The sequence below is a fragment of the Lutra lutra genome, chromosome 18 (assembly GCF_902655055.1).
Source record: "Lutra lutra chromosome 18, mLutLut1.2, whole genome shotgun sequence".
Lineage (NCBI taxonomy): Eukaryota > Metazoa > Chordata > Mammalia > Carnivora > Mustelidae > Lutra > Lutra lutra.
Window position 1 is genome coordinate 28,940,228 of NC_062295.1, and position 72,089 is coordinate 29,012,316.

The 72,089-nt window shown below is 46.4% G+C and overlaps 1 long non-coding RNA gene across 1 annotated transcript; it reads left to right on the top strand.

The window, feature by feature from the left end:
• The first annotated feature begins 15,940 nt into the window (after positions 1-15,940).
• On the top strand, positions 15,941-40,260 carry LOC125090896 (uncharacterized). Its single transcript, XR_007124514.1, has 3 exons — positions 15,941-16,069; positions 16,591-16,760; positions 40,090-40,260. It is a non-coding gene; the product is annotated as an uncharacterized LOC125090896 (long non-coding RNA).
• The last annotated feature ends 31,829 nt before the right edge of the window (positions 40,261-72,089 follow it).

The following is a 72,089-nucleotide window of genomic DNA, read 5'->3' on the forward strand; positions in this document are numbered from 1 at the left end:
CAGCTTAAGTTGGGATGAGCTTCCCCAGACAAGGGTCCCATAGAATGTCCGCTGCACTGAATACGAAAAAGTGTTGCTATCAAGGATTGAATTTGCTACCCGGCCTTGGATTTCTCCAGAAGGGAGAGTTTACCACAGGATAGTATACAATGTATCTTAAACCTATTTGCTTTAGTCTTCAGGAAGATCTATGAACAAGGAAAACGCGGGACCAAGGTGTTAATGAGGGATAGTGAGGCTTACTGCCTTTTTAGGAGATCCACAGTGTAAACTTCTCTCCTGTAGTGACTCTGCCATAGGAAAATTCAGGCACGGTGGTATTAATTCTATCACACACCGAGTCTGCACTATATTCCTGCTGATAGAGACACTCACTGGTACCATCTCTGCCTAAACGACCCATGATCAGCTCTCAGCAAAGATCATTTGCTCTCATGGTAGGAAGGCAATTTTAAAATCTTTGGTCTGGCTAACCAGATAGTTCTCATCTTCGTTTTGTAGATGACTCAGAATCAGATTAACCTGCCTGGTCAAGATCACGGTGCCAGTACGAGACAGGTTCCCCGTCTGGGGTCTGTCACCCTCTGGCTTCGCTACTCCCTGCCAGGTCTCCTGCAGGGACAGGACTAGAGCTGAGAGGAGCAGTGTGGGCACCAGCTTGCAAAGCCAGGGCGAAACACCTTCTCTCATAAGTGGGACTTCCCCAACCTTCTCTGAATGCAGAGTGTGCATGGAGCTCAGTGGTGCTGAACCTTGACCATGTAATGGCGACACCCCAGGAACTTCTCAAAGGGCCTATGTCTGCTCTGTACCCCATCTCGGGGAGATCAGAACCTCCATGGGCGGGGACCCAATATGAGGATTTTTTGAAGCCTCCCAGTGATTCCAACGTGGAGTCCAGACGGAGAACTGGTGGTGTGGCACTTGCTTGGCCTGTGCGATGAACCAGATTTGCTCTTAGAAACTTCAAGTTGGAGGGGTACCTGGGTGGCTCAGTCGTTAAGCATCTGCCTTCAGCAGGGTCCTGAGATGGAGTCCTGCATGGGGCTCCTTGCTCAGCGGGAAGCCTGCTTCTCCCTCTCCCACTCCCCCTACTTGTGTTCCCTCTCTCGCTGTGTCTCTCTCTATCAAATAAATAAATAAAATAAAAAAAAAAAGAAATAAGTTGGAGAGAGATCCTACCTGAGATGTAAAAATCGGTCTGTTCCTAGAGGAATTCTGTTTTGTTTTCTTTAACATCTATATCTACACCTATATGTGTATATTTGAGGGATTCCAAATCCCTTGGAAGGTGCTAGAACTTTGGATCTGGACTACCCAGGGTTCTGTGCTTGCTGCCATCCAAGCTGGGGAATGGCTTCATCTCTGGTCTGCAGGTTTTTTTGTTTTTGTTTTTTTTTTTTTTGGTTTTGTCTTTATTGCATCTATAATAATGACCTCTGTGTAGGCTGCTATGTGGAGGAAGGGGCAGGGGGAAGGTGAGCATACCCTCCTGGTTTGGTTCTTGGCATACAGCTGGTGTTAAAACACAACAGTCCCTTTCTCTTCCTTCACTGTTTCCTCTTCTCCTTTTACTTAATATAAAATGAATGAAGAATCTTAAGAATTTCGTGGCTGTCTTAAAACTGAAGCTGGTGATATTGCCCTGAGGTCCCATCACTGGGACCAGGGAGGACCTGGAGGCATAGCTTGTGGCATCTTCTGTTGTCTCAGGCTACACGATTAGCAGTGGCACCATTCTAATGGCCTTTGTTTAACTTGAGGACTTGGAGTCAAATGTTCATTGAAATCAGTGAAGCTCAATGGAGACAAATATGTGTATAGAGTCTCCATTCAGCGATGCACTAATTGCTTGCCCGACTCACTAAATTCTAATTAAAACCATTCCACCAGATGATTTTATTTTATTCCTTTCAACTTGTAATTAAAGCATTTACTGGCCAGCTCTCCCAAAGAAGGGAAGAGAATCCACTTAGGTGTTCAAAGAAGAGAATGGGAGGAAGGTCCCCAGGGGTGGTGACTTGCTTGTTTGCTGTTGAGCAAGGCCAACGCCTTGTTGATTGGAGAGGATCGTAGGGGAGAAGTTGGCTCTGCTTTGGGAAATTCAGTTAGCTGGATTCCAGCTTGGTTCGAGAATTCAATTCTTCGTGTGGATACACTCCCAGGAGCAGGACCCTTAATGTGAATCGCCACTCCAAGAATTCATTAATGCCAAGCCCAAGGCACAGGTGAGGACCCGCACACTTAGGACTTTCTCAGGATGCCCTGCTGTGGTCTTGCGTTCCTTGCTCACGTCCTCCTGGTCTGATCGGTTCCAATCCCCTCCTCATATTAGTGACCCCCCTTAATGACTGTCCTCGACTGGGGACCCCCAGAGTTCTCTCAGAGTTTCCTTGTTGCTCATGTCCTGCTTGACCTTCCCAGCTTCCCATCTTCTCTCCTCCTAGACACAGGTAGTAATTCCTGGGGGGTAGGAATTGGACAGACACCAGGTACCCAAGACACCATATATGCAGCTCGAGAGTATTACAAACTTACAAGAAAAACACTGAGGTCCCGGTAGATAAACAAAGGCAAAAATCATTCACAAAATATGAGTGACCCAGAAACCAAGCAAATGAGCAGAGGGGAAAAGAGACCCAAAACAAAAACAAACAAACCAGATTCAAATATAGAGAACAAACTGGGTGTTGCTAGAGGAGAGGTGACGGGGATTGATGTAATCTATAGAACTGAGTAATGGCCTTTAATAATGGCCCCCTGAGAAATGCATAGAATTGTTGAATTGTTAAATACTCATCATTTTATTATACTGTATACCTAAAACTCATATAACATATACATTTAATTATGGTTGAAATTTTAAAAATTTAAAGATTTTATTTGTTCGAGAGAGGGAGCACGCTGAAAGAGAGAGAGTCATGCAGAGTGCAGGCACATGTGCACAGAGGGGGAGGGGCAGAGAGAGAGGGACGTGGGACTCGACTCCATGACCCCAGCATCATGACCTGAGCTGAAGGCAGAGGCTTAGCCGACTGAGCCACCCAGGCACCCCACCCCTGCACCAAAAAATAAATGTTTAAAATGCAGATTAAAACAAGCATGAGATACTGTTTTGCGCCCATTTAACAACGGAGTTGCTTTAACTCAGAAGTTGGTGAATGCCTGTTCACGTTCAGGTGAGCTGGTTAAGAGTAGATACGGGTATCAGGCCCCCCAGGAACAAGCTCAGGCCCAGGACAAGGGTCTGATCGGAGGCCCATGTGTCATGCGTCTACGTATATAAGAGTCACAAAGAAGCTAATACACTGGGAAATATTTCCAGTCTTCCTACCTTTACAAATACACCTTCCTAATGAGTTGGGTGAACCTACCATTCGGATTTCCAAGACTTCTTTCAAGAACTCGGTAGAGGGAGAGTGAGCTGTAGGCTCCTGGCGCCTGGCCTTCCTCCTTTTCCCGCCCCCGTTCTATCTCCACTGTAAGGGGCTTTGTGCACACATATGTGGACACGCTGATGGTACGTTCAGGATCTTTCCAGGTGCCTCCCCACTCCCCCACCAGCAGATCAGGGGTATGGACCACTGCAGCTCAGGTCTGCTTTTGAGAAAATGGTCCCCAGGGAGGAGACTCCATAACCCTGGAGGCAGGTCTGGGAAACTGGGGCAGGCAATGCCAGGACTCCATGCACTTGGGCCATGATCTAGGGAGTCAAGGGTCATGGATTCCCCACGGGTTATCCCCTCAACCCTTAGAACCCTTAGGTTATGGGAAATACCGTGGCTCCAGGAAGGCCAAAAAGGGGCCTGGGAAAGTGTGGGACCAGGGTGGGGCCTCTTCTTGACCAGATCAGTAGGAATAGGTACTCTCTTTCTAGGAAACAACTAAACAACATGCCTCAACAATGTTAAAATATGAATATGCCGTGACCCAGACACCCAATCTTTGATTAGAACTCAATACAGAACATGAAACAAAAAGGTGAATTAATGTTTACGTATAAAATATTGTTTGATAGCATTATATATCATAACCCCCCAAAAAAAAACCCTACAGTTGACATGTAGGGTCAATAAATCGGTTACCAAATCACTAGGGTACCATCCAAATAAGGCTTATGATGTCCAGTGTCAAAAACAATACAGTATTTAATACATAACGTTAAGTGAGATATTTAGGTAAAGCATTTTTATACATAACGGCAGATGGAAAAAAAAAAAATCACGATGTGAAATTTTCCAGACATGCTCATTTGCAGTGTAGAAAAATATTTAAATGTAAATATGTCAGAATAGAATATTAAATGCTATTGATGAGTGGGTAGAGATGAGGGAATGCATTCTAGGTAATATTTTTCTCTTAATGTTGGCCTTTTGGAAAGTTTTCTAAGTAACAGCTTATTAGTTTTAGTCTCATAAAAAAAAAAAAAAAAGGGCGCCTGGGTGGCTCAGTGGGTTAAAGCCTCTGCCTTCAGCTCAGGTCATTGATCTCAGGGTCCTGGGATCAAGCCCCACATCGGGCTCTCTGCTCAGCAGGGAGCCTGCTTCCTCCCTCTCTCTCTCGGACTGCCTCTCTGCCTGCTTGTGATCTCTGCCTGTCAAGTAAATAAATAAAATCTTTAAAAAAAAAAAAAAAAAAAAAAAAAAAAAAAAAAAAAAAAAGAATGGGGGCACCTGGGTGACTCAGTAGGTTGGGCATCTGCCTTCAGCTCCGGTCATGATCCCAGGGTCCTGGGCTCGAGCCCCACATTGGGCTCCCTGCTTGGCAGAGGGCCTGTTTCTCTCTCTCCCTCTGTTGCTCCCCCTGCCTGTGTTCTCTCTCTCTCTCTCTCTGCCAAGTGGGTAAATAAAATCTTAAAAAAAAAGAATGTACAAATTATTTTAGATGTTTTGATATAAGGCTTAAATACACAATGTAAGTCGTTGTGATGACTTTAGACTTCAGTTTGGAACTGGGCTCATAGGTGATTATTACATTGTTAAAAATAAGTTAGTACAGTAACAAAGTAAGCAAGGAATTACAGTTTTCAGAGAGAAGGGATTGAGGTGAGTTCTGACTGATCTCATTCTGGACAGCTGAGGTCCAGATATAATGATAAAAAGAAATACTGAATTTCTTAAAAATAAAGATTATAGAAATATGGGGACAAACAGTATAGGAGAAATGAAGTTTTGCTGGCTGTACGGTAAACGGCGCCGATAGGAGGTTTTTTCCCTGAGCCTGCTGGCAAGCGGAACAAAGCAAGGCCGGCACCGACTCTGCTCTCTGTTTGTAATCAGCACTGACCAGACGCAGGTCACCGGGCACGATATTGTGATCTGTCTTTTACAGCTGCCCTGCCTTTCTGGAAGGCGTCCTTATCTCTCTGTTTCTGGTCCAGTTTATGAGAGGGGCACAATCAAAACAGGTTGAACTCAGCTCTCTCTGACATTTCCTGTACCTGCGTGTAAGCTGTTGAGTCAAGACATTTCTCTGCCCTCCCGGGTCCCAGGAAGACTCCGTGTTGCCTTGAATTGGTGCTTTGCGGCTGCTGGAGAGGAAAAAAAAAAAATGTTTTTTCCCTTCTTTGAAGGTGGGTACTTAGAAAAGCTGATAGGACAAACTGAATGGGGAAAATCAAGACGGCATAGGATTTCTGTGGGGAAGAGTTTTCAGGAGGAATTCTTCTGACTATGGTACATGGGGGTGTGCTGAGTTCCAGGGTCCCCGAGACCACCAGTGCTTGAGACATTGAAGGCAAGTTCAAGGTCCCCAAGTCTTCCTTCAGGTTTGGCAATTTGCTAGAAGGACTCGCAGTCACCGACAGCCATGAGATATGATGCTCCAATTTACTATGGGAAAAGGATAAAGACTAAAATCAGCCCAGGGAAGAGACCCCATAGGCCAGAGTACCAGCACGTTCCACACATGGAGCTTCCGGTGATCACCCCCTGGTGGAATCATGGACAACAGTCTCTTCTCCCAGCAACGATGTGTGACAATATGCTTTGAGTGTTGCCAGCCAGGGAAGCTCACCCAAGCCTTGAAGCCCAGAGATTTGACAGGGCTTCCTCATGTCACCAGGTGTGACCGCCCCACGTGGCTTGACCATCGTCTGGGGCTCCGCTACTCAGATTCTCTAAAGTCAACTCAGGTATGAGGTGTTACTGGATCATCCCATGCTTTAGGGACTCCCCATGGCTGTCCCCTTCCTCATCCCTTGCCAGTGTGAACAACCCAGTCTCGAAACAACACAGGCCTGTGGGAGCAGCGTTTCAGATAGTTGAGTTGCAACAGTCCTCCTTTGGAGAGCAGTTTCTGAGACGGAGTCACTCGTGTGCCATATTTGTTGAAGGGCACCTGCGGGCAACAGAAGGGTAGCCCCACAAATGACCGTCTTATGTCCCTGGAACCTGCGACTGTATTACCTTACATGGCACAAGGGACTTTGCAGCCAGGAATGAGTTAAGGATCTCGAGATGGGGAGGTCAGCCTGGATTATCGGGGTGAATCCAATACCATGGAAAGGGTTCATAGAGTAGCGAAGGTCAGAGGTCAGGGGGTCGGAACAAGAAGGAGGAAATGTAGCAGTAAAAGGAGCGGTCTTCGAGGGAGGTTCAAAGATGCTTGTGACAATGTTGGCTTTGAACATGGAGGAAGAGGTCACGAGTCAAGGAAGAAGCCCATCTTAAGAAGCCGGAAGAACCAGAGAAGCGTTCTCCCACAGAGCCCTCAGAGGGCCTGCAGCCCTGCCAACGTCTTCACTTTAGCCCGGGGAAGCTTGTGACCTCCAGATCTACGAGACAATGCCTTTGTGTTTGTGTGAAGCCCCCAAGTTTGTGGTTGTGGGTTACAACAGTCATCAGAAACCAATACAGTGTCCAGGTGAGTCCAGCAGTGATTCTGGCACCTCAAGGGCAGCCTTGACCAACGGTCCAGGGAGCTCTGGAGTGAGCGAAACCTTCAGAGCTGCGGGGCCCAGATGGCCAGGCCTTCACAGCCTTGTGTCTGCCGGATAATGCTGTGTTGGAGTTGACGGGGAAGTGGCCGCCCGCCCAGTGAGGGCCACCTGCCAGCAGCATCCCCCATTTACCTAAAGGGACACCTGTGCATTACGTCCCACCGTGTGCACATCATTACGTCCACAGTTACCCTGTTTCCCCCTGGCCCCCGTGCTTAGGTCAGAAGGAGCAGAAAGCAGACATGTCCCCTGGTTTTCTTTCGTGGGGCAATAGCGTTTTCATGACGGTTCCAGTAGAAGGTTCCAGAAGAATGGAAGCCTTCGTGTGTGAGGCTGATTAATTCATGCAGGCAACAGAAGAGGAAGGCTGTTGGCTTACTCCAAATGTGTGGCTCTTCTGTTTGTACATTTGCTGACCGTTCCCAAGGGCTCAGGGGGCTGCTAGGATACAACCCTCAGGACCAGGTGCATGGCCTGGCACAGGGATGTGGCTGGGGGAGGCTAAAATAGTAATAGTAACAGCCAACACTTTGTTATTGATGATCATGACCTGTTCTAAGTGTCTTCTGGTACAACTTTGCCACCTGGGATGCACAGTCTGCAGCTGGCCGCACCTGGGAGCTCCGCGGAAATGCAGACCCTGAGGCCTCACCCCAAACTAGCAAATGAAAGAGCATTTTAGCAAGATCCCCAGGTCATTTAGAAGCAAATAAAAGTTTGCAATGTACTGCTTTCCATGCATGAACTCTTTGCCTTCTCCCGGGAAGCCCTAGGAGGGAGCTGGGATTATTCCCGCTTTAGAGATGATGACATTTGGGCACAGAGGGATTAAGTGATTTGCCCGGGCTGGTGAGGGCTGAGCCAGCATTGAATTGAGGTCGTCTGTTGCAGATCTGAGATCTGAAGCTCCTGGGGAAAGAAAAAAAAAAGTGACTTTGGTATTACCCAGAGCTAGATTCAGCTCTCAGGTCCTTCTTCCTGGCTGTGTGACTCTGGACAGGTCACTTAACCTCTCTGGGCTGCTATTCCCCCATCAGTAAAGGAGGACAAGGACAGCATGTACTTCACAGGGCGTTTGTGAGGCAAGAGAAGAAAACACACATGAAGACTTAGCAGTTAGCGTCCGTTCCTGTTAGGATCGCTGTCAGTTTCACTGTCATCCTTGTCATTGTCGCTGTCCTGATTGTCATCACCGTCAGACTGCCAGGAGGAGGACCCAGGTTCACAGGGGACAGGACCCACAGGAACTCAGCAGGGAGTCACCCGACTGGAGTTTCACGTTGGTGCCGACCAGTGACCTTGATGCGCTAACCACAGACCCACTGTTTTTACCTCCCGAAGCCCCTGCGAGGTTTGTGGCTCCTGTTCTGTCCTCTTTCTGGCCGCCCGGAGTCGAGAGCCATGACTCGGTATCTTCCTGGGAGAGTTAACTCGAGGGCAGTGTTCTCCCCAAGTGGTGGTTGCCGTGGAAACAAGTCCCCTTGGGGACCAGGACAACGCCAGCAGAGACCTGACTCTTCATCTCCTGGAAAATAATAGTCCAGTATTTCCTGTGCCTGTTATTCCCAAGTGACACTGGCCAAAAGAGCACACGCTGCAGGGATCCCCCCCACCCCAACGCATCACCTCTTCTTTATGGCTCTTGCAAGGAGCGTGTCTTCTGGCTTGTGTTTGAGTCTCTGCCTTGGTGCTCATAGGCCGGGTCGCAGGCGGCACTGACTCTTTGAGGTCGATTCCGTTTTCCAAGCCTTGCATTTTCTTGAAGCTCCTTGCCAATGTCCTTTTAATTTCTGGGACTCCTCCTTTGAACACTGCCCCCCACCCTTATTTAAAAGAAAGCCAGAATCCTCAAGGCTCTGTCTGCTGCAAAAGAAACTCTCAAGGAAGGAGGCCACCGCTGTCCGAATCGCTCTGTTTCCTAAAGTCTGTCCTCCCTGCAGGTGGAAGGGGTCTGTGTGGGTCCCCACAGCTCCCCCAACACTTCCCCTTGAGCGAGCCGCAGCCATTCTAATCCATCCATATGTGGGTACGTGTGTGTGTCAGCGGGGTGGACAGCAGTAATGTTCCCTGGTTTTCCTTAGCATAGCCAAGACGGCCCAAGATACTAAAAGGAACTTCACAAAATGGCAAGGAAAAGCAAAAGAGAAACAAAGAAAAATAACAGAGGCATGAAAACAGCCCAGAACGCTGGGACAGGTGTCTAGGCTCTACTTCCAGAGTCCTAGTCCCTCCAGGTGGGCCCCTTCTGTGGTTCCTTTACCTTCCAAAGTCCAGCTTCCTCCCTCTGCTGTGACTGCTACAGAAGAAGCTGGTTACCCGGTCACTTCTTGAAGCAAAGGCCAAGAGGAAATGTTCTAACACTGCTACACCCACCCATTTCCCACCAAGAAGAAAGAGAACATTCTAGAATAGAGCAGGATGTAAGAGAAAATATTGCATCCAAGCCATCTTACCCTCTTACCATCTGACCCTCTCAAATATTTCTATAGGTGTGACTTACGTTTGTGGTTAGTCAGAATAAACAAAGAGCCGTTTGACTGTCCTGACCATCCTCACATCATCTAGAATCTTCTCTGCTAAGAAATCAACCAGACTTCGCCCATCCCCCTCTCTGTTTCTTGCTTTCTTGCCCGCATCAATCCATACAGTAAATAGAGTTTCAGGGCCCCTGGGGGGCTCCGTCTGTTTAGTGTCCGACTCTCAGTCGAGGCTGAGGTCATGATCTCAGGGTCGTGGGATCGAGCCCCGTGCTGGGCTCCGTGCTGGGCGTGGAGCCTGCTTAAAGTTCTCTCTCTCTCCCCACCCCCCCTCTGTCCCTTCCCACCTCTAAAAAAATAGTTTCAACTGTGTGCAAAGTGTCCTGGTAGGGGGCACCATTTTGAAAATGTCTGTTGAATTTCAACACATTTTTCTGTTCCTAAAATGTTTTGGGCTGAATCGCAGTCTACCTTGCGAAGAATGAAACAGCTCTGTAATCCCTCTCTCCCTTTCTTCTCCATAACCTCCGCAACCCCGGACACGATGTGTTCACAGTCTGTGTGTACACACGCGTTCCTGTTAGCCTAGCCATGTGTCCCAGAATGGGTGTGCACGTGTGTGCCTGTGTTTGGAATGACTCCCCCCTTTTTTGTGTTCGTTTTATGTCCACTGACCCAGACACCTTTTGGAGGTAGACTCTCCAAGCCTTTAGCAACTCAGCAGCCCCCCAACCTCCCCACCACCGCCCACCCCTCAGGACACCCTGAGCCGTCACCTGGAGAGTCAGCTTACGCAGATCCTGGGGGGTCTGGGGGAGCTGAGCGGATGCCTGAGAGGGTGGGAGCACAGCTGTTCTCATGACGCTCCAGGACAGGCCGTGCGCCGTGGGGAGCTCTTTTCCACCCAGCTGATGGGCGGGAGGCAGCAGATGGCATCCCTGCTTCTCCAAGAAACCCTCCCCCAAACGTAGCTGCACTGAGGCTGGCTCCTCCACTCCCCTCGCTGTTCTGGGGACTCTGTTCCTATTCAACAAAGCTTCCTGCCAGCTTTTCCTTCTGAGCAGGCGCAGGAGGGGCTCTCAGTGAAGCCACAGCCAGAAAACTGCCGTTCCTCTCTGGGCCCCAGCAGCCCTCGTGGCTTCCCTGCATCCTTCTGCTTAACGGCTCTGCCGGGCGACATCCATCCCAGACATCCACGGCGTCAACCGCGCAAGCCACCTGGATGCAAGGAGCCAAGAGCCCACAGGATAATGAGAACCATTTGCTTTTATTCACTGCCTCTCTTTCTGGGCTCTTCAAGGACCTTTCGGACAATTAAGTGTTTCTGTTGTAAATGGGGAAACTGAGGACCCCAGGAAGTTGAGCCTTTTCCTCCGAGACACGGGGCTGATGACGTCCAGAACCCAGCCCACCTGCTCTTCCCCTTTGTAAGCCTTCCCAAAGGACACAACGAGGCTGTCTCACGATCACGGAGCTCATTTTCTTCTCCTGTTCTTGACGGCCCTTCTTCCCCGACCAGCTCCTCCCCGTCCTCCCAGGGGTCTGCATAGCGATGAGCGCCCAGGATCCCACTCCCATGCAATTCCAGGGGAGAACAGTGCCTGGAAGGTCATTGGAACAGGCGGAGGCCGGGCTGCCTTCCTCCCCACTATTCCTACCTTAGCTTGATTGTGTGTGTGTGTGTGTGTGTGTGTGTGTGTGCGCGCGCGCGCGTGCGTGCTTGTGTGTGTGCGCGCGTGCGTGCTTGTATGAACAGACACAGAGATCACCTTCCACGGGTCTCATCCTACGAGTATCAGAAGGTGACATGCACCTGCCTTCTGCCCCCTGCAGCCGGCCCCAACTCACGGGCTATCACAGCGACCACCTCCATCTGCACAGCGACAGAGCCAGAAAGAAGAGGTCTCATCCTCTCTCTTGTAAACCAAACCACTTAATTACTACTTCCACCGACAGGAAAAGGTGTGAACCAAAGGGCCAGCGAGGTCCTGGGATTAAAAAGAGCATTCCGTTGCTGAAAAACATCTTTTTGGGACATGAAAGACCATTGCAGTGTTGATACTGTTTTCCCTCTGGAACGAGTCCACATAATAATAGTAATAAGTGTCGAAAAAATAGTTACTATTTTAATATATATGGAGTAGTACTAGGTTTGAGCTACATTCTAAGCCCTGTGTACACATTATCCCATTTATTTCTCATATCAATTTTTTTAAGATTTTTTTTTTTTTTTGAGAGAGAGAGCATGAGTGTGGGGGGTGGAGCAGAGGAAGAGGGAGAAGCGGGCTCCCAGTTGAACAGAGAGCCTGATGTGGGGCTCAATCCCAGGACCCTGGGATCATGACCTGAGCCTAAGTCAGAGGCTTAACCCACTGAGCCACCCACTGGGCCCCTCTCACATCAATTTTCTGAGCCAGAAACTATTATCATTCCTCTATACAGATGAGAAACTGAGGCACAGAAATGTTACAAAGTCCTCCCAGGTGCTACACCAGGTATATACCCAGGACTTGAAGTAATCTATCACAAACTCGTTCTGCAAGTCTGAGAAGTACTCAGCTTTCTGTAAAGAAAGGCAGGGTGAAGAGATCAGGTCCCTGTTTGAGCGCACAGCCTGGGACGGGATGACACGAGTGGGGCCAAGGCCAGCTGTCCCCGCAGTCAGAGTTCTTTATACCGCTGTCCCCATGGGACCTGGTGAGCCTGCCCTTAGCCTACAGTCCATGCATTGCCTGGTACGGTGTGGACCCACAGTCAACATTCCATAAACATGTGCTCATTCTTTTTGTGGCACTAGTGGATCCCAAATTAAATACTGATTTAAAATCTGTTGTCCACACTCCTGGGAGGAATAGCGTGGGTAATTCAAAGGGGTGAGGGGTTACTTAGTCATGGATGCTTGGTTTTAAAAATGCATTTGTGTATCTATGGTTGAATATGGGTTTGCCATTGATGGGACTCATGTCACTTCTTGTAAAATAACGAGGATATGGGGTAATGGTCTGACTCAGGAGAAGCCTGGAGTCGCTGTATCTGTCCTTCCTCAGTGTCCCCCTATTTCCAGCTCTCTCAGGGGAACAGGCATCATTTCATACATTGACGTCACAGATTGGCCATCCTGGTCATCCTTGGCTTGTGAAGAGCTTTTGTTTGACTTCTCACTGGGGCAGTCTGCCAAGGGATTACCTTCCTCTCTCTCCTTCCTCCCTTCCTTCCTTCCTCCCTCCCTCCCTCTCCCTTTCTTCTTTCTTTCTTTCTTTCTTTCTTTCTTTCTTTCTTTCTTTCTTTCTCTCCCTCTCTCTCTTTCCTTCCTTCCTTTCTTCCTCCTTTCCTCTGTCTCTCTTTCTCGCTCTTTCTTTCTCTCTTTCTTCCTTTCTTTGGAATTTATCATCCTTGTCAACATTTTAAAAAAATTAGGAGATCTTTGTTTAGATTTCTGGCTTCTGAAAAACTCTAATATTTGGCAACATAAGCCCCACATTTGTGCTTGGTGGTTAGCTGGAGTTCATTAATGAAAGAATTCTTTTCTAGACAGGCCTGTGCCCTCCACAAGGTCCCAGCCTTCACCATGCCATGTCATCTCCCTGACACCAAGGCTGAGGGTCTGTTGCCACCAACCTTCATCCACACATTTGTTTCCCACAACCCCAGCCAGAGCCACTCGGTCCTAAAGTGTTGGTGCTGAAGGCACCCACTGTGTGAGCCCCGTCCAGACGGTGTGAGACCCTGGGGTGAGCAGAAGAGCACAGGCAGTGTCGCTCCATCCCCTCCCCACAGCCTGCCTCCCTCGTGTCTTTTCTCTGATGGGGCGCCAGTCAGTGACACAGGAGACAGAATGGCTCTGCCCCTGGTGTCAAGCCTAGAGAACTTGCCGGCTTCCCTCGAGCCACCCAGGGAGAAGCAAATATTAATCTTGAAAACTAACTGCCCCAGGAGTCCAGACCTTCCATTCTCAAACTTTTCAACTAAAATAACACCCTTCTGGGACCCCTGGATGGCTTGGTCAAGCATCTGCCTTCAGCTCAGGTCATGATCCTAGGGTCCTGGGATCAAGCCCCAACCCACATCGGGCTCCCTGCTCAACGGGGACCCTGCTTCTCCCTCTTCCTCTGCCCCTCCCCCCCACTCATGCTCTCTCTCTCTCTCTCTCGGACAAATAAATAAAACCTAAGTACATAAATTAATAAATAAAATAACACCTTTCTATTAAACCACTTACTTGTGAGCCGGGAGTCCCCAACCCAGTCATGTACTTTAGCCCAAGCCGTGCTGCGTTTTCTTCTTTGGTGTGCTTCTCCCGGACTCAGTCCTCTTTGTGAGCCCGCTAACCGAGGTTCTGTTGGAGAGGAGAATCCCATCCTCGTTCCATGCTGATGGTGTGTAAATAGAATCATGGGCGCCGCTGTCAAAGGAGCTGAGGGATAAGGCTGCCAAGAACTGGGGAACCCTCTGTCTTGACAAAATGGCCACGAGTCAGCAGATCGGCTAAGTTGTGTCGAGACACCAACACACATTTCTGCCACGTTTGGCAGACATTGTCTGTTTTATGTGGTTGTTGTGAGAGGTTGAGCTCATGTTCCCAACGCCTCATTCTCAGAAGAGAATTTCTATCCCCATGCCCCTTTCCTAGGACTTTGCAGTAGCTTCCACTAGAATCTGTAGAGCATACATCCCCACCTGTCCTTGGACTTGACCATGCAATTTACGTTGATAACTAGCTGACGGTTGAAGAAGTCAGCAAATTCCCACCAGCCCCATTGAGCATCTGCCCTCTGTAATGAGAAAAATAAGTCTCAGGAAGCTGTTGCTCCTTAAGCTTCGGTCTTGGGATGAAAATATGGGGGAAAAACCTGGAGGTAATGTAGCCCAGCTGAGCCCACCTAAGATCCACCGAGGACAGCCAAATTTCAGCCGTGAACTTGAAAGAGATGTTAGTTGCTGCAAACCAGCGAGGTTTGGTTGACTGTTACACAACATCTCATGGGGATAAATATAAAAAATAAACACACACACACACACACACACACACACACACACACCTGGATAACACAGCTAGTCAAGGGAGGAAAAAAGGAGATTGCTTGTCGACGTTGCTGATTATTGAGAATTTTGATTATGCCATACAGTGTGTTGATACAATTTTATTATTTACTAAGATTTTGTTTAAAGATTTATTTATTTAGGGAGAGAGAGAGTGTGAGTGAGCCGGGGTGGAGGGACAGAGGGAGAGGGAGGAAGAGAATCTCAAGGAGACTCCGCGCTGAGCATGAAGCCAGGTACGGGGTTCAGTTTCATTGCCCGAGATCAAGACCTGAGCTGAAACCAAGAGTCGGACGCCTAACCAACTGCACCCTCCAGGTGCCCCACTAAGATTTTGCTGTGTTTTCCCATTTTCAGTCTGTGGCTGTGATGGTACCTGCAAGTCAGCTTTATTGTGCACGCCATGAAACTGACACCCATCTTCTGTAATAAGTATAGATACCCACGTCCATGGAATCACTTGACGGGAACCCCAAGTCTACCAGATAACTGTGCAGATAGACAAAGAAGCGTGGTACCCAAAGAAAGAGGGCGTTGATTAGGCATTTTGTAATTTGTCAAGAGTAAATCAAGCACCTTCTTTTTCTAAGTAAAAAACCCTTGGTGTTTCAAACTTCACATCGCAAGCTCTGCTTTTCAGTCTCCCTAATTCCATCAGCTTCTGTTATCTTCATTCCATGGGCAGCTTGGAGAATGAGTCCCAGTGGTCCTCTTATCTGTTCATTTACAGTCGTCTTGTCGGGGTCACAGATAAGTACCCAACTCATTAGGCACTGACCCCTACTGGAGTAATCACCATAAACCACCATGAGCTCTTCCCAGTTCAATTGATGTGTAAACTATTTAAGGACAAGATGAAATGAACAGGAAAGATTTTCTGGTTTAGTTTAATTGCTTCTCAGGTGGCCTCTCATTTACCAAGCTCTGCTACAACTATGAACCAGAACTACCCTAGTGAAACTAATATAAAAGACCCGAGTACGTTGGGGAATACGGCTTGATTCAACACATCCCAGGGAACCTGCATTGCCAGATTGAAAGAAAGACTTTTTCAAGTCTACTTGGTGGTCCTTCTCTGCTTTGCAGGTGCGTGACTCAAAATCGCACTGTCTTGAAATTCAATGAGCGGATTCGGTTGTCCACAAATTCCTCGCCCTTTCAACGATAAAAAACGATGGCTATGTCAAACACAAGTTAAGTTGTCTCAACTGAGTTGTCTTCACTGGGATGCATTTGAGGGCATCGAGGGAAAAAAATGCTTAAAAATTTGCAGTAAAAATACAGCAGAGTGGATGGAACAAGATTGGCAGAAATCTGTTGGTTGCTGAGGCAACACGGGGCTTCACTGTGCTGTTGCCTCTGTTTCTGTGTGTGCTTAAAATTTTTCATAATAAAAATGAGAAATTTGTAAGACTGCAGTTGTATCAAGTCTGATTTGAACTTCAAATCTTGTTTTGGGGCTTGCTTTGTGTCTCCCAGAGATGGGACTCTTCTTCTTAAATGTGAAAATGGAGATTGGAGACCCCAGTTCACCAGACACATTGAGCCCTGGTGGTGTTCAGGTTTCATGATTTGATCAAGCCAGGGAAACAACCAGCTCTGGATTTCCAAGGTCTGACCCTCAAACACACTCCTGTGAAATGCTCTTGCCTTTTAGTTTTCTTTCTTGTCGTCTTCCAATAATCTCCTTTTCTTGCCTTGGGTATGGATGGAATCCAATAGCAACAGTGTCCTGGGGTTGTGCAGAATGAAGGGTCTACCTTCGTTCCACACCTACCTACCCTTGCCTGCTGAGGCTGGGCCTCGGAGGAAGTTCCTGGGGCCCAGAACCTGAGCCCACGGCTCTGCCCTGTTCTTGACCCAGTTCAGACCGGGACGTGTTGCATGTCAGGAAGTGGATCTCAGTCACAGGAGGGGTCTTGCCATCTTTGTTGGTGTATCTAGTGTAACTGGGTGGGTGGGGGCTGGGAGCCTGTGAAGCTTCATCCATCCACGGCCCTCAGAATGGTTCCCCAGATCATGTCAGCTGGCTTCCATATTAGATCTGATTGAGAATGGAACTGTGGTCTTAGTCCCAGCCATCGTTATGGGGGTCCTGATACCTTATTTGCTTTTTGTCACCTCCCTCTCCAGGAACCAGGATTTAGGGGCCAGATGCTCATATAGGGAACAGGGCTCCTCAGCCTTGTCTTGTCCCACCCATTGAATCGGCGGAACCCCTTGGCCATGAAGTCTGAATTTACTGCATCTCTTTGAACAACATACTTTGGATTTTGGCCACGCCCTCAAGATCCAGACTTAAGGTAGGTTCAGTCTTGTTGCACAGGCCTCACTTGTCCCATGGCCGGTTTCCTGAATGGTGGTGATGCCTTTTTCTTGTTCTCATGAGCATGGCTGAAACAGGATGCAGTTTACATATGGGACTTTCAAGAAAAGCACAAGTGAAAATACATTTAAAATTCAAAAAACAGGGGCATCTTGGGTGGCTCAGTCAGCTAAGCGTCTGACTCTGGATTGCAGCTCGGGTCATGATCTCGGGGTCATGAGACTGATTCCCACATCGGCCTCCACGCTGATCATGGAGGCTGCATAATATTCTCTCCCTCTCTCCCTCTCCCCTCTCCCCGCCACAACCTTGCTCATGCTCTCTAGCTCTCTAAAAAAGAAATACGATTTTAAAAAACAGAAGAGTGACACCTTTAAGGTCCAAATTTTTGACCCTAAAATAGTTCATTTGCTTACCTATTTTGTTTTGTTTTTGGTTCTTTGGTTTGTATGTCTAAGACAGGGGGCACATTTGTACTGAGAGCATCTCCTAGACTTGATGACACAGACCTTTTACATTCTAGACTGCTTGCAAGCACTGAGGTCATCTGCCACAGTCACACTGGGCAAAGCAAAGGCTTTGGATTTGGGCAGATGTGGGTCTAAATCCTTTGCCAGCGTTTTCTAGCTGTGTGACCTTCACCAGATTACTTAACCTCTCTGGACTTCAATTTCTTCTCCTGAAGAACAGAGGTAACTAATAAGTGTTGGCAAGGATGTGGAGAAAAGGGAACCCTTGTACGCTGTTGATGGGAATATAATTCGGTGCAGCCACTATGGAAAACAATATGGAGGTTCCTCAGAAACTTAAAACTAGAACTGCCCTGTGGTCCAGGAATTCCACTTCTGGGTATTTATCTGAAGAAAATGAAAACACTAACTTTAAACGATGTCTACCCCCTCCCCCATGTTCACAATAACCAAGACACAGACACAGCAACATTAAGTGTCCAGTGAAGGTTGAATGGATAAAGAAAATGTGGTAAAATACACACTTGCACACACACACACACACACACACACACAAACACACACACAGGAACATTATTCAGCCGTAAAAAAAAGAACAGAATCCCACTCTTTGAGACAACATGGATGAACCTTGACGGCATTACACTAAGCGAAGTAAGTCAGAGAAACATAAATACTGTGGGATCTCATTTACCTGCGGAATATAAGAAAACAAAACAGATGAATAAAACCAGAGACTAGGGGTGCCTGGGTGGCTCAGTGGGTTAAAGCCTCTGCCTTCAGCTCAGGTCATGATTCCAGGGTCCTGGGATCGAGCCCCGCATCGGGCTCTCTGCTCGGCCGGGAGCCCGCTTCCTCCTCTCTCTCTCTGCCTGCCTCGCTGCCTACCTGTGATCTCTATCTGTCAAAAAAAAACAAACAAACAAAAAAAAAAAAAACAAAAAACAGACTAGATTGGTGGTTTGTGGGTGACAAGGGGAGGCAACATGAGGAAAGGGGGTCTAATTACAAACTTTCGGTTATAAAATAAATAAGTCATGGGGACGTCCTGATGGCTGGCTATGATTCTAGTTAATAATAATGGTATTGCGGGTTTAAAAGTTGCTGTGAGTATATCTTTTTTTTTTTAAGATGTATTTATTTATTTGAGAGACAGCGCCTGTGAGCAGGGAGTGGAGAGGAGGGTCTGAGAGAGAATTTCAAGCAGACTCCCCACGGAGTGCAGATGCAGGGCTCGATCTCACGACCCTGAGATCGTGACCTGAGCTGAAACCAAGAGTTGGCACTTAACGGACTGTGCCACCCAGGCGCCCCGCTGAGAGTCTATCTTAAAAGTCCTCTTCACATGAAAAACAAAAAAAAACCTTTTTGCAACTGTGTTCGGCAACATGTTAAATAGACTTATCCTGGTGACCGTTTTGCCGTGCATACAAGTATCAGATTCTTGTGTTGTGCATCTGAAACTAATATAATATCTCAATGCACCTCAAAAATAAAATTTTAAACAATGAAAAATAGAGATAGCAATATCTACTTGATAAGGTTGACATGAGGATTATTAGATCAATTGTATGTAAAATGTACCTCGTAGTATCTGGCAAATTATAGAATCTCACTGAGTGTGGCTGTTACTCCCCCTCTCTCTCCCTTGGGTTCAGAAGGGCCCTGGGTGTTCAGATCAAATAGGTCAGGCAGAGAGTGATCTAACGTGTGGATGGCCTCCCACTCCCCAGGTGCCCTTCCGCATGGAAGAAAGAGTGCAGAGCCCAAGGGCCATCCTTGTCTCCATCACGGAAAGTGTCAAGGGCTATTTCTTCATGAGAAAATAGTCTTAAGATTTTGTGTTTCGTGGAAAGGCTTTGGGGGGTTTAATGAACCTGAAAGTGCGTGGTGCTTCTCATGAGCTCTGTGCATTTTTCTGGAAAGATTGTCCATAGCTTTTATCGGATAGTCTAATGAGTATTTTCATTCATTCCTTCAACAACTACTTTTTGAGTGTTTATTACGGTCTTGGTGTAGAGAGTATAGCAGCAAAGAAAACAGGACAAAATGCCTTCCTTGTGGAGTCTAATTTCCAGTGGACCTGCTCATTTTTAAGAATCACTGATCTAGGGGTGCCTGCCTGGGTGGCTCAGTCGTTAAGCATCTGCCTTCAGCTAGGGTCGTGATCCCAGGGTCCTATGATTAAGCCACGCATCAGGCTCCTTGCTTGGCGGGAAACCTGCTTCTCCCTCTTCCTCTGCCCCTGGCCAGTGTTCCTTTTCTCGTTGTGTCTCTGTCAAATAAATAAATAAATAAAATCTTAAAAAAAAAAAAAGGATCACTGATCTAAGCAAACCAAGAAGACTCTGAAATGGGATTTTAATTTGCCAATAGTCCTTTTTTGGGTTGCATTGAATTATAGACTCCAAACATCTGTCCGACTGGGTCAGATCCGCTCTCCGCAGCCCTGTATATTTAATACAGCGGACACCCAGGGAAAGGATTAATGGAAATTTACTGATTATATTCGACACCAGCAAATTTCCTCTGAGCACCCCACTGTGGAACCACAGGAACAAAGGAAGGTATGAGACATGTGGCCCAGCGAAAAACGATGACAGAACAAACAGACGAAAAACAGACACTGGCATTTGGGGATCTGAGGGACCCGCACTGACTCTTCCGCTCCATAACCATGAGAGAATTAGATAAGGGGCGCAAATTCTCTGAGAAACGGCATTATCTGGAATCAGAGATGCTAATCTCACAGGGCTGTTGTGCCCATTTTTTAATTTTCTTTTTTTAATTTAAATTTTAGTTTGTGAACACAGTGCAATATTGGTTTCTGGAGTAGAATTCGGTGATACAGTAAACAACAGGGCTGGCCGTCGGGGAATGTTAATTCTCTATATCTAAGACGATGATTCCTATAACGTTAGCATCATGGGTCATCAGCGTAAAACACACACACATGCACGCATGCACACACACACACAAGTGTGTTTCTGATACTGACCAAACTCGGCAAACTTTAACTTTTTTCCAAGTGTAGGATTCACAAAACACAAACAGTTACGATAAAAGCACATGAATGGCTATTGATTACTATCAATTAAGGTAATTTTATTTTATTTTAACTTATTTGACAGAGATCACAAGTAGGCAGAGAGGCAGGCAGAGAGAGAGGAGGAAGCAGGTTCCCCGCCGAGCAGAGAGCCCGATGCGGGGCTCAATCCCAGGACCCTAAGATCATGACCTGAGCTAAAGGCAGAGGCTTAACCCACTGAGCCACCCAGGTGCCCCTAAGGTAATTTTAAAAACAAAACAGTATGGGCAGGCTGGGGGGCACAGTCAGTTGGGCATCTGCCTTCGGCTCAGGTCATGATCTCAGCATTCCCGGGTTGAGCCCCCCCATTGGGTTCCACACTCAGTGGGGAGCCCGCTTCTCCTTCTCCCTCTGCCCCTCCCCCTTCTCATTCTCTCTCTCTCAAATAAATAAATTCTTTAAAAATAAATAAATAATGCATATATAAAAACAGTAAAAGGGTTTTAAATTCAGCATAAAAGTTCTTGAAATCAGATACATTTGGTTTAAAAGCTAACATATTAAAATGTGCTCAAAGTTGCATATAAATATGTAACAATATTAGGTTCAGTTAGCCAACATATATTGTTACATATTTATATGCAACTTCGAGCACGTGGAGTTTTTAATAAAAAATATAACAATATACTGCTATATATATGACAATGTATAACATTTAATGTAAACATTTAATGTATTTTCTTTATTTCCTCATTCTACTCCTAAGTGTGGTCATGCACTTGCTTTATCTCTGCTGTCACGACCCTACAAGATGGACAGGAAGGGGCTTTAGCTGCATTTTTCCAGAGCAGAACCGAGACTGGGGGACAGTGGCTGCTTCCAGCCGGCTCTCTCTCTCCAGCTTTGCATGGGTCTTGGGAACCGGACCTGCAATCCTTCAGCGCTAAACCTGTCGTTCGTCTGGGTCATTAGGAGGGTGGTTTCAGCTCAACGTGAGGCAGCACTTTGTAGACAAAGCTGAGCTCCTGTGACTGTCGATGCGATGCCTCGTAGCTGAAGCCCAATGGCCACTTGAGATTATCTGCTCCCTCTTTGCAGAGGCACCTTCAAAGTCTTAGAGCTCAGATCTGCCAGTCCTTCCTTTTTCCCTGCAAAACGATCACCGAGCCCTTCGGTTGAACTCACATTCCATGGCGAATTAGGAGAGAGGCTGGAATTTGGAATCACAGAGTCCTGCATTAGAATCAGCAGAATCGGCATTTATATGAACATAGTGTTTACTATCTCCCAGCCAGCTCTATTTGTAAAACGGGGACAATGATGAAAACCTCCCAGCGTGGTGAGCATTCAGGAACATAACACGTATGTGTAAATTTCCTGATGTCATTCTCCCAGGGCTGCCATGTACAGTTGCTCAGGTTGTGCCTTGCTCAAGGGTCCCGTTCCAGGGAGCAAATGGGGTTGGCAGTCCAGCCAGTGCTCAGATCCTGAGTCTTGTGCTCTGACAGGGGCTACAGCTGGGGATGGAAAATGGCCTTGCATGATTTGCACACTCGGACTGGACATCCCTTCCTGTCTTAGGGGACTCTGAATGCCATGCATAGGCCCTGCCTTCTTTTCTGTCTCCTCTTTTCTCCTCTTTTTGACCCTTTGATGAACATGAGGCATCAAATCGACTACACCGAGCCACTCACCATGCTCTAGGGGCTGTTCAGCCCCCACGGACTGGATGGCACCCACTTCTCAGCAAAGGAGAGGAGGAAGATTTCTTGTTACCTCCGGGGCCTTGACAAGGATTGGTTCTGTCTCCAAATGAAATACCCTTTAAATTGCCCTTAAATTGGATTGCTTGTCTCAGTTAAGTGGAATCCTATGGACTATAAATCTGACTCGAGAGGGCTCAAGTTACTTGGACTAAGATGCTGCAAAGGGGGTTTCCCAAAATGTAGAGCAGTCATCTATGGGAAAGCAATTATGGCCCCCCATCCTTCTCACCAATGATGGGAGCACCCTCCTTTTTGGATAGCACGTATGCTCGTGTACATGTGCACACGTATGCACACTCGTGCACGCACACTTGGGGTGCGGTGGCTGGACTCTCGTGTTCCAGGGCTTCCATCTAGACCAGGTATGGTTTCTTTGATGAATGATAAGCAAGTTACCGAGCACAGTGATTTTGACTCATTTCGCTTGCTGTTTCTAGAAGGCCAGATCCTTCCAGGCACTGGTCAGGATGCAGCCTGCCCTTCCTGGCTGGCTCTCCATTCCAGGTGCCCCTGTGTCTGCTGCCCTCCGACAACCTGGGTAGAAGGCAGCCCAACCTGCGGGGACTAACACGGATGTCAAAGGTCTCAATGTCAAAGGCATGTCACCCACTCGCCCAAAGCTCAGTGTGGGGAAGAAAGATGGGCTCCTCATGCACTGAGTTCCCAAGGCCGAGTGCGGCGGCTGCCTAGTCATGACAGACGGCTGAGAGGACCAAAGCACACAGCAAACAGACGGGAAGACGGGAAACAGACTGGCAAGATTGCTACATAGGTGCCACAGCGTCTGTGCGCAGCAGTGAGCAGGCCCCGGACAGGGAGACTGGTAGCGACATGCAGACAGACCTGGTAGGGTCAGGAGGGGCTGTTTGCAGAGGTGAAGGGGTAGGGGACGCTCTGCATGGGAGCCCAAGCCAAAAGGGACCTACACTGATAAAAGAAATTAGTTCCCAGGAGGGTAGGAGTGAGGGTGACTATTAATAACACAATCACAGCAACTGTAACGCACATTTATGTATATTACATAATCTACATCTGTATATTGCCTATGGTGTCTCATTTAATTTGCACCCAAAAAAATCCTTCGAGGTAGAAGGTAAGCGCAATTATTATCCTCCAGCTGAGCACACGTAGCTGCAGCAGCTAACGAAGTCGGGACCACAGCGAAGCTCATTAATCATGATTATACGTGGTGGCCTTCAAAGGCCTTAAGTGGAAAGTGACATTGGAGGTTGGGAGAATGAGGGTTTCTAACCCAGTGGCTGGGAGCAGAGCACCAAGGAAGGTCCCTCTGCCCCCTGCACCTGATAAGGTCCTGTAGCTCTGAGGGGGCAAGAGGGGACAAGGGTACACAAGGTTAGAAAGGACACCAGGGAACCCCACACTCTCCTCTTTCCTCAAGTTAGAACAACATCAAGAATTTTTTTTAAAAGATTTTATTTATTTGTGAGAGAGGGTAGGGGGAGATAGAGAGAGCACAAGCAGGAGAAGCGGCAGGCAGAAGGAAAGGGAGAAGCAGGCTCCCCACTGAGCAAGGAGCCCAACATGGGGCTGGATCCCAGGATACTGGGATCGTGACCTGAGCCAAAGTTAACAGACGCTCAACCGACGGAGACACCCAGTCGCCCTCCACTTCAGGAATTTTGGAAGCTCTATTTAAGTCTCCAGATTAAGGAGGAAGCTCCTTTGTTGACCACTTCTGGTGGCTGGCACTGCCTTCTACCTAGAAGACTAGTCTCCCCAAGGAGACCTCAGGGGCCAGGCACGGTGGGTCTGGGGCAGAGGCAGGAAACTGGCTGGCTGCTCAGTTTTATCTCAGAGAAGGAAAGAGAACCTTCCAGATTCTTGCAACATTGTCTAGGGTGAGAGGAAACACGTGGATGGAAGGAGAATGAGTTTGGGTGACAGGCTGGAGAGAGGAACAGCCTGTAGAGAGGCAGCCCCACGCATGCCACTGTTGCGTGTTAACGCACTTCCTGCTTCTTGGCGTGTTTGGGAGACCAAGATCAAACATGGGAAAGGGTCTGCCTTACATTGTCCGGGTCAGAATGCTGTGGCTAACTCTGATGATGTTACAAAATATTGGGGCTCCTTATACTGTTTGCAAAAACGGGTCTCGTAGACATTAGAGCTGCCCTTTGTATTTTTTTTTAAAGATTTTATTTATTTGACAGAGAGAGATCACAAGTAGAGAGAGAGAGAGAGAGGAGGAAGCAGGCTCCCTGCCTAGCAGAGAGCTCGATGCGGGACTCGATCCCGGGACCCTGAGATCATGACCCAAGCTGAAGGCAGAGGCTTTTAACCCACTGAGCCACCCAGGCAGCCCTGCCCTTTGTATTTTAAGTTGTGTATGACTATTAAGCTTCTGGTCATCTCTTGAGAGGCCCTGGAGTAAGAGAGAACTTGTTTGATAAATCATAAGTGTCCTTGAAACCTGTGTCTTGCATGGCCTAAGCAGGGGCTCCCAGCACAAGAGAAGAGGCTAGATTAGCCATCGGTTTCCAGAGGGTCACAATATACCTAGAGTGCACCACACAAGCTCCATGGGTGGCCTTCCCTGACTTATTCTTAGAGCAGGCATTGCTACTCGTTCTAATTTCCCCTGGGGCCAATTCAACTGGTAGGGCCTTAAGGAGGGTCAGAGAAAGAAAGAGAGAAACCTTCTCAGATCCTGATGAAGATGGGTCCTCAGTCCCCAGGGCCTGGATGGAGCAGGGCAGCTTGCTTTGGAGAGTAACAGAGGGAGGTTCAGGATGAGTTCGTTCCAAGGATGTGCTTCAGACCCTGAGATTGGCAAATACTATGACCAAAGCAAGAAGAAAGTATATAGTGGGGAATAGGAAAGAAAGCCCAAGCCAGGTGCAGCGTATGAACAGAAGGAAGCAAATCCAAGGCCAGAGGATGAATGGCTCTGGATTCAATGGATGAATCCAATGATTCAGTGGGTCCTGTCATCCCTGCACGTATATTCCTCCTCCTGGGGTCACAGCTTTGCTCCTCCAGGCAGGGAGTTAACAGAGGTTCCTGAAGACAATAGAGAAGCAGAAGGGGAATTCTGGAAGTAAATACTACAGTTTTCGCTCATTTCAAAGAAACAGCCGGGAAACCAGAAGGGCCAAAGGGATCAGGGAGAGCCAAGAATGCTGTCTCCCAACTCTGCCCTCCCAGGGTCACCAGGCAGCCAGGACTCAGGCTGCACAAGAGTCACAGAACTAGCAGATATCTATCTGGGAAGGGACGCAGGCGATGGCTCTTTCAGTGTCATCCCCCAAGCCCCCTCCATGCCCCCTCCTCGAGCCCCCACCAGGCTCCCAGCAGTCTGCAAAGATCAAGGGATGGAAATGAGGAGAGGGTCGTCCCCGCCGAGGCTGTGGGGAGGTTTGACTGACATCGTGTTTGCCACATTAAAGGAGAAGGGTTTTAATGGCATGAAAATGTCTTTAATCACAGGAGCTAAACCGTGCGCGGTGCAGGTTCAAGGTGATAGAGATGCTCTCGTTCAGACAACTGCATTTTCCTCTCACTTAGATTAATTCATATTTTAATTGCTCCTCTGCCTGATTGAAGTGCGGAAGGGAGCGCTTTGATTCCTTTGATCTCGGGTTCTCCCGGCAAGGCCAAGGTCAGGCAGGGGCGCTGGAGCAGAGTGGGAGGATGAAGTCGGAGGAGGCCCCCAGAGGCAGGCGCCACCCGTGAGCCGTGGCGGTCTCCAGGGGGAGGACAGGTTCGTGGCCAGTGGGGATGGGATGGGGGTACGCCTGGCCCCCCTGAGCTAGAGCTAGGGGCAGGACCAGCCAGGAGAAATCAGGTGACGTCTTCAAGTGAACCAACCATCGTCCTCCATGGACCCTGTGGTTTGCGTTGGTAAGAATGTAGCTCATGCTGTAGTCACCTGGCAGGGTCCCCAGGTCTTCCCGCCCTGATGCGGGGAAAATGCAAAACGCTCCTCCTGTAATTTCTCTGGGATCCTGAGGGCATTCCCCCTTGTTCTGATTTCACGTCCCTGCTCACATCTCTGCAGTGGCTGTTCCCTTCTCTCTGCCCTGAGTAGCCAACAGGGGACGCGTGCCCTGTTTCCCCAGGGGTAAATCCAGGGTATTTGTATGGAACAGGGGAGTCACAGCCAACCCTGTCAAAGGGAGCATCAGAAACACACTTCTTAGAAGTTCTTGGGCCCTTCCCACCAGCAAGGGATCCCTCGCAGCCTAGCCACTCCCTGGGTTCAACAGCCACGTGCCTGTCCGGGCGACTGTTTCTTGTCTTCTAGTCTTCTTTACCGGTGTTAGCCTCTCGGGGCAGCCGGAGCAAAGTCCTACAAACTGGGGGGCTTCGACAACAGAAATGTCTTGTCTCTGGAAATCCAAGATCAAACTGTTGGCAGGGCCATGCCCGCTCTGAAACCTGTGGGACAGAATCCATCCTTGCCTCTGTCCAGCTTCCAGGGATGGCTGTCAGTCTTTGGTGTCTCCTTGGTTTACAGCCATCACTCCAGTCTCTGCCTCCGTCATCCCGGGGTTCTCTTTCTGGCTTCACAAGGCCATCTTTCCTCTGGGTGTGTCTGTGTAGCCCCGTTTCCCTTCTTGCTAGGACACCAGTCATTGGGTGAGGACCCATCCTAACCCAATATGGCTGTGTTTTCACCTGAGTACGTCTGCAAAGACCGTATTTCCAAATCAGGGCACATTCATATGTACTGGGGGTTAGTACCTGTATGTAGCCTTTTGGGAGCCCAACATTCCCTCATTTCTGGAAACTTGAAATCCCTCTCTCCTCAATGGGCTGAGGAGTTCAGCTCTATGGGTCTGTGCTCCAAGACTTCCCCATTGACATCCAAAAAGGCACCAAAGTATTTTCCCAAACATAGTCACTTCTGTCCCTAGGATGGGAGTATTTTAAAATAAATGTTTTACCTACTTGTCCATAGTTATAACTTCAGACATTTTTTTTTCTTCTTTAAACTCTTGTATTTGTGGTCACGATGCTGGAAATGGGACATTATTACTTTCTTTTTAGAGGTTAGGGACTGAGGCTACGGGACGCCTGACATCGTGCAGCTAGCTGGTAAGTGGAACTCACTGCTGTTCGGTCCCAGAGCCAATCCCAGTAAGGCGCAGTGGATTCTAGCTTCCTCACCCCTCGGCCGACCTTGTCCTCTACCCCCCACCGCCGTCCCCATCCCTGGGCATTGCAATGACTGCCTCTGTTGGATTCCTATGTCTGTTCTACCAAATCACTGCATACTGGGTGGTTTAAGGCAACACACACTTATTGTCTCAGTTCCAGAAGCCGAATTCCGAAATCAGTGTCCCTGTGCCAAAATCAAGATGTCGGCAGGGCTCTCCCAATGGAGGCTCCAGGGAAGGATCAGTCCCTGGCCTCACCCAGCGCTGCTACCACTCCTTGGCTTGGGGTCACATCGTTCTGATCTCTGCCTCTGTGGTCCCTTGACCTTCCCCTCTCCATGTATGCGTCCACTCTCTCTGCTTCCTTCTAACAAGGATACACATTTAGGACTAACCTAGATCGTTCAAGAAAATTTCCCCATCTAAGGCTCCTTACTTTACTCATAACTGCAAAGATTATTTGCCATATAAGGAAATGCCCATGGGTTCTGGGGATCCACACTGGACTCAGCTTTGGGGACCATGATTTGAATGACCCCGCCCCCTTGGTCTTTATGGCTCTCTCCTGACTGTCCTCCCTTAGGCTTGTGGCTTATAGGCACTGGGTTCCTTGCCCTCCTGGCTCCTTCCAGGAGTGGGAGGTGGGTGGGGAAGAGGAAAGGAGAGGTTCTTACGTGGGGCCCGTACCACAAAGAGGCACCGGGGAGCTCTCTCTGTCTGGGTGTTATAAAATGGTTGTAATAGTGCTTGTTTGAAAACGAGTCGAAGACCATGTCCTGAGGATGAATGTGCCGGCTGTTTTGGATGGTAGATAGCCTCTTTGAGCCGCCAGGATCTCATAAAATGGAGGTCTTGCAGAGCCAAGATGGGAAATTATTGTCCTACTGGGGAAAAGCATTCTTCGAGTAGGGAGGGGCGGGAGGATGCCGTGGGCGGACCAATGACGAGGCTCCAGAGCACGTCTGCCACCGCAGGACTGAGAAGTGGCACCTCTCCACCCACCCCCTCACAGATGACAGTCATCATTGCCGATCGCTCACAGGGGCCTGGGGTAAGAAATCCCCAAGCGCTCATCAGGCTTTTCCGCAAGAACACCTGATGTTGAACGCTTTCTGTCACTTGCTGTTTTAAATCTGTTTACCCTACGCAGAGTTCATCTGCATCAGTCTCAAAGCGTAAGGCTTTTTTGCTGTAGACATTTTGGGACAGGGGCACTGTGAGGCCCCAAGGTCAACGTCTGCTCTCTAAGACGAGGCTCTGGATGATCTGGATGAAAGAATGCCCTTGGGGTTCTTGATCTGGGAGGACGTGTGGCTGCTTTTGTTCAGCGCAGCTGTGGGACTGCTCTGTGGATGTGATCATAGCCAGATGAGGTGGGCTGGTTGCGCTTGGCTTTCAGCTGAGAAAACCACAAATAAACAGTTGTGAGAGGCCTTCCTGGCAGAGACTGGAGTGTCCCTGCTTGTCTGAGTCCTCGAGCGCATTCACCAGGAATGGGGAGCATGTGGTGTTTGAGCCACACGGTGATGCTTTTGAAAGTAGAGAGACATTACTCAATTAAGTTGGAATCCTGGGCATAGGTCCAGACTGCGTCCTTTTACCGTCTGGAATGAACTTGCACTTGCACAGACGGCTGGCCTTGGGTGACACTGTGAAGTTGATTTGGGGACGTTATTTCCTGCCCTCGTGCTCTGTTCTGCTCTGCCTGGTACTCTGCAATCATCCTTCCGGATGGCAACCATCTCCCACATCTTCTTTTACAATCCAGGAAGTGAAGAGCCCGGAAAAAGGGGATTTGGGTTAGCAGGATGACAGGAGATGGGTTTACAACTTGTCTCCTCTCTGTGGAAAAGAAAACAGGTGTTCTTGGTGGCCGTGACCAGCCAGGGTCCAGCACTGCTGGGGTCCTGCTGAGCCCAGCTCTGCTTGGAGACGCTGCTTCTCTCATCTGGCCTCCAGGCCTTGGCGCTCCGTGAGATGGCTGATGGATAGCTGATGAATTTGCAGATGTGCTCATGACTTCACCCTTTGGGGGATGACACGTTTTTTAAAAGGGTTTCTAGAGAGTATCTCCATGCAAAGGAACGGATCTCTTATGTTGGCATTTCACCTACTGGTGGCAGTTTGACCAAGGAAAACTTCAGATATGGGATGATTTGGAGGACATGCATGTGGGTGACTTTTATTATTCTTGTGCAGAGAACCTAAGAGTCTATTCATGGTGGGAGAGAGGGAGAAAGAGAAGTGTATGGGAATCAGGAAAGATGAAGGGGAGGGAGGAGAGACAAGACCGGAAGGGAAGATAAAATAAAAGAGGGAAGAGGAGGAAACATGTAGGGGAGGGGCAAGGAGAGAAGGTGGGATGGGGCAGGAGAGAAAGGGAGATGGAGGGGGTGGGGAGCAGGGTGTAGAAAAAGGAGCAGACGAAGCGGATGCTTCCTGCACTGGGACGAGCTACCATACACATCAGGTCTGTCTACCAAGAAGACGAGGAGGCTGTAAACCAACCAAAAACATTTATTTCAGGTCTTAGGGATTGGCAATTGGAGAGACACAGACTGGACCAAAATTGCAAGTATGCTCTGAACTCCAAGAGGGGAGTATAGGCTTATAAAGGCAAGCTCCACAAGGTTTCATAACTTGTCTTGAAATAATTATGACTGGTTCTGGAAGGGTTAAACTAATCACGGAAGACACAATTGGCTATTTGGCTGATGGATGTTACATGATCTCTATTTCAGTCCAGAGGAGGAGGATGTGTTCCAGGAGGTGGTGGACTTAGAGTTGACTAGTTGTAATTGACAGAAGTCAAATGTCCATGGTGTTTCAAAAATTGAAACAGGAGATATGCATTGGCCGGACTTCCTCAATGACCCTCTCCTTCTGAATGACTTCTAGCTATGCCTCCTTCACTTGGGAATCCCCCTTCACAGGTCCCACCGACAGAAAATAAAACCAAAGTAACCAAAAACCAGAACAGAACCTTCCCCGACCCAAGAGAACCAAAAACGACAAGGTCATCCTTGATGCACTTCCTGTAGGTCCCAGACTCACAACCAAACAAGCTTATCTCTGACTTCTACAGGTGTGATGTCTCAGGATATTGTCAGTGCTTGCAGATCTGATAATCATGTCAGAAAACCATTCTCCACTGTGAATGGACTAATTGCAAAATGAGTAATTTGGTGGGGGTGTTGCTGTAAATAACTACTATGTTTCTGCGATGGTAAGCCAGGAGTTCTTTGCAAATTAACATCTTAATGCTTGTCTCTGAGTCTTCCTTTCAAAGTAAGAACCCACACAACTTCATTCCATACCCAAATAGAAGAAGATCTATTTCTGGTGACTTTTCTCTAATCCTGTCCCAAAGATGAAAGATCTAGAAGGTCAAAAAGCCTCAGTGTCTGGCACTGGGTGGCTTAGTGGGTTAAGCCTCTGCCTTTGGCTCAGGTCATGATCTCAGGGTCCTGGGATCGAGCCCCGCATCAGGCTCTCTGCTCAGCGGGGAGCCTGCTTCCCCCTCTCTCTCTCTGCCTGCCTCTCTGCCTACTTGTGATCTCTCTCTGTCAAATAAATAAACAAAATCTTTTAAAATTAAAAAAAAAAAACAAACCAACAAGCCTCAGTGTCTGGCAAGCTCGTCCCCTCTTGTCTGCCTTTACATCTAATTTTCTTTCAGTTCTTTTGTTATTTTATATCATTTCTCAGATTCAACTTTGATTTCTTGTTCCCCTTGCACTCTTTCTGTTCTATGTCTTCATGCCACCCCCCGCCCCCCAATTTCTCAGTGAGCAACAATCTTTATTTTGATCTCCCTTATCATGGCACCAAACTGTCTTCTCCATGACCTGAACTCCTGCCCAGACAACGTTTTTTCCTGTCATCACTTCAACTCTCAGGAATTGCAGCCTAGAGGAGGCAATGCAGACATCACTATGGTTGCCAGCTGTCATGAACCGACCTGCCCTTGAGTTTGGGAAGGACGGCTACCTTCCCACAAGTCTAACTTCACATACACATCGGGACTCCTCTGGTAATTCTCCTCAGCCTCTTCCTCTCCGTTTTATATCCTTTGGCCACTTGTGCTCCTGATTCTTCTTTTTCCTCCCATCACCAGAGCTACTCGAAGTGCGGGCTAGCAACCACATCCCTTGGGAGCTGGTTAGAAGCGAGGTGCGTGGGGTCCCATTCCGGATACACGAAATCCGAGTCCCCATGTCCCCAGGGACCTGTACTTGATCAAGCTTGCCAGCTAATTCTTCATGCACATGGATATTTGAAATATACTGTTCTAGACCATAATGTCTCCCAGCAATCTGTGGCAGGATGGGATCTGCTGAAGTTAAATTATTAATTAACTGATTCATTATTTGGGGGTAAAGTTGGGTCTAGACCCCAGTGATCCTAAGTGTCCCTCCTTAACTTAATCTCCTTGTCTCTCTCATTGCCCTGTAGACACTGAGTCGGGACAGTTAAGGAGCTGGTCTGTTTTTAAAGTCAACCTTCAGAAAGAATCACTATCCTACCACCTACATAGCCTGGTGTGGCCCTGCCCACTAGACAGTGACCCGGTCTCCTGCACCCCAGCATACTATGCACCATCCTTGGGATGTTGGCCCCTTAGTGACACTAAAAGTCACACCATTTACTTTTGAGGTCCAAGGGCAGAGACGCCTGAACATGGAACCACCAGGGATGCTGGTGAGTCCAGAAAAATCTACCTGGGCTTTTATGTAATGACAGGTCTACTCATGGGTATGTCTACACTACATTCTCTTTAGTTTCTACCCACTTCTAGCTTTCCATTCTCTGCTCTGGATGCACTGTGGATTCTCATCTGGTACCAAGTTCTTGCTCCCAGATGGAACTCCAATTTCTTATTCCTCGTTTGACTTACTTTAGTTTCTATCCCTTGTTCTTCACGGAAGAAGAAGAAGTTGGTCTGCTAGGGTTCCGCACGCTAGCCAGTAACTTCCTAGGATTCCATGCGTCCTGATTCTATTCCTTATCCTCAGCTAGCCCTGGTACATGGAAAAGACAGGGACAGGCCTCAGGCTTACCACTAAGATGAAAGAAAATTTCCACTTGTAGAGGCCAATTGCCACCATGTTTCTCGCTCACTTCCCGTACTCCTGTTTGGACACATTGGGTCCTCCAGTGCAACATGGCCATTTTTCAGTTCTACCTCTTCTGTGTTCACCTCCTTCCTGGCCCACGCTCCATCCTTATCTTTCTTCCCTTGTACACATCCTTAAATACTCCTACTCCTTCCTCTCACCATCCTAACTGCCCCCAGCTCAAATTTTAACCTCTCTCCTGAGCCAAGGGACTGAACATGGCTGGAGAAAACCATCCTGCAGAGTGGACAGCTCTCTCTTTAAATCTATGTTCATAATTCTCAAGTGGAACCTCAGGTCCTCCCAGGGGTCCTATTACATTTTTAGGATCTAATCTCTCACACTGCCTCATCTCACACTCCCTCCTCTGTAATTCCTGGAGAAAACAGAAGTGTTGGGAGAACCACACGCCACCTTCCTTTACCATCATATAATCTACTTGCATGGCTGCATTTTACACACATTCTCTACATTCCCTCTTTAGAGCAGACGAAGCGGTCTTGCATGTATCCAAGATGAATGTCACTGCTTGACCATCCTTCTCTCCCCCTACAATGATCGTGTTCTCGTGGTCATCATCTTCTCCCTCTCTCCAAAGCCATTACATTGAACTTATGATGCTATCCTCACAGTACACATCTTTTAGAAAGATCTCTTCCCGGGGCGCCTGGGTGGCTCAGTGGGTTAGGGCCTCTGCATTCGGCTCAGATCATGATCTCAGGGTCCTGGGATCAAGCCCTGCGTCGGGCTCTCTGCTCCACAGGGAGCCTGCTTCCTCCTGCCTCTCTGCCTAGTTGTGATTTCTCTCTGTCAAATAAATAATAAAATATTTAAAAAAAAAAAAAGAAAGATCTCTTCCCTGGGGTCTGCCTTCTCCTTTCACTACCTCCCTATTATAGCCAAATTCCTCAGGACAGTGTCTCCACCTGCCGCCTATCCTTACCTGTCTCACAGTCTCTCTTCAACTCACGATCATCAGCTTTTTGTCTTCGCCACCCATGGCAAAGCCTTCCACCAAAGTCAGCCGTGATCTTTATTCTGCAGATCTGCTGCTCACTTCTCTTTGCTCATTGGACTTAAGACTTCGGCAGCCTGTGGCACAGTCACTCACGCTTTCAGGGGTGCAGGGTCACTGCTGGACCCTGGTACTACCCCAACCTCAGTGTGGCTTCTCGACCTTCTAACCTTCAGCTTTGCACCTATACCCCCTCCCCTTCTAAAACCCAAAGACTTTGGTCTTCTGGAAGTTGCCCTGGGGGTCATGGGAATATCAGCGAAATGTCGCCAGTTGGTATCATGCATTTTTCTTATGGAGGTGTAATTAATATATAAAATGTATCAGTTTCATGTCTACAACATAATGATTCAGTATTTGGATACACTGCATGAAATGGTCAGCACAGTAAGTCTAGCTAACATCCATCAACACACATGGTTATAATTTTTTTCTTATAATGAGAACTCATAAGACCTTTGAAGATCGACTCTCCTAGCAACTTTCAAACATAAAATACACTATTATTAACGATAGCCACCATGCTTATGTTACCCCCACCCCAAGTTATTTATTTTATAGTTGGAAGTTTGGACCTGTTGACCGCCCCTCACCCATTTCACCCCCAAACTCCCACCCACATCTCTGGCAACATCTCATCTGCTGCCACTCACTCCTGTCCATGTGTCCGCTTTTTTTTTTTTTTAATTCCACATGTAAGTGAGATTATATAGTATGTGTGTTTTTATGTCCATGTTGTTGCAAATGGCAGGATAAGACGGGCAGGATAGAGGTGCCTGGGTGGCTCTGTGGGTTAAAGCCTCTGCCTTCAGCTCAGGTCATGATCCCAGGGTCCTGAAATCGAGTCCCTTATCAGGCTCTCTGCTCAGCGGGGAGCCTGTTTCCTTCTCTCTCTCTCTGCCTACCTGTGATCTCTCTCTGTCAAATAAATAAATAAAATCTTTAAAAAAAAAAAAGAGGGGCAGGATAGTACGGTGGGTAAGGACACAGTCTTTAAAATCAAACTGTCTTTGCTCTGTCTCTTATCGTAAGTTTTAGGGTCTTTCTGAACTGCTCTTAGATTTTGGCTCATGCCCTCACTTGATTATGGTCTTGGCTCCCCAGAGTCCTGGCTGGGTCTCTCCAAGCACATCAGTACCCTCTTTGCTCCATGCCTCTCTCAATCTCTCATTACCTGCTTTATTGTCTTCAAAACAATGTCACTACGTCATAGCGCATAGCTGGTCTCCCCTTGCTCCTGGAATGTGAGCTCCCTGAGGGCAGAGACATCGGTTTCTTCTTGTTGTATCTCTACGCCCAAGATGGCGGCAGTTGGCTGGAGGTAAGCATATGGTCCCACCTACCTTCATGTCGACAGACACAGAATTCGGAATGCATTCCTTGTGTCTTTCTCCTCCTTTCACATCCTAAGGCCTGGAACAAGCTCAATCAATATTAATTGTATGTTATATATATATTTATATATATTTGTATATATGAATTGTATTATATATAATTGCATTATATGTGTACACATATATGTATATATGTACACATGTACACATATAATGCAATTATATATATCTGTATGTATTACACATATCTGTATATATACACACATATGTATTCACATATATACACATACAAATATGTATTATATATTTATATGTATTAAGTATATATTGTGTATATATTTGTATATTATTGTAATATATACAACATACACACATATGTATTATGTATATGAATGAACGGATTTCAGAGAGTCTCTTGGAGATGACTCTCTTGCTTTTAAGTATGATGACAAGACGATGAGCCCCATTTGATGAGCCCATGTTCCACATGGATGTTCTGATCAATAAAAATGCTTTCCATCGGAAAAATAAGGCAAGACACTGGGCAGGAGGACTCTCCTACACAGAGCAGGCAGGACTGTCATTTCAAAGATGATCTTTTCTGTCGTGACCACTCCCCACCTCACCCCACACCAGCTTGTCCGGCGTTAGCTACGTTTGCATATCCTGCCTTAATTTGATTAGCAACGGATGCTATTATCTGAGGGGATCTAAATTGCGTCTTCCTGTGCTAATGAACTACTGCACCAAGTGTGTGGGGATTGGAGAATGAGATGGATTTATTAGTGAACGCCTAATTAAAGGGACAGTTGCAGAGTTCTGGGGCCAGGGGTTGGCGGTGGGGGGGGAGCGTTTCCATTTCTTGTAAAGATTGGCATTTTTAGGACAAAATGGAAATGTTGCACACCCAGTTGAAAGTTTTCCATGTCACAATATAGAAACCGGATATAGCATTCAACTTCATTAAATGTGGTAGAACGTGACGTCCCCCTTCTGGTTGGGGGGGTCTGCAAGCCCTTCTGTCTCAGTGACCCCCAGCCTCACTCACAACCAGCCCTGCTACTTTTCTTTTCTTTTCTTTTCTTTTCTTTTCTTTTCTTTTCTTTTCTATTCTTTTCTTTCATTCCCTTCCCTTTTCTTTCTTTCTTTCTTTCTTTCTTTCTTCCTCTCTCTCTTTCTTTCTTTCTTTATAATTTTTATCCAACACTGTCCTGAAAATCCAGCTCTGAAACAAATGATTTTTTTCCCTACTAAAGTGGAAACCTGCACCTGACGCTCTGGGGACCCCTTGGCCCCATCGTGTTCACACAACATGTGTTAATGACCCTTTGCCCTGATCCTCTGTCCACAGGGCTTTCTACCCATCAAGGAGCACAGTAAAAAGGGATTCCATCATTGCACCTTAATTCTCCATCATCCTCCTTCATGTGAAATGCACAGAAAGGAGAATCAATGGCTTGGCTTGCTATTCCAAGCCAATCTAATCATCATTAGCCAATCTAGTCATCATTAAGTGCCATGAAGATTAGCCAATCTAATCATCATTAATGTGCCCTCATTAAGATGCTTGGTTTCACTGGACCAAGAGCTTCTCACTGGGCATCGGGCAGGAAGGTGGGAGCTCCCATGCAGGAGAAGGGAAGGGGACAAAGGGGATGGGTGCCTGGGAACGAGTTGGTGTACAGCAGCAGAACTAGTATTGAACTCAGCCCAGGCCCCTCCTCGGCCAGCTCTCTTGACGTCATACCTTGATTTTCTAGCAGTGCTGAGAGTTTCAATATCTGCTATGGACTGTCAGCACCCATCAAGGTGACCACCACATGCCCCCGATGACAAAGAATCCAAGAGGGAGACCAAAGCCTGGAGAGGCTTGACTGCCACCAAGGTCACTAGAAGTTCTTACAGTGGCACAAAGGAGGAGCGTAGCAGACACATTGGTTGGCGTGGGACAGTGGGCCTCAGTAGAGAAATGACTGAAAGGAGGCTGGGCAAGGCAGCTTTCCTCAGTGAAGATAATCCTTCTATTTAAAAAATTCACTCTCTAAATTATCTTTAGCATCCCAGCTGCCCTCCCTTGCAAGTCAAAGGGGTTTTGCCTTCTCCTCGTAGCTCCAGCCAGGCGAAGGATGGAGAGGCCGGGCGAGGGAAGCTCAACCTTTATTTTTGCTAACCAAAGACACTGCTTACAATGACTGGTTCACTTGCAGAAGCCCTCGAGTACAATGTCCCTAGAAACATTTCTTTATTCTTTGAAGATGTCTCACAAGGATGTCTCAGAGAGTGTGGTGTCTTGGGTTACAATTTCTGTAACAGACCCAGAGAACAGAAGAGACGTGTTTTCCAGCTATATGCACGAGAATAATCTCATCCATTTATATAATGAATAGTAGTCTATTCCGTGAGATTTCCCCAGCCGGCCCGCTATGTCTTCTTTTATAAAATAAATAGAGGTGCACGGTGAAATCATCAGCTCCTTTTCTGCAGAACCCAGCTGAGGTTTAATATTCGTCTCCCCTGGTAAGAAATCACGACTGCCTTCTTCAGTGGGGAAGTTGCATGGTCAAGAGATCCCGTATTTCTCCTGGGCTTGCAAATAGCATATACAATGTCATCATCCTGGGTTTAAAGAGGAGGGGAAAAGATAAGGCCAAAGCTGGCGAAAAGGTTCCCCGAAGAGAGAGAGAGACCAAGAGTGCGTATACATGTTTTCAGCTCTGGCTCATAGGAAACAGCGTCTGCATTGACATCACCTCTTCTATAGGGGGTGGGACCTTAAGGCAGAGTCCTCCTTGTCAGATACTTGAGGTGATGTCCAACAAGAAGTCGTGTCTGATTTGGACCAATAGAAATGGCTGGGGAGTCCAAGAAACAGGCTCATGCTTCTTGGGGAGAAGGTCTGGTTAGAAACGGGATGCTAGGGGGATGCCTGAGTGGCTCCATTGTTAAGCATCTGCCTTCAGCTCAGGTCATGATCCCAGGGACCCCTGCTTCGGGCTCCCTGCTTGGCAGGACTCGACTCCTCCTGCTTGTGTTCCCTCTCTCGCTGTGTCAAATAAATAAAATCTTTTAAAAAAGAAGAAAAAAGGAAAGAAATGGGGTGCCAGGCTGGAGGGAAGGTGGGTTGGAGGAGGGGGTCACTGGGTGATGGGCATGAAGGAAGGCACAGGTGGAATGAGCACTGGGTGTTATGTGCGATGAATGAGTCACTGACCTCTACCTCTGAAACTAATAATATACGATGTGTTAATTAGCTGCTTTTTTTTTTTTTAAGAAAAGAAGAAGAAGAAAAGAAATGGGGTGCCTGGGAGCAGGCAGAGGACTGAGCTTCAGGTCTGGACTCATCACCGTGGGAAACTGCCACAAAACCCTACTGGAAAGAGGGAACCAGACCAGTGGTTGGAGTTCCCAGCGAACTAGGGTCTGGGAACCAAGCCTGGGAGGGCTGGAACTCCTGACCTGCACGTTCCAGAGTGAGGGTCAAGGTGGTGTCTGAGGGTGAATCTGCAGTTGAGATACAACCCGACTAAATCAATGGCGTCTTAGTTAGGGAGGACAAACATGACACAGAAGGCAAAGGCGATCGTCAGAGCACATCAGGACAGTCCATGAGAGCCCTGTTTGATGGCTGGGAAGTAGGACTTGAAAATAGTCCTGAAATGCTGACACAGAGAAGGAATTACGATTCCTCTCCTGTATTAAGTGCCTACTATGTGCCAGACACTTGGTCATTTTAAAGCTATTTCAGATGCTTATAACAACCGCACCAGAAAGTTACCCCAATCTCTCAAACTGGGGAGCTGAGACCGAGAAACGTCTAGACAACTTGCCCAAGACCTTGGAGCCTAGAATATTGTAGCTAGAATTTGAACCAAATGTACGTGACTCCAAAGTCCCCTTCGTACAGAAGTCTGTGCCCTTGCCCATGGCTAGGCGTGAGCCTCTGGGTTTGAGAAAGTGGAGGGAATCATCCACAGAGGAATCTGGGTTTCTACAGAGGATCCACAGAAGAAATCTGAAAGCAGGGAGCACACGTAAGACCTCCTGTGTTGGGGTGACTTATCTGTTCCCAGATCCCACTGTCTGCTCTCAGCCGGGCTTCCAGGGGCTCAAGGACAGGGTATGCCAGTGTGGTGGTTTTCCAATCTCTGCTCTGAGTTTGAGTGGGGCTAGAGCACTCAAGCACTGATGGTTTGCACTCCTGACTTGAGAAGGGGATGCGCCCTGGGTCTGTTATGCCAGCACATCGTGGATTCAGGGGGGCTGACTCTCACTGGGGAGTGATGTTTTGAGTGCTGAGAATTTGGTGTATCTTGAAGGACAGCTTCCTGCTATGGTTGGTAACAGAGTCTGTGCTGTCCTTTGAGTCGGGCCCTTTGCCGGAGGGGGATGGGACGTGAAGGTGACAATGCAGATTACGGATTCTTTGCACAGATTCCTAAACTTGAAGGAGGTCAGTGTGGAGCCCTCTTGTCCGAGGAGATAGAATCTGTCAAGCGTACTTGGAGAACAGTTGTTGTGAAATGCTGTCTGTGCTGAGGAGGTCAGGGATCCAAACAAAGGTGCTTTGGGGGATTTTGAGATGGTATGAGATGGCTTCTTCCAAAAAAAAAAAAAAAAAAACGAATTCAGGCAATCCTACATGCTAACATCCCACAAATCCCTAATATGGCGGGGGTGGGGACATAGGACATCTCCCCGCTGCAGAAGCTACCATGTCTGCACAAAGCCGCTGACTATGGTTAAGAAATGTAAATCTCTCACCATTTCCCAGAGGTCCCAGTGTGATGAGGCAGATCTTAGAGTCCAAGTCTGCAGGACTAGAGGCTTTCAACGCTCCTTTTGCAAATGGGAGGCCAGAGAGAGAGAAGATGACGTTCGCAGGGGGACCCAGCGGTGAGTGGAGGACATGGGTTGGAATTCAATCCCTTAACACCTTGAATATCAGTGAATACTATTGTTATTGTTGTTGTTTTTAAGACACTCTATCATGCCACATCCATCAAGAACTCTATAAAGCGGGGCACCTGGGTGGCTCAGTGGGTTAAGCCTCTGCCTTCGGCTCAGGTCATGATCTCAGGGTCCTGGGATCGAGCCCCACATCGGGCTCTCTGCACAGCGGGGAGCCTGCTTTCCGCCCTCCTTCTCTGCCTGCCTCTCTGCCTGCTTGTGATCTCTCTCTGTCAAATAAATAAATAAAATCTTAAAAAAAAAAAAAAGAACTCCATGAAGCAAGGGTGTTTGGGTCCCACCCTCTGTCACTTCTATGCAGGATCCTCAATTTTATGTTCTCTGCTTCAGGATAAAATGACTGCCTCTCAACTTGGGCATACCAAGAGGGAGGCTTTCTGGTCTCCCCTTGTTATCATAAGCTGAGCACTGGGTCCTCTTAGGATCAGGCTAGAGTCAAGGTTCCAGGGCCCACTCCTGATCGACTTTGATTTCCTTATCATTCCCAGGACATCCGGAATCAAAGAGAACCATCACTGTTTCTGCAACCGCCCTCTGTTTTCATACCCTGCTCCCGAGTCAGGTTAAGTGCCACGACATAAAAGGGCGAATTCTAACAGAAGTCCAAATGAGGGGTGCCTTGAAATGCCCCACCAACGCTGGCATGGAGAAGAAGTGTGTCTTGACTCATGTGAAATGTCTTTTGTCATGGAGGTGGAAGACAGGACTGTGGTTAGGACCCCTGAAACCATCTCCCTGGACAGCTCCCCCGCTGATTTTCTTTTTTTAAGGTCCTCTTTATTCTGTGGGGAAGATCTAACTGGGAATGGTTCAGGAAGAGTATCTTTCACATATTTTTCACATCTTTCACTCATGACCCAGGTCACCTCTGTCCCAATAGACTGCATTTTTCATGGACTGGACTCCACCCAGCGTGATAAGCCCCCCCAAACTCACACACTTAGGTGCCTGTAATCATCACCCATTTCTCCAAGTCCATCACGAAAAGCATCCCTTCCTTTCCTTCCCCTTCTCAGCCTAACTCCCACCAGGTACTCGAGCATCATGCAGCTTAATACTGAATTCCTACCGTCCTGTGGATCCCTTTCTTTTCCTAGCCCCGTGGTGGCAGGGGAATTCTGCCTTATTTGATGTTATAAAACACAGCAATCCTGCGTTTCAGCTCACCAACGGAGGGGATCCTCACAAATGGGTCTATTTCCGCAGAGGCACACAATAGGCCTAATTGCACGGGTTCGCGGTATAAGTGGAGGTCGTTTGATTACTAGCTGTTTTGTGCCATGAAAGTGCACATTAATTATTTAAGAGATGGACTTATAATTATTGTAAGCCTTAAGTAATTACCTATAATTTTGGCAAGGGTTAGAAAAACTGATAGTCTAGCAAATTCAGGTTTTAGTCATTAGTGAGATCATAATTACATTTAAATTGCAAAATGAAAATTATGCAATTTATCTCCCCAATAATGCATAAACATTGCAGTGATTGTAGGTTTTAATGGACTATAAAAGCAGAAGCGGCGATGGGCAGTCAGGGGCAAGCTCAGGCCCTTGCTCTTATTTTATATTTTAACTGCTTCTTCTGTACCACTGCTCTGTCCACCCCTCCTTGGGTTACCAGGGGCGCTCGAGCTTCTCTTTCGACATGAAAGCCATGAGCATTTTGCAGGACAGGAACAAAGGGATGGACTTTAAAGAACAGTTGAGTGCTGGCACCAGAGCAAAGGAAAGAAGGAAACTGTGTAGGGACTATCACAGAGCTACGAAATACTTTTGAACTTGAATTTTCATGGGAATGAGATTACCGTACCTGCTTTACAGATGAGGATGCTAACTCCCGGAGTGGGGCCCAGCTGTTCCTGCAGCTTTGCCGCTGGACCTGGGACCTGCATGCCGATGGTTTGGAGCTGGCTGTCTCCGCCTCTTCGTGCCCCATTCAGGGTCAGGACCCATTCGTTTGCAGGTAAGGTGGTTTACGGGTTGGTTTTGCTGGGCCAACACAGCATGCCCAGTGTAGACATAGAATTATGACATTTGCCCTGGACATCCTCAGCCTCAAGTCTGTTCTCCTCTGGGTGGCCGGTGCACTTGCAAAATGAAGCCCAACTATCCCTTCGTGTGTGATGCACTTCCTGGGGGCAGAGTGCCTCCTCCCTTGCTTCGTTCCCATATGGGCCCGATACCTCTGTCCGTTGTGATTCACGTTCATAGACGATAAGCTGCCATCGAAGCCAATGTCTGCCTCACCGGATTGAGAGCCTTCCAGAAGAGCGTCCCTGTTCCTGCCTCTTTGGCAGTTAGTGAAAGTCAGGGAAATGTTTATTAACAGAGTCAATCAACTTATCAATCATCTATGGCTTGTCCACTCTGCTTATTATTTTTTTATCTTGTGTGAGATGCAGTGGGGTTTAGAAAGAGAGGTAATAATAGCATCACCAGATGCCACAATCCAGCAAGAGAAACAAACATCAGTTGACAGACAACACGACCATGCCGAAATACCTAGGATTGCTGAGCGAGCCGCGCACCAGTGTTGGGAGCGTTTGCTGAGATCAGTTATAAATGGTCCCTCTGCTGGAAGGCCACAGAAGTTCCCCAAACACCTAACTGCCTGGCTTAATCAGGTTCAGTTTTACCTCGATGCGAGAAGATAAATGTTTCCTGTTGTCATCATCTAATTACGGGATGATACTGACAATAAATATTGATGGAGAACCTAATCTGTGCCAGGCTCCATGCAGCGAGGTAGGACACCAAAAAGAACGAGCTCCAGCCTGTGCGTCACTTGGGGAGCGAGGCTCAGGCAGGACAGGCATGAAGCCAAGCAGATGCATGGCCTTAATCACTAAGAGCTGTTAGAGTGGGGGACAGGTGGGGTGGGGGTGGGGAGCAGAAGAGTGTGAAATGCCCCCAGTGGTGGGGGCAGAGGGAGAGCTTAAGGGAGAGGGGTTTTGAGAGTGTCCTGAAAGATAAAAAAATATATATATATATTTCAGTAGACAGGGAAGAAGGGTTGGAATGGGCCATTCCAAGACTAAGTAACACTACAATTAAAAACATGACCTATGTCGGTCTACACCAGCGATGTCTCAGGCTCTGCACTCTGGATGACCTCTTAGGGTCACAATCCCTGTGGGATCCTATAGGGTTGCAATCCCTGCTGGTTCTTGTTAGTTTCCAGATCCTAGGTTGATGCTGTGTTCTGATCCTGGCTCAAAATTCAGTGAGGGGTCCTCTTTGGATGGCCCCCAACAGCATCATTCCATGACCTTCCCAGTGGCTCAGAGAAGGGAGGTCCCCTCGGGTAGGGCTGCTTTGCAGAAATAGTAATGTTTGCCTACCTGTTTTGAGCAAAGACTAAAAAGAGAGGCTGTGGGTCAAGAGGTCTTGGGGTGGGTAAAGTGCCTATTCCAGGAACCTGAAACTCATGCTTAGAATAGAGTGTTGTTGCATGGAATTTGCTTGTTTAGGAAATTTAACTGCTTCCGGAACTCCGCTCCCATGACCTACAAGAATCTGAGGTAGATAGAGCTAAAAAAAAAAAAAGCTAAGTGAGTATTTCTTCTCACATGACTGTCCAAGTCTAAATACCATAGGATCTAACAAACCAATGATCATACAGTCTCTGGCCTCAGAAAATTTTGCAATTAATGGAGGATAGGAAGTAAGATCAGACACGTACATATATGGCTTTATTATAAGGGAGAAGAGGTCAGTGCAAGAGAGCAGAGAAAGTGTGATCACTTCAGCTGGGAATATTGGCCGCCATTTTTAATTAAGATTTTGGCGTTTAAATTTGGTCTTGAAAGAAAGGTAGGATGCTGTGTGTTAGAGATAAGGGAATGGATTCACAGAGGAAGCAGTACCTATAGGGGCAGGCAAAGGAGGAGAAGCCCATATCATTTGTCTAGTTGGAATTATTTTGGTTACAAATGACTAAAATACCAACCTGCCATAGCTTCGGTAACAATGGCAATTAAGAGTAAGGCTCACAAACTTGTAGGACCGGGAGAGGAACAGCTAGTCGTGATGACGCATGGGACAAGTGACTTGAAAATCACCAGGACTCGCTGTGACCACCTCTGTCTCTGAATCTCTTAGGTTGTAATTTTCATTCTTCTAGACTATCTGCCTCCTCCTGGTGGGAAGCATGGTGCCATTCTCCTGTTCGCATACCTCCCAGATTCTGGGTTGAGTTCGAAAATCCCGTGCAAGAGGCAAATAAAATAATAGATGTCTCAAAATACAAAATACAAGTGTGGAAGACATGGTGGGAAATGTTGGCCAGAGACGGGTCATGGGGCACGTTGAATGCTGGGCTATGAGCTATGATCCTTGTGCTTGAGACATTATCTAGCGCTGGTGAGTTTTGAGTCGATGTTTTCCTCATATCGTAGTCCCTGGCTTTTCACTAGCTCTCCATCAAATCAAGCCACTGTGGATTAGATTAAAGGCAACTTATCAGATAGAAAAAAGTTGAGAGATTTTTATCACAAACAAAGACCAGGCAGATACACTGGCCTATGGCAGAGATAATAAAACAAAGCATCCCCTTCGAAAGCATTTTCACCTACAAAAATGATGGTTAGTTTTCATTGTAAGTGCCCGCGCACGAAGGCATGCAGGAAGCTGGAATGGTAATGTTGCGTGGCATCTGCTTCCCAGAACTATGCCCTGCTGGTGTCCTGACGGCGCAGGGCGGGCTCGTTAGACCCATCTCGGTGAACCGGTGCTTCCTGGCCCGTATATGAACTCAACCACAGCCAAGTTCTAGTTCTTGTTTAATAAACACATGCCCACTATGGAGAGTGTGAAACATGTGGACCCCGTGGGGATTTTAAGTGTAGTTTTGTTTTTTTTTTTTAAGTGTAGTTTTTCCTCTGGAGAGTGAACGCAAGTTCTTCCTCCCAAGGACATCAGGCTTCCCCTTGACGTAGGCTGGGGGACTCTGTGGGATTTCCTGACCTGTTGCCACCTGAATTGTCTCATCTAAAGAGAAAGAATTATTTAGATGATTATCCAGGGATAAAGGGTTCCTAAACTTTGCCCTGCCCTTCTTCCATTAATTATCTTTGAGCCGGATGTCGTTAAGGGGGGACCAAAGGACTCTGCTTCTTCAACTGAGGAATAGTTTCCTTTCTTGTGTAGGATGGAGTTTCCTGCATACACCTGAGCAGTAACAAGCCCAGGGCTGAAATGCTGACTTCTCAAGAAATGATGACAGGTGGGCTGAGTCAGGAGTTTGGTAGCGACGAATGAGCTCGAAAGAGCATCAGTTATCCTCACCGAAGGCTGGATTGCGATGTCTCTGGCTGGAGGGCAAAAAGTCCCTGTTCCAGGCACCATGAAAGCTCCTTCATTCTTGGGCAGGGATTAGGTCTGGAACTGCTGACAGCTGAGCCCCCACAAAATCTTGGAGGGCTTGCTACCTCTGTGTTCATCCATGGAACATGAGACATGTGGATTATCTATGCCCCAGGTCAATACTGAAGAGCCGCTGACCGGGCTAGATCAGATTTTGTGTGCACACATCTGACAAGTTTCACGTGTGCCTGAGGCATTCAGGGGGGAATGGGTGACCGCTGAGGGTCTGTAGGGAGGACGGGAAGCCAAGATTGGTCACCAGGCTGTACCCAGATGTCACAGAGATTGAGCCAATGTCAGAAGTTTGCCCTAGAAGTTGAGGTGATGGCGGGCTCAGGTGTGGTTGAGCAGACACCCGTACCAGCAGCATCTGTACCAGCTTCCAGGAAGGGGAGCATGACGTGCACGTGAGATCAGGTTGAGTGGGTCCAAATTAGGTGAGTTGTCTTCATTCACAGCAAGACCTAACAAGCTTCCAGGAGTGGATTGGCTTTGAGCGCTACAAAGACTCCAGGAGCCAGGGAGGCATGGAGATCTCATTTCAGTGGACTGGCATTTCAGAAAGGGCTCAGAGACCCCTCAAAAAAGGGTAGGCGATGAATCAGGGTGGCTGGGGACAATAGAGTGGAATTCAAGCAGAAGCCAGGCTCTGGTCTGCAGATGCTGGGCAGGCTAGGTGCGTAGGAAGAATGATGACTTCCAGATGACAGAGTACCGCATCCTGGGTCTGGTACAGGTTCTTTTCTTTTGTGTCAGATGACCCTGGATACCGAGGCCGCGGCTGCTGAGGGGCATTCTGGCTCAATCAGACCCAGTCCTACTTGGCTTCCCCTGTGACATCCCTTACTCTACCAGGTGGTAGGGGTTAAGAAGACCATTCCCGGGAAATGTCTGTGGGGCTGACCCTGTCAGAGAGGCATTTTCTTTTTTTTTTTTTAAAGATTTTATTTATTTATTTGAGAGAGAGAGAGACAGTGAGAGAGAGCATGAGCGAGGAGAAGGTCAGAGAGAGAAGCAGACTCCCCGTGGAGCTGGGAGCCCGATGCGGGACTCGATCCCAGCACTCCGGGATCATGACCTGAGCCAAAGGCAGTCGTCCAACCAACTGAGCCACCCAGGCGTCCCAGAGAGGCATTTTCTAATTAGACCCAGAAGGCTAGTAATGGCAAAAGAAAATCCCCTGACTCTGACCTCTTAGAGTTTCCTTTGAAAGGATCCTTATCTGTCACAGGTGCCACAGAAGGATTCTTGATAACCCAAAATGTCACTTCCAAGTCCAAGATGATTATTTCTTTATTCCATTCTACATAGCTGAGGCTTACAGTATATGATTAAAGTCTCTTGTTGTTTTATTATAAATGGACTACACGCTCATCATGGAACATGAAGAAAAATGTTAATAAAAAGAAGTAGCATTTAGTGAAGATGATGACAGTCTCAGGGATAAACAGCTAAAATTAGTGAATGAAGTAAAAGTCCTTAAAAATCTTGGGGTGATTTTTCCCTGGGGTTTGGGTGTTCTGTTTGGCCATCCTCTTAGTCACACATAGAGGTGAGCTTACCATCAACCAGTGCAAGACAGGCAAGCAAGGGCTGGGAGGATACACAACGGGAGAAGCCAAAAAAAACTTCTTTTTGATTTTTACATGCATTTTCATACTTCCGTTTGAGCAGAGACTTGTCTGGTGTATTTGAAAATTCACTTCAAAGGAAATAATAAAATCTTGGTGCAAGAGAAATTGAGACGCTTTCCAATTTCCCGACTTCAATAAAAGGCTCCCCAGCACGTCTCTGAAAGTCACTCTGGACAGGAAATTGACAGCCATGGTTCATTTCCAAGGGGATGAGGGAGGGACAGTAAGGAGAGCACTGAGCTAGGGCCACTACGGCACAGGGACAGGGAGACACTGGCCTCCCCAGCAGCCGATGCCAAGACTTCAAGGCTCCATGGGCAAAGAGCATGGCTGATGGTGGTCACGGTGCCGTAAAGGTTGAGGTACAGAGAGACCTGAGTAGGGGTGTGTGTCTTCTGAAGCTGTAGGCAATATGATACCATCAGAGGACTGTCAAAATGTTAGATCCCAGAAAACCACTCCAGTGGAGACAATGGGTGTCTACTGTGTCTGGGCACTGAAATGGATCCACATTATCCATATAACTCAGTGTCAAGAAGAGTAAGGTTAGCCAGGAGCAATATCTCCCTGCTTCTCCCTCTGGCATGTGTCCCCATGGACCTCCCATGAGCCCACTGTCTGGATACCCCCTACTCATTCTCCCCAGATCTTAAGCCCTTTGGTCATTCTTGGGCTCTAGCTACCCACCCAGGCTTACTTTGCTCACCTGAGAGTTTGGACTTCCCAGCTCTCAGGATATTTGTCTGACCAGCCTAACTCTTTCCAGGCATAAGCTACTCCATAGCTCCCTTTGCCCTAATCCTTTGGGACCCTTCCAAGCAAGTGAATTCTGACAAAGAACAGCAGTTAAGGCTTAACCCTACATGGTTGGATGGAAAAACTCTGTTGGGATGAGGTCAAAAGGACAAGACCCCAGGCCACTAGACCGGATTCAGGGTTGAGAGATTTGTCCGTCAGGGATATGAAAAGTAAATCCCATCTTGAGGGAAAGCCAAGCCAGATCAATGCTCCACACACGGACCATGGTTGGCTGGTTGCAGTTTGGGTCTCACCAAAGTATTATGATCCTCATTTTCAAGATGGAGACTGGGAGGCTAGTCCAAGGTCCCCAGAGCTGGAATTTGCAGACCTGGGATGTGGTCCCAGGCACTATCATTGTCCTCATGACACAGAAGAGAGACTTGAGGTTCGTAACTTGGAAAAAGTTATTCCCCAGAAGGAAGCAGGAGGAAGGTGGGATGGGTGCTGAAAATCTAGAAACTAACACTTGTTCACTGCGCTAAAGTGTCTACAGCCACTCTTCTTCCTCACACGTACTTCTCGAAACACCTTCGCTTACTGTTCAATGTTCCAGATACAACCCAAAACACTCCCACCCCTTTACCAAAAAGGAGCAAATGAAACTCTTATTGATCAGGCCTCCAGCTCCATGACTAGAGCGCAGCTGGATGTTTTGCAGTCTATGAAGTAGACGGTTAATTTAACTACCACCCACCCAGCCTACATGCCAGGTGAGGCAAACAGAAGAGGAAAGAGAAGGGAAATTCATTAAAATACAAAAATGCATATTTAACATCGGCAACCTGCTCTGCCCTGTGCCCACCTGTACGTCTCTAGGTCGGCCTTCAGGTGTCCAAAACGAGTTCTAGATCTTCCCCTTTGACCTGCACAGTTTTTCCATCCCTGTGACTCTGGCCAGAAATCTTGGGGACCTCCTCAATCCCCCCCTTTTTTTTTCTCATTCTGTATAAATCTGTCTGCAAGTCTCCTTGGTTTTACTTTAAAAAATACACATGGAATCCAACCACTCCGTATCCCTTCCCTGTTCTAAAATTCCGTTACAAACACCACTGGCTCTTGCTAGGATTGCCGCCATGACCTCCCAAATAGCCTTCCTGTCCTTCTCTTGCCCTGCTACAGTCTATTCTCAACACAGCAGCCAGAGTGAACCTGTTGAAACAATATACGCCATCCAGGCCTAACCCCCCAATGGCTTCCAGTAGTCTCTACTGGAGACCAGACTCATCCTCGTGCCTGTGGAGTATCCATGATCTGGCTTCTGTGACCCCATTCCTCATGCTCACTCTACTCCAGCCACCCTGACCCCTTCACTCTTCCAACAGGACTGCTCATACTTGTGTGTACCTGTCATCACTTCAACTTGGAAAAACCCACATACCTTGCTCATTTTTCAAGCCCCTGATGTCTTTGTTCAAATGTCACCTTTTCAGGGATGCTGGCCCTGACTACAAGGCTTATACCCTCCTCTAACTCACACTCTATGATGGAAGGGAATTTTGTCTGTTTCATTCATTACTTTGCCCCTTGGTCTAGACAGTGCTTGGCACATAGGAGTTGCTCAGTAAATGTTTGTTGAATGAATGAATGAATCAATGAATCAATCAATCAATCAACTTTTCATGGGGCCATAGCATCTATAATGCTTCCCTCTTCCAGTACCCATTCAACTTTCCCTTGTCTTGTCCCAGCACCACAAACAATGGTGGCAGCAGGGGCAGGGGGTGGTAGGATGGCTCTTGGCAGGGTCTTGGGTCTTATAAAGACCCAACTGTGTATCCTGGGGCTCTAAGCCCTTGGCGTGCCTGCCCGTGCAGAGTAGCTGGCATCTCCCATGAATCTTTGTCATAGGTCAGGATGCTGTGACTGTCCCAGGGATGCCCTGAGTTCTGTCTGTACTTTTCCTATTCACCACTGTGTAATATGGTCCAATTTCCCTTTATACTCTGGTCAGTTGCCCCAGTCAACAGGGAAACCACTTTTGTCCCAGTGAAATGAGAAGCAGGAAATATCTGGGTGGCAGTTTCTGCTTCCAGTTCCACTTTCAATCCTTAGAGAGTCAGAGTCATGGGTACAGGTAGGAAATGCTTACAAATGGGTCATCAGGTATGTTCATGACAGACACCCCTCACCCTTTCCCCTCTGTGGCTCTGTGGACCCAGGCGCTCCACCCATGGGGGAAACTGGACCATATCCTGGGCATCGATGCACACCCTTCAGAAAGACAGCACCCAGCTTTGAAGGTCTTGTCTTCCACCTGGCCCTGGGACTGAGCCATCAGTGAGCCAGACCACCAAGCTATGAAGTCAGAAGCTCCTGGCTCACAGGATTCATGGTAAGAGTGGACTGCATAGACATTAGCTCATTGCCTTTCTTCTCTGCCTGGGGAGTACATTCTTTGGTCAGAAGCAATGTTGTGTGAGATGGTGAATAACGTATTCAGTAACTTGACGGATGACAGTGCTGGCAGAGGCCTGACAGGCCAGGAAGGAGAAGCAAACAAACCCAGAATTGAGGTCTGTTCCAACAGGACAAATTGCACAGGCCCCTGTGACAGGAGTGGCTCAGTGTCACTCACCTACCCTCAGGTAGCTGGATGACCTCCCAGAGGCATTGTATCGTATTGGTCCTTCCTTGTGTCCACAGTTGGTTACTGATGTCAGCATGCTGGTCATTCTAGAGTGACAATAGGTGACAGGAGGGCCATGGTGAGAAGAAGTACATTTTATTGAGGCTTTTCCTACCCTCCAGTCTTAGTCCCATAGCTGCCATTTTGATCGCTAGTTTCTGTCCTTGGTATTGGGTGATTGGTATTGAAGGAAGAGTCCCTCTGCCCATACTCAGCAGAGGGGACTTTCTGGTGAGCATTTACACTGGGTACAAATATTCTCATATACTAGCCCCTGTAAAAGTTCCATCCCACCTATGTCTTCCCCCAACTGCCTGGTCATCCATATCCTTGGTCTTGCTCCTTCCAAGTCCCTGTTCATCGTAACCACCCTTGCCTCCTGTCCTGGCCTTCTTTGTGTACTGTATAGTGTCTCTTATAGGGTCTAGGGAGCATGGATTTTGATAGCCCCACCAGAACACAGCTGCTGGAATAACCAAGTGTTATATCATCTTCATTCTTGTGGTCACAACTCAAGATTCATGTTCTGTTGTGGAGTGTCCAAGTGGTCTAGCTCAGGTGCCACATCTCTGCTTCTTGGCTTCTCCATCCTGTATCTCATGGGAGGGAAGCTGTTTCCCAAAAGGAAGTCAAGATGCCAATACCATTGGCAAAAAGGACATGGCACAGCCACAAACTCTACAAATGTCCACTACGCTGGACCCTTCAGTCTAAAGATCTTCAAGAGGTTCAGGGGTCTTGTAGTGGGGTTGCTTGTGGTGGTTGGGCAGAAATGGGGTGACAAGTACTCATGGACTTATTCACAGAGCTGATGCGTAATAAATGCTATATCCTTCTTACCACCCACCTGTCTCTTTCTCCCACTCATCTCTCGGTTGTCCACAGTCTAAATGGATCCTCCTGCTGTTTGATAGGTGCTCACCAGTCACAGTCATCTCAGTGGTGACCTTGGCCCCAGTGACCTGTACCCTATCTTTTTAAGGACTGCCCTGAACTCACACCTGCGCATCAGACCACACAGTCTAGCTGTGGCTGTGGTCGCTCCAGCCTGTTGGCCCCCGTCTCTGACCCTGGGCTTTCCAAACACAGGATCCTATAAAAGGCTGGCACAAAGGAAAGAGAAAAAGCAGCTCATAAGCGCCCGTGCTGAGCCTCTTGACAGGTTTTCATTAGGTCTTAATGAATCCGGGGCTGGTCGTCCCCGAGGTCCTTTTGAATTTCTACTTGATCTGGGTCTGCCAGCTCCTTCACCCTAAGGAGCCCTCCCAGAAGAGGCAAGACATTCCTGAGTTCCGGTGTCAGATCTGGAACTAAACCTTGGGCTGGGGACGAGGAAGGGGAGTGTAGGAACCGCAAAAATGCTGTAGAGAGCTGGCTCTATAAGACATATTCCCTGCTTGGGTCTCTGCTGAACCCCAGCTTCCTGAGAGGTGAACCCCAGACAGGGAACCCAGGCTACGTGGGCAGGGAACCTTGGTTCAGGCCCCGTCTCTGACAGTTTGCTAGCCCTGCCGCTTGCTGATTTCCCCTCTGGGACTCAGTTTCCTCTTCCCAGGGGAGCAGTGTCTGCGTGAGTGTGCATATGTATCATATATATCATATGTATCGTTCTGAAAAACAATGTGAGGGTTTTGTTTTTTTGTTGTTTTTTTTTAATTTTTTATTTTTTCAGCATAACAGTATTCATTATTTTTGCACCACACCCAGTGCTCCATGCAATCTGTGCCCTCTACAATACCCACCACCTGGTGCCCCTAACCTCCCACCCCCCACCCCTTCAAAATTCTCAGATCGTTTTTCAGAGTCCATAGTCTCTCATGGTTCACCTCCCCTTCCAACTTCCCTCCACTCCCTTCTCCTCTCCATCTCCCCTTGTCCTCCATGTTATTCCTTATGCTCCACAAATAAGTGAAACCATATGATAATTGACTCTCTCTGCTTGACTTATTTCACTCAGCATAATCTCTTCCAGTCCCGTCCATGTTGCTACAAAACTTGGGTATTCATCCTTTCTTTTTTTTCTTTTTCTTTTTCTTTTTTACAGCTTTATAAACATATATTTTTATCCCCAGGGGTACAGGACTGCGAATCGCCAGGTTTACACACTTCACAGCACTCACCATAGCACATACCCTCCCCAATATCCATAACCCCACCCCCCTCTCCCAACCCCCTCCCCCCATCAACCCTCAGTTTGTTTTGTGAGATTAAGAGTCACTTATGGTTTGTCTCCCTCCCAATCCCATCTTGTTTCATTTACTCTTCTCCTACCCCCTCGACCCGCCATGTTGCATCTCCTCTCCCTCATATCAGGGAGATCATATGATAGTTGTCTTTCTCAGATTGACTGATTTCGCTAAGCATGATACCCTCTAGTTCCATCCACGTCGTCACAAATGGCAAGATTTCATTTCTTTTGATGGCTGCATAGTATTCCATTGTGTATATATACCACATCTTCTTTATCCATTCGTCTGTTGATGGACATCTAGGTTCTTTCCATAGTTTGGCTATTGTAGACATTGCTGCTCTAAACATTCGGGTGCACGTGCCCCTTCGGATCACTACGTTTGTATCTTTAGGGTAAATACCCAGCAGTGCAATTGCAGGGTCATAGGGTAGTTCTATTTTCAACATTTTGAGGAACCTCCATGCTGTTTTCCAGAGTGGTTGCACCAGCTTGCATTCCCACCAACAGTGTAGGAGGGTTCCCCTTTCTCCGCATCCTCGCCAGCATCTGTCATTTCCTGACTTGTTAATTTTAGCCATTCTGACTGGTGTGAGGTGATATCTCATGGTGGTTTTGATTTGTATTTCCCTGATGCCAAGTGATATGGAGCACTTTTTCATGTGTCTGTTGGCCATCTGGATGTCTTCTTTGCAGAAATGCCTGTTCATGTCCTCTGCCCATTTCTTGATTGGATTATTTGTTCTTTGGGTGTTGAGTTTGCTAAGTTCTTTATAGATTTTGGACACTAGCCCTTTATCTGATATGTCATTTGCAAATATCTTCTCCCATTCTGTCAGTTGTCTTTTGGTTTTGTTCACTGTTTCCTTTGCTGTGCAAAAGCTTTTGATCTTGATAAAATCCCAATTGTTCATTTTTGCCCTTGCTTCCCTTGCCTTTGGTGATGTTCCTAGGAAGATGTTGCTGCGGCTGAGGTCGAAGAGGTTGCTGCCTGTGTTCTCCTCAAGGATTTTGATGGATTCCTTTCTCACATTGAGATCCTTCATCCATTTTGAGTTTATTTTCGTGTGTGGTGTAAGGAAATGATCCAATTTCATTTTTCTGCATGTGGCTGTCCAATTTTCCCAACACCATTTATTGAAGAGGCTGTCTTTTTTCCATTGGACATTCTTTCCTGCTTTGTCGAAGATGAGTTGACCATAGAGTTGAGGGTCTATTTCTGGGCTCTCTATTCTGTTCCATTGATCTATGTGTCTGTTTTTGTGCCAGTACCATGCTGTCTTGATGATGACAGCTTTTTAATAGAGCTTGAAGTCCGGAATTGTGATGCCACCAACTTTGGCTTTCTTTTTCAATATTCCTTTAGCTATTCGAGGTCTTTTCTGGTTCCATTAAAATTTTAGGATTATTTGTTCCATTTCTTTGAAAAAAATGGATGTTACTTTGATAGGAATTGCATTAAATGTGTAGATTGCTTTAGGTAGCATAGACATTTTCACAATATTTATTCTTCCAATCCAGGAGCATGGAACATTTTTCCATTTCTTTGTGTCTTCCTCAATTTCTTTCATGAGTACTTTATAGTTTTCTGAGTATAGATTCTTAGTCTCTTTGGTTAGGTTTATTCCTAAGTATCTTATAGTTTTGGGTGCAATTGTAAATGGGATGGACTCCTTAATTTGTCTTTCTTCTGTCTTGTTGTTGGTGTAGAGAAATGCAACTGATTTCTGTGCATTGATTTTATATCCTGACACTTTACTGAATTCCTGTACAAGTTCTAGCAGTTTTGGAGTGGAGTCTTTTGGGTTTTCCACATATAGTATCATATCATCTGCAAAGAGTGATAGTTTGACTTCTTCTTTGCCAATTTGGATGCCTTTAATTTCCTTTTGTTGTCTGATTGCTGAGGCTAGGACTTCTAGTACTATGTTGAATAGCAGTGGTGATAACGGACATCCCTGCCGTGTTCCTGACCTTAGCGGAAAAGCTTTCAGTTTTTCTCCATTGAGAATGATATTTGCGGTGGGTTTTTCATAGATGGCTTTGATAATATTGAGGTATGTGCCGTCTATCCCTACACTTTGAAGAGTTTTGATCAGGAAGGGATGCTGTACTTTGTCAAATGCTTTTTCAGCATCTATGGAGAGTATCATATGGTTCTTGTTCTTTCTTTTATTAATGTGTTGTATCACATTGATTGATTTGCGGATGTTGAACCAGCCTTGCAGCCCTGGAATAAATCCCACTTGGTCGTGGTGAATAATCCTTTTAATGTACTGTTGAATCCTATTGGCTACTATTTTGGCGAGAATTTTTGCATCTGTGTTCATCAAGGATATTGGTCTGTAGTTCTCTTTTTTGTTGGGATCCTTGTCTGGTTTTGGGATCAAGGTGATGCTGGCCTCATAAAATGAGTTTGGAAGTTTTCCGTCTATTTCTATTTTTTGGAACAGTTTCAGGAGAATAGGAATTAGGTCTTCTTTAAATGTCTGGTAGATTTCCCCCGGGAAGCCGTCTGGCCCTGGGCTTTTGTTTGTTTGGAGATTTTTGATGACTGTTTCAATCTCCTTACTGGTTATGGGTCTGTTCAGGCTTTCTATTTCTTCCTGGTTCAGTTGTGGTAGTTTATATGTCTCTAGGAATGCATCCATTTCTTCCAGATTGTCAAATTTGTTGGCGTAGAGTTGCTCATAGTATGTTCTTATAATTGTCTGTATTTCTTTGGTGTTCGTTGTGATCTCTCCTCTTTCATTCATGATTTTATTGATTTGGGTCCTTTCTCTTTTCTTTTTGATAAGTCTGGCCAGGGGTTTATCAATCTTATTAATTCTTTCAAAGAACCAGCTCCTAGTTTCATTGATTTGTTCTATTGTTTTTTTGGTTTCTATTTCATTGATTTCTGCTCTAATCTTTATGATTTCTCTTCTCCTGCTGGGTTTAGGGTTTCTTTCTTGTTCTTTCTCCAGCTCCTTTAGGTGTAGGGTTAGGTTGTGTACCTGAGACCTTTCTTGTTTCTTGAGAAAGGCTTGTACCGCTATATATTTTCCTCTCAGGACTGCCTTTGTTGTGTCCCACAGATTCTGAACCGTTGTGTTTTCATTATCATTTGTTTCCATAAATTTTTTCAATTCTTCTTTAATTTCCTGGTTGACCCATTCATTCTTTAGAAGGATGCTGTTTAGTCTCCATGTATTTGGGTTCTTTCCAAATTTCCTCTTGTGATTGAGTTCTAGCTTTAGAGCATTGTGGTCTGAAAATATGCAGGGAATGATCCCAATCTTTTGATACCGGTTGAGACTTGATTTAGGACCAAGAATGTGATCTATTCTGGAGAATGTTCCATGTGCACTAGAGAAGAATGTGTATTCTGTTGCTTTGGGATGAAATGTTCTGAATATATCTGTGATGTCCATCTGGCCCAGTGTGTCATTTAAGGCCTTGATTTCCTTGTTGATCTTTTGCTTGGATGATCTGTCCATTTCAGTGAGGGGAGTGTTAAAGTCCCCTACTATTACTGTATTCTTGTCGATGTGTTTCTTTGATTTTGTTATTAATTGGTTTATATAGTTGGCTGCTCCCACGTTAGGGGCATAGATATTTAAAATTGTTAGATCTTCTTGTTGGACAGTTCCTTTGAGTATGATATAGTGTCCTTCCTCATCTCTTATTATAGTCTTTGGCTTAAAATCTAATTGATCTGATATAAGGATTGCCACTCCTGCTTTCTTCTGATGTCCATTAGCATGGTAAATTCTTTTCCCCCCCTCACTTTAAACCTGGAGGTGTCTTCGGGTTTAAGATGAGTTTCTTGTAGGCAACATATAGATGGGTTTTGTTTTTTTATCCATTCTGATACCCTGTGTCTTTTGATTGGGGCATTTAGCCCATTAACATTCAGGGTAAGTATTGAGAGATATGAATTTAGTGCCATTGTATTGCCTGTAAGGTGACTGTTATTGTATATTGTCTCTGTTTCTTTCTGATCTACTACTTTGAGGGTCTCTCTTTGCTTAGAGGACCCCTTTCAATATTTCCTGTAGAGCTGGTTTGGTATTTGCAAATTCTTTCAGTTTTTGTTTGTCCTGGAAGCTTTTAATCTCTCCTTCTATTTTCAATGATAGCCTAGCTGGATATAGTATTCTTGGCTGCATGTTTTTCTCATTTAGTACTCTGAATATATCATGCCAGCTCTTTCTGGCCTGCCAGGTCTCTGTGGATAAGTCTGCTGCCAATCTAATATTTTTACCATTGTACGTTACAGACTTCTTTTCCTGGGCTGCTTTCAGGATCTTTTCTTTGTCACTAAGACTTGTAAATTTTGCTATTACGTGACGGGGTGTGGACCTATTCTTATTGATTTTGAGGGGGGTTCTCTGAACCTCCTGGATTTTGATGCTTGTTCCCTTTGCCATATTGGGGAAATTCTCTCCAATAATTCTCTCCAACATACCTTCTGCTCCCCTCTCTGTTTCCTCTTCTTCTGGAATCCCAATTATTCTAATGTTGTTTCGTCTTATGGTGTCACTTATCTCTCGAATTCTCCCCTCGTGGTCCAGTAGCTGTTTGTCCCTCTTTTGCTCAGCTTCTTTATTCTCTGTCATTTGGTCTTCTATATCGCTAATTCTTTCTTCTGCCTCATTTATCCTAGCAGTGAGAGCCTCCATTTTTGATTGCACCTCATTAATAGCTTTTTTGATTTCAACTTGGTTAGATTTTAGTTCTTTTATTTCTCCAGAAAGGGCTTTTATATCTCCCGAGAGGGTTGCTTTAATATCTTCCATGCCTTTTTCAAGCCCGGCTAGAACCTTGAGAATCGTCATTCTGAACTCTATATCTGACATATTACCAATGTCTGTATTGATTAGGTCCCTAGCCTTTGGTACTGCCTCTTGTTCTTTTTTTTGTTGTGAATTTTTCCGCCTTGTCATTTTGTCCAGAGAAGAGTTTATGAAGGAGCAAGTAAAATACTAAAAGGGTGGCAACAACCCCAGGAAAATATGCTTTAGCCAAATCAGAAGAGATCCCAAATTGTGAGGGGGGAGAAAGGGGATAAAAAGGGGTTCAGAAAGAAAAAAAAAAAAAAGAAACTATTAAAAAAAAAAGAACGCCGATAAAGAAAAAATATAAAAAGAGGAAAAATATATATATATATATTAGATAAACTATTTAAAAAACGTTAAAAAAGAAAACGGTAAAAGTTAAAAAAAATTAGCAGAAGAAGAGAAAAAGAAAAAAAATTGAAAAAGAAAATAAAATTAAATTAACTGCAAGGCTAAAAAATCATGGGGAGAAAGCCATGAGTTCCGTGCTTTGCTTTCTCCTCCTCTGGAATTCCGCCGCTCTCCTTGGTATTGAAACTGAACTCCTTGGTAGGGGAACTTGGTCCTGGCTGGGTTTCCCGTTGATCTTCTGGGGGAGGGGCCTGTTGTGGTGATTCTCAAGTGTCTTTGCCGCAGGCGGAGTTGCACCGCCCTTACCCGGGGGCCGCGCTGAGTCATCCGCTCTGGTTCGCTTTCGGGAGCTTTTGTTCCCTGAGCACTTTCCGTAGAGTCCGGAGGACGGGAATGAAGATGGCGGCCTCCCGGTCTCCAGCCCGGAGGAGCCGAGAGCCCGGGGCCCCACTCCTCAGTGCGCCCTCAGAGAACAGCGCCCAATGACTCCCATCACCCTGGCCTCCGGCCGCGCTCCGAGCTGACCGAGCCTGCGACCGGTTCAAGGCAACCCCGAGCTGAGAGTCACTCCTCGGCTCTGTCTCTGCAGCCGGCTTCCCCGTTCTAATACCGGTAAGCTCTGCGACACTCAGACACCCCCGATCCTTCTGCGACCCCGCGGGACCTGAGGCCGCGCTGACCCCGCCTGGGCTTCACCCCAGTTAAGCCTCTGGAGCGATGTCCCTCAGCGGAACAGACTTTTAAAAGTCCTGATTTTGCTCCGTTGCTCCGCCGCTTGCCGGGAGCCGGCCCCTCCCCCTGCGGTCTATCTTTCCGTCGCTTTGGATTCACTTCTCCGCCAGTCCTACCTTTCAGATAGTGGTTGATTTTCTGTTTCTAGAATTGCTGTTCTTCTTCTCTTCAATCTCCCGTTGGATTTGTAGGTGTTTGCAATCTTTAGATAAGCTATTTAGCTGATCTCCCGCTACCCAAAGTAGTCTCAGCCTGCTACTTCTCCGCCATCTTGACTCCTCCCCCCCAATGTGAGGGTTTTGAAGGGGTGGGGGGTGGGAGGTTGGGGGAACCAGGTGGTGGGTATTGGAGAGGGCACGGATTGCATGGAGCACTGGGTGTGCTGCAAAAACAATGAATACTGTTACGCTAAAAAAAAAAAAACAAATAAAGTAGTATATTATAAAGATTAAAATAATAATAATAATAGCCACAGCTAGTCTTTGAGCTTAAATACTACCGAAGGCATTTTATCGATGTGAAAACTGAATCATAGAAGGAACGAATTAACACACGGTTTGGCCAGCATCAGAATCCCATGGGTCCGACCCCAGCCCAGGTGCATGCACAGCCCATCTCTGCCTCTGTGCCTACCTGCAGCACACCACGTCTGGGGCAGAGCGGCCACTCCATAATCATCACCACTCTATTTGAACATATGCTTAGTTTCCATGCATAGAGGCGGCTAGCCGATTCCATGCATGTGGGCTCGGCTGCCACGAGCGATCTTTCGGCTGCCCTTGTCACCAAGAGCATTTTCATATGCTGATCAGAATTAATAATTCATGTGCAGTACTCTGCCTGGTGTTTTTCCCATCCTCCTCTCTCGCTGGGGGCCCAAGCAGACCAGACACTATGCTTCCTGGAGGGAGGCGGTCTGCAGAGCTATCTCCACGGAAGGCGAGGTGGGCCTGAGTCTCTTCTGCTGAAGGTAGGGAAATGACTAAGAGGGGAGGGATTACAGGCAATGCCCCTCTGTCCTTTATGGACTCCTTCATGCTTGGTGCTGGCATGCAGGTGAGCTGCTGGGAGCAGCCTCTGTCTGCAGTGGGAATGCTCTGACCTTCCGGGCGTTATTAAAGCTGACTTTTCATGGCGATGGCTTTAAATTGGGCGCCCTGTGATTTTCTGGATGTTGGGGAGCCTGAGTAAATACCTCCCTGGAAAGCAGACCTCCTGGTAGCAGGCCATGAGGGCTTTTCCTAGGCCGATGAATCTGTGTCACCCTCGAGCCTGGGGGAATTTTCCAAGCCACTAATTTGTACTTTGCCAGGAGACAAGAGTGATGAGTGGAATTATTTTAGGCTTTCTAAATTGGAGCAGCGCTTTTGGGTACTAGATGTTCTCAATTTCCTATTTCCTCCAACTCCGAGATCTGGCAGTTTTTGTTGTGTTATTTAAAAGGGCAGTTGGGTTATTCAGAGAAGTATTTCTGGCTCCCTTCCTCAGTGTGCTAAATGATAACTTTGGGTTCTGCGATTGAATTCAACAAATATTTATCATGGGCTTATTGGATGTCGGGCTCAGAGCTAAGTGCTACGGAGGGATGAAGATTAATGACTTGTGTGTCCATTCAGATATTTATCTAGTCATTCTTCCAATAACATTTTTGGCCAGTTCTTGACAGGTGCCAAGCTGGAGTTTTATGTCAATTAAGACTATTTTCTGCTCCCAATAACAGGAACCTGGACAAAAGTGCCTTGAGTAAAGAAGGGTTTTGTTTTTCATTTGTATCAAGAAGGCTGCAGTCAGATAATTACTGGTATCAGCAAATATGCTCTGTGGTGTTTGGGATGCTGTTTCTGCTGTCAAATGAGCCTCATGACCTCAAGGTGGCTGCTGCAGCTCCAGCCATAGCTTCCAACCCAAGACAGGAAGAAGGAGATAGGCTAAGTGGGTTGTTAGGATATTTTCATCAAGAAGGCATAAACCTTCTCCACATCACTTTCTCTAAGCCCTTTACATCACCTTGGTCAAGACAAAATCACTGGTCAGTCCCTAGGTGCAAGGAAACCCAGGCAGGGGACGGAGCTATCATGATGGACTTTGTCCTGATAAGCTGTCTGGCTCTATGGCACTGGATAATACAACAATACAAACAGTATATGCAAAAGTACTAAAGGAAAAATTAACGTACTTGCCTTCAGGGACTTATCCTCTAGAGGCAGAGGCAGAGAGAAAGAGAGTGGAAGGGCATTGCTGGAGGGAAAGACCACAGTTACAAAGCACCTCACACATAGGAGTTCATTTGATTGTCAATGGAAACCTATGAGAGGCTGATCGGAAACCGTTAGCCTCATTTTATAGATGTCCCTGTCCACAGCATGAAAAGTCTGAATGATGGTATTCTGGGGGCCAGGTACAGATGCAGTCATCCAGGGAACAAAATCTAGGTCTGCTGACACACGGTGTTCCTGTCCTATTCTCAAGCACCTAGAGTCTGACACGTGAAGTTGCTATCATTGTGTCTCCTTATAGTATAAATCAGCAAGTGGCCAAGGCTCCTCCTGGCCTCAGCTAACGGCCGAAGCCTACCTACCCCCAACCCACTGTTCCACTCACCCACCCACCTGCCTTCCCACCCCTCACACACATGCAACGTCAGAAACTTCCACTGGCTTCAGGCAGGCATGCCACAAACTCGAAAGCAAACGTTGGCTGAAGGAGTGACTGATTAATCCTAAAAGTCAGATGTGTTTAAAGGGAACACAAACTCCATAGTCATACACTAGCTTTAATGGCTTTTTCTTTGTCTTCATCCTCGCTTGGATGCCCTGTGCAAATCCCAAGTTCCTAGCTCTGCTGCCAGTGGGCACTCCCACCCAGAGGAAGTGCCAGGTTGCTGACCTTCCATACTGTTTACCTTTCCTCAAATCGACTTGCCCAAGAAAGCCAGCCAGAGCAGGGAGGCTCATTCCTGAATGACCTTCAGCAGTTGATCCATCTTAGACCAGACACGTGGCCCAGGGAAGGCCCTGGCGTTCAGCCTCTGGGTTGCTTTGACCTGCTCTGCCTTTTCCATGATGCATTTGAACTAAAAAGAACAGAGGCTACAGGTGTGGAAGCCCGAGGTTAGCCCTTTGCCTATCCTGTCTCATGGAACTGTCACAGTTTACTCCCTGAATGTCCTTCTCGCCGTACTGCCGACAAGGACTTGAAGCTCAGAAAAGGTAAGCAACATGGCCGGGGTCACACAGTGGAGATGGGTGGGACAGAGTTTGAATGCAAGCTTGTCTGAGCCCAAACCTTTGCTCTTAGTACTGGCCAGACTCACCTCTATAGGAATCTCTGCTGTGGTCCTCGCTAGAGCTCCAGCGCTGTGCGATCAACCTTTCTGTGATGATGGAAATATTATACAGCTGTGTCGTCGAATTAGGTAACCTCCAGCCACATGAAACGCAGCAAGGGCAGCTGAGGAACTGGATTTTTAGTTTCTTTAAATATCAACTCATTTAAACAGCCAGGTGAGACCAGAGGCTACCATATTGGACAACAGAGCTCTAGAAGAGTAGCAACAGCTGGGGGAAACTGAGGCCAAATAAAATGACTGATGTCCCTAATGTGGCACACCCTAGGGACTCCTGGCTCACACATGAAGGAATAAGTATGAGGGAATGAAAAGTCTGTGGGAATGTTTGACCTCCAAATTTACTACTTGGAAATTGGCAAATTCCGGTTTTCGGTTTGCTGGTGTTGGTCGGGGAAATCAAAACTGCTCTAGGTGTTTTAGGCAGGATGGTGTTCCACTCAATCAACTCATCAGAACCCCGCCCACCCCTAGCCCCACCAGTAGAAATGTCAAAAAATTTGGTATTGATACTTGACCTCAACTTTTGTACATAGGAGAACAGTGAGAAAACCCAGTTCCTGGGTGGGAGGTGGTGAATGAAAAGGAGTTACCGTTCTCCCCCCCATCACATTATAAGGAAGCAGTAAATGTTCATTCAGTTCATGACTGTTTAGCAACAAAACAAACAGAGTTTGAGAATAAGGAGAGGAAGTAGAAGGTGGCAGAGAGCATTTAGACATTTTTGACAAATAAACGGTCTCCTTGCTGTTGGTGTTGGTGAGTGGATAAGTAGGGAGAATTGGAGACAATCAGGCCAGAGTGTCCCCCAGAACATCCAGGGCTTGTCCACGTGGAGCTGAAACTTGGAAGGATGGACACTGGGGAGGAGGCTGCAAACCCTTCCCCACCGTCTGGGTTAGCCCAGCCTTATCCTCTAAACGATAGAATATAAAACCAGCTACCTAGACCCTCTCCTGTCTCAGACAGTTTAATTCCTTTCTCATGTATGAATTCCTTATAGATTCCGAGCTGATTCCCTGAAAACCCAAGGCTGGCATTGCCACAGGAGAAGAATAGAAAGTGTCCTCTCTAGTGTTCCTGCCTGGAAGCAAGGCGCTGATCTGATGGAATCAGGTCTCCAACCTTATGATCATTTAATTTTAACTACTTCCTCATTTCCAAAATGCCTCATTTCCAAAATGCAGCCTCATGGGGGCTTCAGTGTATGAATTTAGAAGGACCAAAAATATTTGGCCCACAACAATAGGCTTCTCATTCATTCTAGGAAGGGAAAAGCCCAACATCTCATAAACAATGTCTCCCATGAAAGATTTTGAGTCCCATAAAGGGGCAGACCAGATGGCATATAAAAGATGTTCTTGCCCATCCATGAATATGGTCTCTCCCCCATTTCAAGAGCATGTCTGCTTGCAAGCACAGTGCCTGTCCCACAGGAGGTGCTCATAAATGTTTATTAAATGAATATGTGGCATTCCACTCTTAGCATTGCTCAGATGGGTAGTGAAGGAACTCAGAGCTTTTTAGTGATGCGACCCCAGAGCCTGGACAGAATTGAGTCAGCAGAGAAGTGTTTCAGATAATATACAGGTTTATCTGTGGAAGACCTTCTTCATACCCACTTGCACCTTGTGCATTTGCAAAGGGGACAGTCATCTTCTGACTAATCTAGGGAGGATGTGCAAGCCAGGGCTGTTTCTCTTCAGCACACGTTCATTTCATAATTGTATCCATGATTGAGAAAATGGGCCACCTGTCAGAAATTGTGAACATCAGATAAAATGTAAAGTATACAAACTGTACTTTCCTAGCCTCAAAATCTGACTTTGTTCAACTCCCCCCACCAGATTATTAAAGACTAATGGCATATTGAAGTAGTGGGGGGAAGGAGGGCATAGGGGGTCATCTGGACCCCATAGCAGTCAGAAGCAGCAGTGGGGTCATTATGGGAAACTTTGTACTCCACCACTATTCCACCATTTGTTATTTTCATGACCCTAGTCAAGGAATTGAACTTCTAGGACTCATTTTGTAAAAGCTAGCATTGTCTCCTCCCCACTGGGTTGTGGTAAAGATGGAATCAGATCACTTTTCTACAGTACTTAGCATCATGCCTGCAACTTAATAAGGAAGCTGGAGATGAGAGCCCTATCAGAATATGTAATAACAAAAATCATTTGACATGCTTTTCAGAACCTGACCGTCAAGGCAGATGCAAATGGAAATGATGAGAGAGGAATTTGCGTCTTAGATGATCAGTGGAAACGTTTGTCCCCAAATGTATTCTTTTCAAATAAATCAGTACATTCCAGTCTATCTAAGTGATATGGTTAAATATGGGTTTGCTGTTGTGATTTTAGGCTGAGACGCAGAAACCACTCAAGATGTTGTTGTTGGGAAGGGATGGAATGCAGGAAATTAGGTGCTGCAGAGTAAAAACCCAGTCCTTCCTCCTGTGTGTTCCTTCTTCTCATGTTCTTACCGCCAGGCAACATCCTGAAACACCAGCTGGGTGACTTTGAGTCTACCTGCACTCTAACACAATCTACCCGAAGATAACATCAGATTCCTCAGGTTAAGGGCTCCGTTCTGTAAGACCTGCCTTCCTTTCAAAAGTCAATCACAGGGGCACCTGGGTGGCTCCGTCATTGAGCATCTGCCTTCAGCTCAGGTCATGATACTAGGGTCCTGGGTTCAAGCCCTGCATCAGGCTCTCTGCCCGGCAGGGAAACTGCTTCTCCCTTCTCCCTCTGCAGCTCTCCCTGCTTGCATTCCCTCTCTCGCTGTGTCTCTCTCTGTCAAATAAATAAATAAAATCTTTAAAAAAATAGTCAGTTATACATCCATAGGTTATCACCTGGTTGATGGGCTATAGGTCACAGGTTCCCCTGATCCCCTCGTCAGATTTTATTTATTTGCTAGAGTGGCTCATGGAACTCATGAGAGCAGTGACTTACATTTACCAGTTTATTAAAGGATGTGATGAAGGTTTCAAATGAGCAACCAAGTGAGGAGATGCATAGGGCAAGCTCTGGGAGAGTCTGGAGCATAGCAGGCTCTGTCCTGTGGAGTCAGGTTGCATCAGTCTCCCAGTGTAGATGTGGTCATCGACCTGGTAACCTCTGAACCCAGTGCTATTGGGATTTTCATGGAGGCTTCCCCATATAGGCATGATGAATTACTAATTCCATCTCCAGCCCTTCTCCACACTCTCTGGAGAATGGAAGGTGGGACTGAATATTTCAAGCTTCCAATCACGACTTTGTCTTTCTGGTGACCAGTCCCCCATTACAGAGCTCATCCAGACTCTGTCATCAGAACAGAAGATGCTTCTAGTGTTCTTATCACTTGGGAATTGATGAAGGTTTCAGGTACTCTGTGTTAGGGACCAAGATCAAATATATATCCTATTGAATATCATAACATCACAGGTGCTCCACAGAAGTTTCAGCAAAGTGGGGAGGGGTGGGAGTACAAACAGCAGTGGAAATCATCGGTGGTGCCAACCATCAGGAAATCAGGCAGTTGGAGGAACTGTAAGAAACTGCCACTCAAAGCAGGCAATTCCCAAGGAAATGGAATCACAGGAAAATGGAAAACATCATAAAACATCACACAGCCTTCTGCTGAAACCCACACCCTGCCCACTAATATCCAAGGATTATACTGTTCCTGCTTCTCTCCCACCTTCCACGTCTGTCATTGGCAGAATCTAGAAAATAATCCAGCTGACAAGGGACCCTGGAGAATACAGTCCTCAGGCTCCTTGCAGCCAGTATAAAGGGAGAGCTTAGAAGCAGAGGATGCTTTCAAGTCCAGGAGTTACCATTGGTCCTCATAAATCACAGATCCTGTATTTGCAAATTCACCCACTCACTCCCTAAAATTTATTTATAAATTTTCAAAGTACAATATGCAAAGCTTTTTCACAGTCATTGCAGATAATGTGCAGAGCAGCAAAAAATGTGGTTCATCCCAATATACACGTTCCCAGCTGAGGGCTAACAAGGGGGAGCTCCGTTTTCTTGTTTCTGATCTTATACCAGGAATGACTATCCTTTTCCTGATCTAATCAATGCCTTTTTTTTTTCCTTTACAGTTTTGTGCTTTTTTGGTTGTTGTTGTCAGTGATAATTCTGTTATTTCAAATGGTCCCCAAGCACAGTGCTGAGGTACTGTCTAGAAGTAAGAAGGTGGTGTTGTGTTAAACATGCTTGCTGAAGGCATGAGTTATAGCACTGTTCAGGGATAATGAATCAACCATATATATTAACTAAGGTGTCTTTAAACAGAAGCACACGTAAAATGGAGTCATGCATTGATCTGTGGGCAGACATGTATCCAGAGGCTCATAAGAACCTAACTCTGTCTGTACCCTGGGAGCAGTGATTCAGGATTCACGAGTTCTGCATTCACTGAAACTTTATAGCAGGTAACTGCTTGGAATAGTGCGAATTAATGGTAATATTTAGTCCATGATCAGAGATGCTCCAAATGCATCTGGGATCCACAGCTGGGCTTGTGGTCCTCTTTCTCTGTGATCCTGAGGACAAGAAAGTCAAGCTTTGATGTATCGGAATCTCTTTGTGAGGATGTATAGTTCAGAAGAGAGAAGGTTGAGCGTGCTTTGGCTTACTCAAGGTCACCACAAAGTCACGAACAGGATCTGGCTTTGTGTGTCTTCTTTTGTAGATTGTGTGTGTGTGTGTGTGTGTGAGAGAGAGAGAGAAAGAGAGAAAGAGAAAGAGACTATTGATAAGTAATCTCTGTCCCGAACTTTAAATGTTCTTTAAACTTTAAATGTTCTTTAAACTTTAAATGGAGGAAAATATAAGAATTCGTGTTGTTACCTTGGTGAGGGAAGGGAAATAGCAGGGTTGGCCCACTGTCTTCAGGCAGTAAGTTTGGACTTGTTTTACATACAAAATGCCTGAAGTCCACAAAGTTTAAGAGGTGAGCCAGAGGCCACCAAGAGGTCAAAACACCTGCCTTCTACTTCACGGTCTTTCCCTTCTGCTTGCTTGCTTTAAAATACAATGCAATTGCTTATAAAATGAGGAATTTAAACTAGCTGATCTCTGAGGTCCCTTGCAAATCTAAAATTCTATGACTTTGTGACTCTCATTTATGGAGGGCTTAAAACTGTTGAGCCTCACCCTGCTGGCTGCGGCTGAGCTGATGAGAAAAGATATAAAAAGAATACACACTGATAGTCTGCAGGGAATTCCCATGTGTGTGCAAACAGGTCACAGAGACATAAAAATTTAAATAATGGTGCATTGTACCCTTTGTGCCTTTGATCAAATGACCCCTCCTTCAGGAAGCCCACCATGATTTCTACCCTCTTCTCCGTGGGACCTTATTCCATCATCCCAACTGCCGTGGCTTGACATGTCTCATTAATGCGAATGATACATTTACAGATTGTGTATTAACAATCATTGCACTTTACAGAGAGTTCAAGTTCATCCTTGCAACAGCGCTGGGACACAGATGTTCTTACTGGCTTCGTTTTGCACGAGAACACACTATCTTTCCTCCTCTGATCCAGTCTCTTATTAGCATTCCAGCTCCTGCCCACTTTCTCCTTCCTGAGATACTATTTGCCACCATCTGCTGGTCTTTCCCTGTACTCTTTGGCCACTACTTTTCCATTTTTTAAAACGTAAAAAGTTTATTTTGATCGTCTTTGTTAAGGTACAATTGACATAATCATCTGCTGATGCTTGAAGTACACAGTGTTACGTTTTGGCATACAGATATGCCTGGGAAGCCATCACCTCCAGGAAGAAAATGTGTGGACCCATCTCACCCAAGAGTTTTTTTGTTTTTGTTTTTGTTTTATTATATGTGCTTGATGAAGTCAAGCCTTTACTTCCTTGTTGATCTTTTGCTTGGATGATCTGTCCATTTCAGCAAAGGGGTGTTAAAGTCCCCTACCATTATTATATTATTGTCAATGTGTTTTGTTGATTTTGTTATTAATTGGTTTACATAGTTGGCTGCTCCCATGTTAGGGGCATAGATATTTAAAATTGTTAGATCTTCTTGTTGGACAGACCCTTTGAGTATGATATAGTGTCCTTCCTCATCTCTTATTATATAGTCTGTGTCTTAAATCTAATTTATCTGATATAAGGATTGCCATCCCAGCTTTCTTTTGGTGTCCATTAGCATGATAAATTGTTTTCAACCACCTCACTTTAAATCTGGAGGTGTCTTTGGGTCTAAAATGAGTTTCTTGTAGTCAGCATATTGATGGGTTTTGTTTTTTTATCCATTCTGATACCCTGTGTCTTTTGATTGGGGCATTTAGCACATTTAAATTCAGGGTAACTATTGAGAGATATGAATTTAGTGCCTTGTAATGCCTTTAAGGGGACTGTTGCTGTATATTCTCTGTTCCTTTCTGATCTGTTACTTTTAGGCTCTCTCTTTGCTTAGAGGACCCTTTTCAATATTTCCTGTAGGGCTGGTTTGGTGTTTGCAAATTCTTTACATTTTTGTTTGTTCTGGAAGCTTTTCCTCTCACCTATTTTCAAGGAGAGCTTAACTGGATATAGTTTTCTTGGCTGCATATTTTTTTCATTTAGTGCTCTGAAGATATAGTGCCAGTCCTTTCTGGTCTGCCAGCTCTCTGTGGATAAGTCTGCAGCCAGTCTAATATTTCTACTGTTGTACATTACAGACCTCTTGTCCTGAGCTGCTTTCAAGATTTTCTCTTTGTCACTGAGGCTTATAAATTTTACTATTAGGTGATGGGGTGTGGACCTATTTTTGTTGATTTCGAGGGGCCTCCTCTGTGCCTCTCATATTTTGTTGCTTGTTCCCTTTGCCAAATTAGGGAAATTCTCTCCTATAATTTGCTCCAATATACCTTCTGCCCCCCCCCCCTCTTTCTTTGTCTTCTGGGATCCCAGTTATTCTAATACTGTTTTGTCTTATGGTATCACTTATCTCTCAAATTCTCATGGCCCAGTAGTTGTTTGTCTGTCTTTTTTCCAGCTTCTTTATTCTCCATCATTTGGTCTTCTGTATCAATAATTCTCTCTTCTGCCTCATTTATCCTAGCAGTAAGAGCCTCCATTTTTGCTTGCACCTCATAAATAGCTTTTTTTGATTTCAACTTGGTTAAAGTTTAGTTCTTTTATTTCTCCAGATAGGGATTCTCTAGTATCTTCCATGATTTTTCAAGCCCACCTAGCACCTTGATAATCATCATTCTGAACTCTAGATCTGACATCTTACTAATGTCCATATTGATTAGGTCCCTAGCCATCAGTACTGCTTCTTGTTCTTTTTTCTTTGGTGAGTTTTTCTGCCTTGTCTTTTAATCCAGGTAAGAGTAGAGTAGTGAAGAACAAAACATTTAAAGGGTAGCAACAACCCCAGAAAAATATACCCTGTGTCTAACCAAATCAGAAGAGACCCAAAACACCAGGGGGAGAAGAAAGAAGGAAAAAAATATATTTTTTAAATATATATATATATATTTTAAAATACATATGTATATATGTTTATATACTATATACATATATAAAATATAAATATAAATATATTTATATATATTTAAAGTGTATATGTATGTAATATATGTTTATATACATATATACATATATAAAATATATATATAATATATATATTTAATATATATTTAAAACATATATGTATGTAATATATGTTTTATACACAGATATATATATCAATATTATAGATATATACACTATGTATATAATATATAAACACTGATATATTAATATAAATATATACACATATATACATATTTATATACACACACACACACATACATATACACACATATATATGACTGGTGGTAGAACAGAGCCACACAATTGATTTGGGGTGTATTTTGGTCTGTTAGAAGAAGCTGCCTCCCAAAATTTTAAAGAAAGAAAAACTTATATATATACAAAAATAAGGGTAAACATGATGAAGGGATGGAATATGACTGTAAAGATGAAAATTTTAAAAAGATTCTAAAAAAGGACATGATAAGTTGGTTGAAAAAGAAAAAAGAAGAGAAAAGAATGTGATCAGGCTGGAGACTAGAGCAAAGCTATGAGCTAGATTTAGGGTATATTTTGATCTGTTATAAGAAACTGTATCCCAAAATTTTAAAGAAAGCAAAACCTATATGTATACAAAAAATAAGATTGAATGCAATCAGGGGTAGAATATGACTATAACAATGACAATTTTAAAAGATTTTTTTAAAAGGTATTGATAAGATAAAATAGTTTAAAAAGGTAAGATAGGAAAGATGAAAAAATTTTAAAAAACAGACTAAGAAAAAAATAAAATTTAAAATATTTAACTTTGAAAGACTAAAGGATCATGGGAAAAGAGCCTTGAATTCCGTGTGTTGCTTTTCCCATCTCTGGACTTGGGCAGTTCTCACTGATCCCTGAGCTTGGTCTTGGCTGGATGTTCTTGCTGATCCTCTGGGGGAGGGGCCGCTGCGGATTCTCAAGCGTCTTTGCCGGAGGCGGAGTTGCACCGGCCTCGCCAGGGGCGGGGCTCAGTCCTCTGCGCGGTTCGCGCTCGGGGCTTTTGTTCCCTGAGCGCTTTCCGTAGCGCTCCGGGGGCGGGAATGAAGATGGCGGCCTCCTTATCTGCAGCTGGGAGGAGCCCAGAGCTGGGGCGGCTCCTCAGCGCGCCTGGAGAGAAAAGCCGAGGGACCCTCCAGGCTCCCTGGTCTCCTCCACGCTCCGAGCTCCCCGGCCTGTGACGGCGCGTCTCCGTCTCTGGCGCGGCCCGTCTGGAGTCTGCAAACCCGCAGCTTCCCGCCGTGCACTCCCGCCCACTCCTCCGGGAGAAGAAGGACGGTGAGTGTCCCCGGATCCACCGATTGTGCGGTCCCTGCGCGGAGAGCCATGGCCGGGCTGTGCCTCGGGTCAGGGTTTAAGGTAACCCCGAGCTGAGAGTCCCTCCTCGGCTCTGTCTCTGCCGCTGGCGTCCCCGCTCCGATCCCTGCGAGCTCTGCTGCCCTCAGACACCCCCGTCCTTCAGGGACCCCGGGGGACTGAGACCGCGCTGTCCCGCGAGGGCCCCACCCCCGCTCCGCCTCTGCAGCGACGTCCCCGTGGAGCGACTCCTACGCAGTCCGATTCTGTGCTCGGGCTCCGCCGCCCCTCCCCAGTGGTGGGTCCTCCCGCACGTGGCCGGTCCCGCCTCCCGGACCGTGGTCGCTTTTCTGCTCCCGGAATCGCTGCTCTTGTCCTCTTTGGTCTCCGGTTGGGTTTGTAGCTTGATAACCATCTCGCTGAACTCTCGGGACCCGATGACATTTAGGTCTTGCACTCCTCCGCCATCTTGCTTGGTGCACGTTGAATCTTTATGGAGCTACCCAAGGCCCTTCACCTTCCACCAGCAAGGCAGGAGAGGCCCCGTTCTCCCCGATCCTTGCCAACGCTGCTGTCGTCGGCCTTTTTGGTTTTAGCCACTCTCTTAGGTGTGTGGTAGCCTCACGTTGTGGTTTCATTTTCACTCCCTGATGGCCAGGATGTTGAGCACATTTTCCCACACTTCCGCGCCGGCCTGACATGTTCTTTGATGAAGTGTCTGTTCGGAGCGTTTGCCAACTTCCTGTTTGTTTCCTTTGAATTGTATGTGGAGCGTTCTCTCCGTCTTCTGGATGCGAGCACTCTGTCGCGTCTCTGTTTGGCAAATATTTCCCCCGGTCTGTGCCTTTTCTTAATGGTGCCTTTTGAAGAGCAGAACTTTTTAATTCTGATCAAAGCCAGTGTATTAATTTGTCCTTTTGTAGGTGGTGCTTTTGGTATCATATCTAAGAAGTCTTTGGGTGACCCTAGTTCACAGTGAATTTCTTTGATGTTTTCACTTGGATCTTTTTTTTTTTTTTAAGATTTTATTTATTTATTTGACAGGCAGAGATCACAAGTAGGCAGAGAGGCAGGCAGAGAGAGAGAGGAGGAAGCAGGCTCCCTGCTGAGCAGAGAGCCCGATGTGGGGCTCGATCCCAGGACCCTGGGATCATGACCTGAGCCGAAGGCAGAGGCTTAACCCACTGAGCCACCCAGGCGCCCCTCACTTGGATCTTATACAGGTTTAGGTTTCACGTCGAGTTGCGGGATTCATTGAGTTATTTTTCTATGTGCTGAAAAGGATGGGAAGATATTTGGGGGGGGGGGGCGGTTATCCACTTGTTCCAGAATCCTTGTTGAAAAGACTATCATTTTCCCACTGAATTGCTTTGCACTTTTGTTGAAAACCACTTTTCCATGTAAATGTGGGTCTATTACCTGACTCTTGGGTCCCCTCGATCTGGTTGCCTATTTTGACACGAAAACCATGCGAACTTGATTACCACAGCTTTAAAAGAAGGCTTGAAATCAAGGAATGCTTTCTGGTTCCTTTCCAGAATTATTCTGCCATTCTAGGTGCTTTGCTTTTCCATATGAATTTTAGCGTTGGTTTGTCGATTTCTACAATGGCTCACGGAGTTTCCAATTGAGATCGCACTGAAAGCATAGGTCAGTTTGGGAAGAATGGACAGCTCCACAATATTGAATCTTCTGGCCTATGAACAGGGTAGTTTCTCCATGATTTAATTCTTTGAACTTTCTCAGTGTTTTGGTACTCTTCA